Source organism: Nilaparvata lugens, chromosome 4 (genome assembly GCF_014356525.2).
Source record: "Nilaparvata lugens isolate BPH chromosome 4, ASM1435652v1, whole genome shotgun sequence".
NCBI classification, from domain to species: domain Eukaryota; kingdom Metazoa; phylum Arthropoda; class Insecta; order Hemiptera; family Delphacidae; genus Nilaparvata; species Nilaparvata lugens.
The window spans coordinates 41,386,187-41,458,275 of record NC_052507.1 but is presented as its reverse complement, the minus strand read 5'-3'; the positions used below and the strand labels follow the sequence as shown (position 1 = coordinate 41,458,275).

The 72,089-nt window shown below is 33.9% G+C and overlaps 1 protein-coding gene across 2 annotated transcripts; it reads left to right on the top strand.

The window, feature by feature from the left end:
- The first annotated feature begins 15,673 nt into the window (after positions 1-15,673).
- On the top strand, positions 15,674-60,140 carry LOC111058743. Of its 2 annotated transcripts, none has more exons than XM_022346308.2 (13): positions 15,674-16,065; positions 40,080-40,349; positions 41,406-41,654; positions 42,247-42,449; positions 43,364-43,661; positions 46,288-46,431; positions 50,334-50,420; positions 51,080-51,252; positions 54,336-54,564; positions 55,961-56,248; positions 57,280-57,445; positions 57,651-57,736; positions 59,901-60,140. In XM_022346308.2, exons 1-13 carry the CDS (start codon positions 15,970-15,972, stop codon positions 60,051-60,053), a joined length of 2,442 nt encoding a protein of 813 aa, XP_022202000.1. In that variant the 5' UTR covers positions 15,674-15,969; the 3' UTR covers positions 60,054-60,140. The 2 variants fall into 2 exon arrangements, with proteins under 2 accessions (XP_022202000.1, XP_039283433.1); XM_039427499.1 differs by lacking the exon at positions 15,674-16,065 and adding an exon at positions 36,364-37,153.
- Positions 60,141-72,089: the final 11,949 nt, after the last annotated feature.

Sequence of the window (72,089 nt, the reverse complement as noted above, 5' to 3'; positions counted from 1 at the left end):
ATTCTTCAGCTGACCAAATGATAGATCATAACAATTTTTTTCTTATGCACTTTCAATGTTATTTTTATATCCTGAAAAAGGACGAAAGAGTGAGTCAATTTGTTGTCCAACAAACTTGACCTGTAAAAGGTTTCGGAGAATATGAGTTCATAATTTGAGAAGATTGATCAATTCTTTCTAAAGTTATTGTAGAACATACAAACAGACGGACAACGACTTTGTCCTTCAGTAAGTCAAAAGTTAAAACTCATGCTAGTTCAATAATTAGTCTATACAAAACCACTATAAATGAACAAAATATATTTACTAAGCTTAATTTATAATGAATACCAATAGAATATATATGAGCCCAAAGTTAAACAATAATATTCAACATTCCACAATAACATCTATATTCCCAACAAGAATAGAAAATACTTCGAAATTCATCAGTCCTTCAATGTTACGAAAAGCAATACTATGAAAATGAAAATACAGTTGAACCTCTGTATAACGAAGTCGATTATCCCGTGAAAAAATTCGCTGCTGAGAGGTATTCGTTATTGAGAGGTTCTGTCAAGAAAACTGCCACGGTCCTATGGATCTTATATCGTATTACGGCGGTAAATAAATGAATATGGTACATAAAACATATCATCGCAAACGTAGGTAGGGTACCTATTAGGCCAATATTAATATAAAAAATTTAAAATTTATGCTGTTGAAAAAACATGTTTCTTTAATATTTGTAGAATCCAATAAGTAAACTCACCAATTTATTTCCAGAAAGCTTGATTTGTACTATTAGTAGAGCTTAATCAAAGTACATACTCTGTAGCAATATTTTTCAACTTTTTACACTACTATTAGATGGAACACAAAATATGGTTAACAACAACAACACAGGTAACTCAGTGTTAGGCTAGAATTTTTTTCTAATCTGTAAGATTAATTTATTTATAATATAATTGTACAAAAGCTGAGACATGAATTATGAAATCTTCTAAGTAGAAAGAAAGAATAGAAAACACTAAATTGATCAAGATGGCCTCACTTTTATATATTTTTGTTAACTATTGTTGGACTAGCCCACTTTTAGGGATCCTACTGTTCATATTATAGCCAATGGCTTTTAAAAATTTTACTAATAAAAATATTCCTTTGCTCGTGAAGCGAGCCTGACGGTTAGTAAATAATATATCAGTTGAAGAATTTTACAGTCTATGATCACTTAGAATGAGATGAAAAATTGCTTTGGTTAATGAGTTATTTTGTAGGTATTGAATTACTTATATAATTTTTTTAAACTATATTATATCATGGTCAATCTTATTGTAAACACAAGATGTATCTGTCATAGGCTACATAAAATTAAATAGGGTTTGAAGATTTTGTGTGTTTGTGTCATTATTGAAATGTAAGGCTTATTGAAACAGTAAGAATTGTCTAGAAGCTGTAAATCAAAATGTTTTTTTTTCAGGTCTATCTTGATTTGACTATCTTATTCAATGTTTCTGATTTTGAGGAAAGCATTTTCCCATCATTTCAAACGTAAGTAATATTTGAGGAGACATTATGCTTCTTTTACAATTATTATTATCAACAGCTACTATTAACTATTGAGTTAGTTATAGTTATCAATAGTAACAGTTACTATTAACCATTTAACTTATGGCCTATCAAGCAGCATACTAAAACTAATATAATAGAACGGAATGTTCATTAACTTGCTGTATAACTATAAAAATGAGTGCCTAGAGGCAGTGGCGGCTCCAGGGGGGGTCCATAGAGGCCATGGCCCCCCGAGAGCTCAGAAAATTTTATATTTTCAACAGGACTCTATCAAATGAAATTAATGTTACAAAAAAATTATTGATTCATACAATTAGTACATAAACATTTTAAAAGTATTCATAATTTGAATATATTTTTTTTAATAATATAAAATTCAATCCATTAAATAATATTTGCGAACCTATTTATAAAAATGTGATTACTGAGATTTTAGTTACGGTAATTCTGAAAATCCATGCGTGAGCTAAAGAAAATGATTCCTACCATTTTTCAGTAAGCTGCAAGTTGTATTCATTATTTGTTCAGTGTTTCACCTTGTGATCCTTTGAGGATCACATGATCAAGAGATCATAAGTTTTGGTTCGCCTAATTTTTCAGTTTACTGCAATTCCCGTGTCCAACAAAACTGGCGGACAGATAAAATTATTCCTGTCCCATCCATTGAATTTCAAAGAGAGAAAGAAATCTGTTGAATTCATCTCCATAAATTTAAAACTTTCAAGAGTAATAAGTTATCATTTTTTACAAGAGTGTTACATTTTCGGAAACCTGAATTAAGATATTTTTTCAGGTCTACCTTGTATGATGTGACTACCTTCTTATTCAATATTTCTGGTTTCGAGAAAAGCATTTGCCCGTCATATCAAACGTAAGTACTATTTGAGGTGACTTTAAAATGCTTCTCTTACAATTATTATCAACTGTTACTACTAACTGTCAAGTCAATTGTAACAGTATTAACTATTAATTTATGGCCTATCAAGCAGTATACTAAAACTAATTGAATGAATGAATATTATGTGCCAAAAACAAAATACAAAAAAGCTTTACAAAAAATAAATATAAGTATATGCTACTACACTTAATCTAAGATACATACATAAAAATTAATTAACATCTGATGTCAATTTATTTAATTAGAAATAACGAAATTATTCATGATATTATAAATAATATTTATATGAAGATTCAATTTATGCTCACATGCATACGTAGTAAGGAGGTAAGCAAAAGTCCCCACCCCTACCCACTGTGCTAAGGGGGTGTGAGTGGTTCAAATGTACCATTTTTTGGTTTCTCGCATATAAACGAAAACTATGTATCTTACGTACATAATTGTTATTTACAAAATTGAAACTTACATAATTTCCTACAATATTCATCTCACAACTTTTTCTATACGGTATCTTCTCTAGTTTTCGAGATATCCGCTCTTGAAGGTGTAACATGTTTTGAATATTGTAGGAAATTATGTAAGCTTCAATTTTGTAAATAACAATTATGTACGTAAGATACATAGTTTTTGATTTATATGCGAGAAATCAAAAAAATGTATCTTTGAACCACCCATACCACCTTAGCACAGGGGGTAGGAGTGGGGACTTTGATATGTTTACCTCCTTAATACCCTAAACAGAACTGCGGGGTCAAATCGAATCAAATCAAATAGTTCTTTATTTATCATTGCATTTTTACAATATAAATAGTGTCATAAAATAATAAAATAGTTAACAATAATTCACAATAATCAGTTGAGAAAGCTTTGTGTGGAATGAGGACTAATAGAAATTGAATATCTTTTCAATTCATTTTTGAAAATCGCACCATCCTTCTCTCTGATATTAATTGGTAGCTGGTTGAAGAACTTAGCTCCCATGTAGGAAGGACGTTTCTCAAAGAATTGTCTTCTATGTTGTTGAAGTGCATACGCTCTTCTTGAGCGTGTATTATATTGATGATTGACATATCCTTCATTTTTAAATTTTAGAGTCAGAATGCATTCTGATGCTTTCAGGGGGTGAAATTTCCATTGCTGAAACAAGTGTCAACTCAGCGGTTCCACACCTTCAGCAGAGGGGATGATAAAGATGCGCACTTTCGGTATGTTCACTCACTAACTGGTCCAAATTAAGCTGCAAAATCCAAAATTGTTCCACAGACACTTCAAATGACATTTTCAAACGATCAATTTTGCAGCAATGAAAATTTCACCCCCTACATTAAAGCTGCTAAGACAATGAAAGAAAAAGTTGGAATAGTGAAATAATACATTATTTCAAAGAGAATTCAATGCTCTACAAACCTGCAATAAGCATCAGTTTTTACGATGCATTGTTGGAGAGTTATAAGCCCTTGTATAATTCGTGATATACTGCTCTTGGAATACAATTTTGATACAATTGGAATAGTGAAATAATACATCATTTCAAAGAGAATTCAATGCTCTACAAACCTGCGATAATCATCAGTTTTTACGATGCATTGTTGGAGAGCTATAAGCCCTTGTATAAGTCGTGATATACTGCTCTTGGAATACAATTTTGATACAATTAATGGCACAAATGTTGGTGGCTGCCGAGATAGAAGAAAATCATATTAAATTTCTGGTACTGATATCAATTTATTTTTTCAGATCAAGTTACTGAGGACAGTGGATAGAATTGATATGGTGTTTTGTTACCATGCTATGGAGGGTAATGGTGGATGAGTGAGGGATGACACTAGCAGGACAATAGGAATCGCGTTTGAGAGAACTGAAATGCATTTCAAGTGAGTATATTTCATCTTGATCAAGTATTCAAGTGTATGAAACTACTGTCTGTAAGACAGGTATTACGAAGTAAGCAAATACAGTTGTAGCAAATAATATTATATATGTTTGCTAAGTAAAATTAATTTAAATTCATTCATATCTGTGTTATTGATTAATATATTATCCTATTCCATTCTAGCACATCTGTGAATTTAATATTCACAAGTCATATATTTTGATTTGTGTAAAGAATACCTTGACAAAAATGGAAATACATTTAGAAAGCTTGAAAAAATATATTAAAAAATTATACTTTCAAAATGTCGTCTGGGAACGATTTTAAATGTGGCATCCATCAGGAGGTGGGAGGCCTCTGCTGGATGCCGCCTGAGGTGATCCAGGATTCTCTTGCTGACAAAACCATCAGCAACTACCTCCCCATCCGCACCCTTTATCGCCTCATTTATAAAGAACTCCGTCCCCGTCTCTGTGGACCGCAAAGCCTCACGGCCCACTCGACTTAGTTCTTCCCTCATGTCTTCAAGGGTGCGGGGGATGCGCGGCTGAGTAGCCACTCTTATTCTATTCATTGCCCTCCTGGCATTAATTGTTGAAATGGTGTAGGAAGCTTCAGGATCTCTGAAAAAAGTATTCATTTCATTATTTATATACTGTACGGTAAACTAGGATACAGAACATAACTTGTTGTATAAATGTGTGCCTAGAGGCAGTGGCGGCTCCAGGGGGGGGCATAGAGGCATGGACCTCCGTGAGCTCAGAAAGTTTTATATTTTCAACATGACTCTATCAAAAGAAATTAATGTTTCAAAAAAGTTCATTGATTCATACAATAATTAATAGACCTACATTATCATCATATAATGAATCATTCATAATTTGAATATAATTTTTTTAATATTATAAAATTCAATCCATTAAATAATATTTGTGAACCTATCTGAATCGCTAACCGCAGAAAGGCACCATGTCCAGTTTTCATAATTTTACAGAAGAGACAAAACACTTGATAAAACCTAAACCTGCAGTAGGCCTAAATGATTTATTCAAAACGTCGCCTCGCCATTACAATGCTATCAGTTGGACATGTTTCCTTTCTGCGGTTCATTTATAAAAATGTGATTACTGAGATTTTAGTTAATTCTGGAAATCCATGAGTGAGCTAAAGAAAATGATTCCTACCATTTTTCAGTAAGCTGCAAGAACATTAATTTTTCTCCTCGTGTTTTAACTCTATTAACTCATTATGTTTATGAGTAATAAACTAATTTTTTTCTGGAACAAGAGGGTCATGCCCCCCCACCGCACAGATTTGTTGTTTTAATTCTAATACTGGATTCTATCCTTAACAGCCTCAACTGTTTGAAATAATCCAATCTATGATAAAATAACATAATATAAGATCTGAGAAATATTTCCAGATAGTCTAAAACTTGTTTCTCTATACCAATTATAGGTTACATTCATTTGATCAGTGTTTCACCTTGTGATCCATTGAGGATGATCAAGAAATCATAAGTTTTGGTTCGCCTAATTTTTCATTTTCCTGCAATTCCTGTCCAATATAACTGGCGGACAGATAAAAATTATTCCTGTCCCATCCATTGAATTTCAAAGAGAGGAGGAAATCTTCTAAATTCATCCCTCCAAAAATTTAAAACTTTCAAGAGTAATAAGTTATGATTTTTCACAAGAGTGTTGAATTTTCGGAAACCTGAATTAAAATGCATATTAAAATGTTTTTTCAGGTCTACCTTGTATGATGTGACTATCTTCTTATTCAATATTTGTGGTTTTGAGGAAAGCATTTGCCCATCATATCAATTGTAAGTAATATTTGAGGAGACATTATTATGCTTTTCTTACAATTATTATCAACTGTTACTACTAACTGTCAAGTCAATAGTAACAGTATTAACTATTAATTTATGGCCTATCAAGCAGCATACTAAAGCTAATATAATAGTCCAGGCAATGGATGCTCAAAAAAGGGTATAGAGGGAAATGTTTGGAAGACAATTTCTTACCCCGCAGTTCTGTTTAGGGTATTTAAGGAGGTAAACTTATAAAAGTGAAATTTTCATTGCTGCAACAAGTGTTAACTCAGCGGTTCCACACCTTCAACAGAGGGGATAAAGATGCACACTTTTGGCATGCTCACCTACTAACTGGTCCCAATTAAGCTGCAAAGTCAAAAATTGTTTCACAGACACCCCCATTCAAATGTGATTTTCAAACGATCAATTGTTGCAGCAATGAAAATTTCACCCCCTACATTGAAGATGCTATAACAATGAAAAGAAAACTTGGAATAGTGAAATAAAGAATCATTTCAAAGAGAATTCAATGCTCTTTAAGCATCAGTTTTTATGATGCATTGTTCGAGATTTATAAGCCCTGAAAGAGCAAAACATTGGATAAAAACCTGTCATTTTAACAATTACACACCTTCAAGAGCGAATATCTTGGTAACTGTTGGGAATATCACAAAATTCCAGCGAACAAAAAGTGTAGAGAATTTATTAAGCTTCATTTTTGAATAGTTAGTTATGTCAGTTGAACACATTGTTCTCAAGATATGAGCGTGGGAGCAAAACGCTTAAAATGCAATTTTCAAACCACCCTCATCCCTTTAGCACATGAGTTAGGAATTTTAATGTTCTTCTCGTAACTAGTCTTAACAAAGCTGCAAAGTCAAAAATTGTGTCTAAAACATTCCCTCCAAATTCCTTTGTCAATTGGTCTATTGTTGAAAAAATGGAGATTTCACAATCAATACTAATGCTGCTGCAACAGTTATAGGTAAATGCGTATAAGTGTGAAATTATACATCAAATTGAAGACAATTCAATGCGTTATAAGCTCATAATCAGCATGAATTTTTCCCATCGATTTTTAAAAAGTTATAAGAGCAAAAATTGAAATATGTTGGAGGCAAACATGTTTTTTCAAAAATTTTACACCTTCAAGAGAGGATATATCGAAAACTAGAGAAGATACCGTATAGAAAAAGTTGTGAGATGAATATTGTAAGAAATTATCTAAGCTTAAATTTTGTAAATAACAATTATGTACGTAAGATTCATAGTTTTAGATTTATATGCGAGAAACCAAAAAATGGTACCTTTGAACCACCCACACCCCCTTAGCACATGTGGTAGGGGTGGGGACTTTTGATATGTTTACCTCCGTACTACCCTAAACAGAACTGCAGGGTCAAAAATTGTCTTCCAAACATTCCCCTTTATAGCCTTTTCTTGACTGGACTATAAGAGCGGAGTGCTCATTAACTTGATGTATAAATAAATGCCTGAGTAGAGGAGGGTTTATTTCTGACGTATTAAAAGTGGCCTTCAGATGTTTTCATCAACAATTAATTTTTGTCACATTCCAGGATTTGACTGTCTTATTAATGGTTATAATTCCACTTATCTGTATTGAATGGAGAAAAGTTACCTTAGCTTAAAGAAAGACCTCTATGACTTCGCCTGTATTCAGGCATTATAAAGTAGGTCTACCTGAATTTTGTTACTGTAAAATCTAATGGATAAGAAACATTTTTTTGGCATTTGTAGTGTCTTATATCTGACTATAAAATGATGAGAGGAAAACTCTTCAACAAATCTCATAGTAGAATAGTTTAATGAAGGCGGCTGAATCGGACAAGGGTCTGATCAAAAGATTTACACTCATGAAGTTGGAAGTGTTCTTTTAGAACACTTAGCAACTCTTTAGAAACTCGCGCTCGGCAGGGGGCTTCGCCCCCTGCACCCCCAATAGGGGGGGTTAGCAGCCTCCGCGCTTCGCGCTCCGGCTGGGAGGCAGGCTTCGCCCGCCCAATTGTCTTTTGTGACTATAAATGTTGGGTAGCAGGCTCCGCGTTTCGCGCTCCGGCTGGGATGCGTGCTCCGCCCGCACAATTGTCTTCTTCTCCTCCTCCTTCCTCTCTTCCTCCTTCCTCCTTCCTCTTCTTCTTCTACAATAATTAGATCACAGCTGCTGGTCAGTAAACAACTTGGAATGATGCCAGGAAAGGCGCGACACGTTACAAAGATCTCACACACACAGTTTTCGATGAAAACTCAATTTGAATTTGGTTGAAATTTAGCTATGGCTATTAACTTAACTTGGCGAGCTGAACAAAAAAGCTTGAAATAATTTTTTTGTGGGAAACAAATTTAAATGTGTCCCAAATATTTGGGCGAGTACAGGGGTGCCGGGGGGAAAAATTTGGAAGGTCTGGAGATTTTCCGTAGCCTCCAGTGTAGTATGCAACAGATTTGGTATTCAGTTTTCACAGCGGTCTTATAGTTTTGGCTGGGAATTTTTCGTATTTGGGAAAACTTCAAATTTTCGATGAAAACTCAATTTCCCGGGTCCCCATTTGAATTCGGTTGAAATTGAACTATGGCTATAGGCTTATCTCCGGGGGCTGAACAAAATAGCTTTTATCGAATTTTCTGTGCGATGCTGATTTCAAATGTCGAAAAAATTTGGGGGTCTCTAGGGGGCCAGGAGGTGAAATTTTCGTGATTTGGAGGTTTTCCCATAGCCTCCAGTACGTTCCCTAATTGATTTCGAGGTTGTTTGTCCGTGACAATCAGCCGTATTGGCTGTGAATTTCTTGTCTATGTGGCTTTAATATAATAAAGATTGGCAACTTCAGTATAATAAGATTTAGTACTCTTATATACAATGAAGTTATTTCCACCCACAAAGAGCATTTGGACTAAATGTTATTCAATTTAACAAGTATAGCATATCAACAGACATCATCATCAGTGATTATATGATGTTTGTAGATTAAACATAGAGCATTTGTCATGATGTCCCTAGTATTGAAGTTTTATAGTCTACTTTCAAGTTTTGGAGAAGCCATTCTTGGCATTCACCACTGAACCGGCATCCATTATGCATTCAATGATAATAAATGTTAGCATCTTGTATAAGTCGTGATATACTGCTCTTGGAATACAATTTTGATGCAATTAATGTCACAAATGTTGGTGGCTGCCAAGATAAAAGAAAATTATATTAAATTTCTGGTACTGATATTAATTTATTTTTTCAGATCATGTTACTGAGGACAGTGGATAAAATTGATATGGTGTTTTGTTACCATGCTATGGAGGGTAATGGTGGATGAGTGAGGGATGACACTAACAGGACAATAAGAATCGCGTTCAAGAGAACTGAAATGCATTATAAGCTAGTATTTCATCTTAGCCAAGTATTCAAGTTTATGAAACTACTGTCTGTAAGACAGGCATTACGATGTAAGGAAATACAGTTGTAGCAAATAATATTATATCTTTGTTAAATAAAATTAATTTGAATTTATTCGAATTTGTTATTGATTATTATTATCCTATTCCATTCTAGCACCTCCTGTGTGAATTTATAATTTACAAAAGTAATATATTCTGATTTTTGTAAACAATACCTTGACAGAAATGAAAATACATTTGAAAGCTTAAAAAATATATTGGAAATTTGAATTTTCAAAATGTGTTCTGAGTTTTCTAAAAGAAAGTTTAAAAGTTAATTATACTCTGAATCTCTCTTTTTGTATCTCTCATATTTCTATGATGAGACAGAAATTTTTTTGTTGCAATAAGACGTTTCATAAAAATTTAGAAGTCCTGTAATACAGGAACAGCTGATTTTATCGGCTATATTGAACATGTAATTGGAATGGTGACTCTCCTGTATTACAGGACTTGTAAGTCACTGTCCCCTGTTTCATAAAAACTTGGAAGTCCTGTAATACAGGAACGGCTGATTTTATCAGCTGTATAGAGCATGTAATTGGAATGGTGATCCTCCTGTATTTCGTGACTTATAAGTTTTATGAAACAGGGCCCAGGTTTCACTGAGTAGTAAAATAAATAAACAATTGCAATAATTTATTGAACGAGCGTTAGCGAGTTCTCACCTTTGACTTACTGAAGGCCAAAGTCGTTGTCCATCTGTTTGTATGTTCTACAATAACATTAGAGAGAATTGATCAATCAGCTTCAAATGTTGAACACGTATTCTTTGAACCTTATTACAGGTCAAGTTCGTTGGACAGCAGAGTTCAATAAGGCCCGCCGCAAAGTAGACCCACGCTAATCCACAAAAAGCAACCCACGCCGTGGGATGTTTTGTAAACCATTGATAGGCTTCTCTAGACATCTGTGTAATACATGCAATGAATAATCACTTGTCAGCTGATTGATTATGAATAATTTTATAGCAATGGTTTAAAAAACATTCCACAGCGTGGGTTGCTTTTCGTGGATTAACGTGGGTCTACTTTGCGGCGGACCTAACTCCATCGTCCTTTTTCAGAATATACAAATAACATTGAAAGTGCTAAAGAAGAAAAATTTGTTTCGATTTTTTTATCATTTAGCCAGCTGGAATTAATTAGATGCTATTAATGTAATTTTTCAATTCATTTAAAAAAGCTGATGCTATTTGGCAGGCTGGTATCACACTGACTGTCCTTTATTGGCCGACACATGATTTCAGCTGAATAATACTCAACATAATAATTCATTTATAAGTTCTATATTAATGTTAACGTCTGTCTGCCTGTCTATTGACTGTAACATACGCGTAATTGATAATACTAATTGTGATAGCAGTTGCTATGACATTGACAAATTTTCTATGACAATTTTTTTTTGTTCAGTGTTAAAATTGTGAGTAGAGCTACTATTAGTGTTTACTAACACTCGATTATTCAATGTAGGTACCCATATATTTCATTTTTGTATCACTAGTAGTTCTGTGAACAGTAGACCTCGCGCAGTTATAACGACGTCCCAAACCATAACATCCACACTGATACACTAACTATTTATTTGATCAGATCATGCTTACACAAGATTCAATTAACATATAACGCTTTCCAGAATTTAGCGCGAGAAAACCAGAAGACATCTAGGCGCCCAGACGAGCTGTTATAAGTTCTTTGCATCCTATTTAATAGTGCATAACAATTGCATTCAATGAGGCATGCAATTTATAGTCTACACAGGTGCTAATTTTTTACCAAGTTACATAGAGATATTGAATTGCATGCGTCATGGCATGCAATTTATAGTCAACTCGACAGCTGATTTATGATGAATAATTCTATAGTCTGATTTTCACTCTAATATTGACGTATGAAGGAGGCTGCTTTTTCCTTTTATATTATCCTTGAAATGTAAAATTTCCAAAAACCTTGTATATAAGTCGACGCGCAATTTAAAAAGGAACATAAATATACCTGTCAAATTTTATGAAAATCCATTACCGCGTTTCGCCGTAAATGCGCTATATATAAACATTTAAACATTAAGAGAAATGCCAAACCGTCGACTTGAATCTTAGACTTCACTTCGGTCAATTAATTATTAGTATTATCTTTAATGTTGAGATCATTGTAACGTTTTCAGATATATGTGCAGGTTTTGTCATTAATTTTCTTTTTAAATTCTGTATCGAAATCATGTATCATATGACCACGTTCCTATTTGAAAAAAGAAGTTGTATTAAAAATGAAGTTGGATCCAAGATGGCGGAGTATAGTTTTGAAGCGATAGAAAGTAGTTTTTTTTCAATTGGAATAGGATCCCCATGGAACCTAATGTCATCATACTACTTGTAAAAGAGATATTTAACTGTTTCCATAATAATTCTCATTAACTCAGGGTATAATTACAAATTGCGGATTTCAGAGATCAATACAACAGTTCATGAGCGAGTTCTATAACCCAGGGGTCACTAGTTATTCTATTAAAAAACAAATCAACTGTCAGCTGGATTATAAATTACATTCAATATTTTTTATATAAATACGAGTAGCCCTTACAAAGAAAGCAAGTAGGTAATATTGGAGTATGGAGAAAATTCCTCTACTCTCATAATATTATTATCCTGAAGAAAACACAAATTGAGTCAGCTGTATTTCGTCTATTTTTGCAAATTGGTTTTTAATGCCTAAGGGCATTAAGGACCCGTTTCCGAGCTCGAGATTTAGTTAAGTTCTATACTTTAAACAGCTGGAGTTGGAAAATTTGCTTGTCAAAATGGGACATAGTCCACGTTCAAATTAAATTTTCCAAAAACTAGAAAGCCGGTCAAGTTTTAATTGTGATTAATTCCACGAGAACCAATCAGAGAAGCTGTCTCATCAAAAAGGTCTTCTCTGATTGGTTCTCGTGAAATTAATCACGGTTAAAATTTAACCGGATTTTGTGCAACCAGGCTGTAAATACAGTGTTTCGCTGTAAATGCGGAACACACATTAAGAGAAATGCCAAACCGTCGACTTGAATCTTAGACTTCACTTCGGTCAATTAATTATTAGTATTATCTTTAATGTTGAGATCATTGTAACGTTTTCAGATATATGTGCAGGTTTTGTCATTAATTTTCTTTTTAAATTCTGTATCGAAATCATGTATCATATGACCACGTTCCTATTTGAAAAAAGAAGTTGTATTAAAAATGAAGTTGGATCCAAGATGGCGGAGTATAGTTTTGAAGCGATAGAAAGTAGTTTTTTTTCAATTGGAATAGGATCCCCATGGAACCTAATGTCATCATACTACTTGTAAAAGAGATATTTAACTGTTTCCATAATAATTCTCATTAACTCAGGGTATAATTACAAATTGCGGATTTCAGAGATCAATACAACAGTTCATGAGCGAGTTCTATAACCCAGGGGTCACTAGTTATTCTATTAAAAAACAAATCAACTGTCAGCTGGATTATAAATTACATTCAATATTTTTTATATAAATACGAGTAGCCCTTACAAAGAAAGCAAGTAGGTAATATTGGAGTATGGAGAAAATTCCTCTACTCTCATAATATTATTATCCTGAAGAAAACACAAATTGAGTCAGCTGTATTTCGTCTATTTTTGCAAATTGGTTTTTAATGCCTAAGGGCATTAAGGACCCGTTTCCGAGCTCGAGATTTAGTTAAGTTCTATACTTTAAACAGCTGGAGTTGGAAAATTTGCTTGTCAAAATGGGACATAGTCCACGTTCAAATTAAATTTTCCAAAAACTAGAAAGCCGGTCAAGTTTTAATTGTGATTAATTCCACGAGAACCAATCAGAGAAGCTGTCTCATCAAAAAGGTCTTCTCTGATTGGTTCTCGTGAAATTAATCACGGTTAAAATTTAACCGGATTTTGTGCAACCAGGCTGTAAATACAGTGTTTCGCTGTAAATGCGGAACACACATCAAGAGAAAAGCAAAACAGTCAACTTGAATCTTGGACCTCGCTTTGCTCGGTCAATGAATAATATTTTATAGTCTCATTATTTCTTTGATCAGAAGTAGATGATGTATATAGCGATATTGGAGTATGAAGGGTTTCACTAAAATTACTATTGCCCAGGTCAGTAAAATAATTGAAAACGTGAATATTTTGCTTTGATTGTTTCCTATTATAGTAAGCTATTATATAATTATGGCAACAGGAATTTATTTTGGTTGTTCCTCCATAAAAGTTTTTTATTGATACTACTAGTCTATATATCAATAATAATTTTTATTGATTTAAATACTATTTATATATCATTAAATATTATTTATTACCCCGTCACATTATATTATGATGAAGCGGGGTATCATTTTTTTAAGATTGTGCAAAAACAGTACGGTAGGCCTAAAACTTTTTTCTGATTATTACTTTTGTGAGATAATGGAATAAGTAGGTAATCAATAATATTAAATATAAATAAAAATACTAAAATTGAGTTTTTTTAAACGAATAAGTTTTTCAAAAATTAATATTCTTTTGAGAAAAATTCTCTATTCGAAAATACCATGAAGAAAATATCCATGTACATTTACTGAATCAAAGCTCGTACTGTATATGTCCAACTACATTTTCTATTCCACTTCAGTGGCTTCAGTTCCATTGTGCATTATGATCACTTGACCTAAGTTTGCAGGTTAAATAATGAAAAAATGAATTCTTTATTTGACATTGCAATTGGATTATAATAATGTTGTTTATCCAAGTTGATAAACATTTGGGAAATATTTTGGGACTGTGACATGATACACACCACACCCCTGAAAATAAACTATTCATTTTTTGAATTTTCTAAATATTATTATTACTGTATTTTTGTTTTGTTGTTTTTATTCATTTTTATAATGAAACTTCTTCTGAATGTTTCTTTCAAATTTTGATGATTGTAATTTCACAGTACTTTACAAGAATTCATTAGAAGTAAAATGATGACATGCTGAACTTCTGAAAGCAAACTATTTCTTTATTTTAATTCTTTATATCATTATTGTATACAATTTTCGTTTTGTCGTTTATATTATGAGAATCTCACTACATGTTTCTTACAAATTTTGATGATTGTAATTTTACATACTGCATTGACTTATTGATTTAATAAAAAAATATGAACATCTGAAAACAAACTACCGTATTTCCTTCTTTGAATTTTTATATTATTGCATATCATTTTTTTCTGTCGTTTCTATTATGAGACTCTTCATAAATTTGTTTCTTACAAATGTTGATGATTGTAATTTTATGCCTTGGTATTTGAATATTACTCAAGAGAATATACAAAATCTATCTGATTGTTTTTTCATACTACATTTTTACTTATTTTTGGAGGAAAAAATAAATATCTATTATTCTGATTTTAATTTTATATATCATTGACTTATTCCTGAAAATAAAATAAAAATGTATTAAGTTATGCTGAATTTATATTTTCCAGCTCATGATCTTGGTACCTGATCTGATTTCTCAATAGTAAACCGTTCCTAAACTCGTTATGTCCAAATTTCAGTTCCAAAATCCATCAATCCAAACTATTTTTCTATTTTCTCACAAAACTCGTGTCACTTGATTTTCTATAGAAGTGTGGAAATTTATTTCATGAATAAACTCCTATGGATGTCTTGTCCAACGTTCAGAGAAATTATAATTCAGAGGACAAGTATAAACTATATCCATAGATTCATATCATTTCACATCTTTTCCGAAAAATAAAATTATTACGCATCTGAAACAAACAGAAATTATAATTCAGAGGACAAGTATAAACTATATCCATAAATTCATATCATTTCACATCTTTTACGAAAAATAAAATTATTACTCATCTGAAACAAACTTTTAAAATTCGTAATCTTAAAATCTTTAAATTCGTATTTGCGCGCCTTTTTTGGAGAACGAAGCTTGGAACAAGGGATTCATAGATAGACCTACATATTTTGAAAGCAAATTATTCCACCTGGAGCGCTGAGAGCTGCCTACGTCATGGATTAGCTGTATATAGTTTGTTTACAATGTCGACAGAGTGGTAAATGGCTTGTTTACAAAGTCGTCCGAGCGCTCTGTCGTCCGAGTGGCTGTCTCCCCTTCTCTGTGACAGCTAAGTTACTAAGTAACCGTCAAAATTTAAAATAATTGTTCATATCAAAACATGATACATCCATACAGCGGTTTTCATCCTCAAACCTGTAGTTTTGAAATTTGACCTTTTTATTGAATCTATGAATGTGAGATTTCATAAATGTGTGTTTTAAACTTAACCTCCCATATTTGTTAATTTTATTGTTTTTATTGAAGAGCTATACAAAAGTAGTACAGAAGGTGAATATTGAATTGAAAAATGGAGGTTAATGTTAGAACTTTTATTGAGGAAGTTAGAAATTACAAACAAAAACGTTCAGATGATATATCTGTGAAACTTCAGCGATATCTTCAGGTAAGTTTCAGCAAAAATTGACTTATTATTTTGTTGATTCAGATTTTAGTTTGGTATGATATTTACAGGATGATTGGCAATCGTTTGTAAGCCAGTTCAGTTCAAATCCCATACACAGTGGAAAAGTGAAATGCAGCTCATCTTACTATAAATCTTTTAAGCTACGAGTAGCTCAGAAAGAAAAAGAAAACTTTTTTCAACCAACTTGTTGGCCAGATGGAATTTATAGTAACGTTAGCCACAAATTACAGATTTCAAAAGAAGTACCTCTATGCCACAAAACCTTTTCGGTACCATATGCAAAGCCAAGTGCACGAAAAAGTGCTTACTTTTGGTGTAAGTGCACGTCCAGTGTCAACATACCTATTATCAAATTTTTGGTTGGAATCGATTCAGTAGGCTATGTTATTTTAAGCACAAAATCACAAAAATTAAACGGCGCTCACTATTGTTTTTTAAATAAACTAAGTTCAAAGTAGCACAATTTTACATGCATTCAAGCTATGAGTAGCAGCCATTTTGATTATTTAAATCATCAAATTATGATATTCCTAATCTGAGTTTTCCTAACCCAAAGCTTTTCCTAACCTAAGTTTTCCTAACATAAAGCTTTTCCTAACCTTAGCTACTTATGGTTGCTACTTATAGGTTAAATGCATGTAAAGTTCTGCTATTTTGAACTTAGTTTATTTTAAAAACAATAGTGAGCGCCGTTTAATTTTTGTGATTTTGTGCTCAAAATAACATACTAAATCGATCCCAACCAAAAATTTGATGACAGGTATGTTGGCACTGGACGTGCACTTTAGCCGCCCTTTTACTCAATAAAGTAGCCTCTGTAAATCCAATTTTAGAAGTTATCTTACGATCATGTTCTATTATATTAATGTTCAATGCCTTTGGACCAAACTTGACTTGACACTTTTCCTTGGGAAAAGGAAACCAAATGTTTTATGTAGGCTATATGCGAACACTGGCTTGAACAAGAAGAAACGGATTTTTACTTAGCGAATGAAGCCTTTGATCCCCTGGAGGCATCTGATGGACGTATTTTTGCTATGTTCCATAGCCATATTAATTAAGGACTCCAGTTGTGGGGACATGCACCTGGCTTTTAAGAGGTACTACTCCTGTAGAAAAAAGCTCTCACAATATTGGACTCAGCAGGCTACCTGAGTCACTGTCGACCCATCTTTATCAGGCTTAAAATATTCACCGTGTTCAACCAATATATCTTGCTCTCCTTGTTGTGTGCAAGATATTTCCATTACCTGCTGACAAGAAGAGCTGATAAACACTCATAAAACACAAGTGGAAAGTGAAATTAGACGTTCCATTCTGCAGGCGCTGTGGAGCTGTTTCATGTCCACTCCCTGTCAGGTTTGGGGTACCTCAGGGTTCAATTCTGGGGCCAATCCTTTTCATCGTGATGATCAACGACCTGGATGACAATGGTGCAACTCTCTTGTTTGCTGATGATGCATCATTGCTGTCGTCTGGCATTGACCTTCAGCAGGTGTTGGAGAGGTCAGCAGAACATCTGAGGTCTTCAACCTCATGGTTCCTGGTAAACCGTTTCCAGCTAAATGAGAGCAAGACACAAAACATCGTCTGCAGTTTGTCGCGTAATCTGTCTCATGATCAGGAACCTGTGAAGCTGCTGGGCTTTATGCTGGATTCAAAGCTCAGCTTGGCCAGCCACATCCAGCAGGTGACCAAGAGACTGTCCCGAATCTGTTTCCTTTTGCTCAAGCTGAGAGGACATGTGACGGAGGCATATCTGGTCATGGTGTATCTTGCATTTTTTCCACTGCCATATCTCCTAAGGTCTACTCATGTGGGGTCACTCAGCCAAGGTTGTGGACATACTGAAGCTGCAAAAACGGGCCGCCAGAATCATTACTGGAAGCGAACATCTTGCTCATTGCAAGCCCATTTTTGCTAGGCTGAGTATTCTAACTGTAATCAGCCACTTCCTCCTTCTCTGCCTCATGTACGCGAAGAAGAATCAACAAAATTTGTTGACTTGGACTGATGTGCATCACCACAACACCAGGCATCGAGAGCTGTTTGACGTCCCCAGAGTGTGCCTCCAGAGATCTTGGGTATGCTATAGGAGTTCAGCGCCACGCTACTTGAACAGGCTGCCTGCAGGGGTGAAGCAGTTGGACCTCAGCGTGTTCGAGAGAGTTGTGACCGGTTTTCTGAGAACCAGGGCTTATTACGATGTCCAGGAATATGTGAATGATGACCTGTCTCAAATATTATCAGGTGAAAGTGTCATTATGTTAAAGAGCAAGGCCTCATATGATCTATTTTTTTCGATCTGAACTTGATCACTGTCATGTTTAAAGTAGGCTAAAGGCTACAGGCTAAAGTGCCATTATGTTGAAGAGCAAGGCCTCATATGATCTATTTTTTTCGATCTGAACTTGATCACTGTCATGGTTGATCAATTTAGTGTTTTTGTTATATATTTTTTTATTCATGACATGACGCCATCGATCCTACAATTGTGGGTAATGGATGAAGAAGAAGATAATTATATAGGCAGAGCAGGAAGAAGGATTGTTTTCCGGTGTTGGCGCTGAGGATGTACAACGCTCCACCTGATGAGGTGAGAAGTCTTGACGTCAGGAGCTTCAGAGCATCAAGAATTGGTTAATGGAGTCACCATTATACTCTGTGGAGGAATATTTAGAGGCCAACAGAAACACCATCTGAACATGTGGTGCTTTTATGGGCAAGACCATCTTGATAAAAGTTGTAACATTTTATTTTAGCAATGTTTTAAATATGTTTGACTAAATGAAAAACGTAAACAAGTGTTTTATTTCTGACATAACGTATATGTCAATACTATGACAAGGACCACTTCAGGACTAAGTCAGGTCCACTTCCAGACACAACACAGTCAATCCAGATTTCTGGTCATGACTAACGGCTTATCATACTAACGGCTCCAACGACTTTGATGAAATTTATACCAGAAATAGTCATTGATAAGCTCTATCAACTGCCACAAGTCCCATATCTGTAAAAATTGCAGGAGCTCCGCCCCATCTATGCAAAGTTTGATTTTAGATTCCCAATTATCAGGCTTCAGATACAATTTAAACAAAAAATTTTAAGTGGAAAAGATTTAGCATGAAAATCTATCTCTACATTGATGTTCAGTATCATTTTCACCTAAAATTGAAAATAAGCTCGAAATTTGAGAAAATGTGATTATTTAATTGCAAACTGTTGGCAACTGTTGATTCTATTTAATCATTCACTATAAAGAGATAGCAGACCTCGTGTGTCTCCAGCTTAGACCAGTTATAGAATTATCACCATTAAAAAGTATAATTAAGAATCCCTCTGTAGTCCAGTCAAGGAAAGGTTATAGAGGGAGAAGTTTGGAAAACAATTTTTGACCCCCGCAGTCCTGTTCAGGGTAGTAGGAGGGAGGTAAATCAAAAGAATTATGTTTTGTATTTTTGGCTTCATAATTTTCTGAAATAACTCAATTCATTCATGAAATAATTTATTCAAAGTGCGGTGATATTTGAGTGCAATATTTGACTATAATTTGGCGCTAATTCATCAAAATTTGGGAACAGAATAGTTTTGGGCTATGCCTGTTGTTCTTTCCCGGTCATATTCATATTATTTGTAATTGTATGAACAAATAAATAATAAAAATCTTTGCCGATTATGAGCTCATAGAGCATTGAATTCTTTTCAATTTCATGTATAATTTCACACTTTTACGCATTTCCTTACGTCTTTTGCAGCAGCGTTAGTGTTAAGTGTGAAATTTACCTCCTGTGCTGTATAGGTGGGGGTGGGGACTTTTGATATGTTTACGTTTACCTCCTAACCTCCTAACATTGGACAGATCTGTGGGGTCAAATAATTTGCTGATCGGAAGAAACTCCATCCATTTAATCCGAAACAAAGTACTCCTGTACAGACAAATATTAAGCCAGTAGACTTGCATAGAGGCACCAACACAACAACGAGGCGATCCATCTGCTATACAATGGAGGGTTGTTGCACAGGCTCAAAAGGAGGAAACAGTTTGAACTAGTGTAGTGCTTGGTTCAAGTAGTGTCCAACGAAAGAGCAGAGCGGTGATCGAGTGGAATTAAGCTTTTAGTGCAGTCAATAAGTGTACATATTAACAATAGCAGTAAGAGTTTTGCTGTTTCATTTTCCAAGTAGTATGTTAGGATAGAAAAAATCTGGTGTGGAGCACTCACACAACTTTCCTTGCCGTTATGAAAATTGATCACCTGACGCTAGTGTTCCCGCGCATCTGAAGTCTACTTATAAACAAAGATCTGAGCCAGCTGGTGACAGGACAATAACGCTGGAGACATACGAGGTCTGCTATCTCTTCATAGTGAATCATTTAATAGAATCAACAGTTGCCAACAGTTTGCAATTGAAATAATAACATTTTCTCGAATTTCGTGCTTATTTTCAATTGCCAACTGCCAATTGCCAATTGCCAACAGCTTGCAATTGAAATAATAACACTTTCTCGAATTTCGAGCTTATTTTCAATTTTAGGTGAAAATGTTACTGAGCATTAATTGTAGAGATTTCTATGCTTAATCTTTTCCACTCAAATTTTTTTGTTGAAATTTTATCTGAAGCCTGATAATTGGGAATCTAAAATCAAACTTTGCATAGGTGGGGCGGAGCTCCTGAAATTTTTACAGATATGAGACTTGTGGCAGTTGATAGAGCTTATCAATGACTTTTCTAGGTATGAATTTGATCAAAATCGTTGGAGCCGTTTTCGAGAAAATCGCGAAAACCCGTGTTTTTGACAACATTTTTGCCATCTTAGCCGCCATCTTGAATTGCATTTGATCGAAATTGTTCGTGTCGGATCCTTATAGCGTAAGGACCTTAAGTTCCAAACTTCAAGTCATTCCGTTAATTCGGAGATGAGATATCGTGTACACAGACGCACATACACTCATACACACACACACATACACACACACACACACACACACACACACACACACACACACACACACACACACACACACATACATACATACATACAGACCAATACCCAAAAACCACTTTTTTGGACTCAGGGGACCTTGAAACGTATAGAAATTGGGGTACCTTAAGGAAAGTAAAAATAAGCTCTTTAGACTAAGTTAGATAGATAGTGTTGACAAAAAAAAATCAGCTGTGGACATCGTTGATCAACTCTAATTAATTTGGCAACATTACACTCATCTGTTCCAATTTTTAAACAGGACACAATTCTCTAAAATGATCGTGTTTATATTTTACAGCTGGCTATCCGTCAGCTTATGAATTTCAGGGATGCGATATTTTGATTTTCCACAGAATCACTCGCTCACTTTTAACTATCCATAGACTACGAAAGTCTCAACTGTCTCAGCCAAGGATGAATTATCCTTTTAATGTCGTTCAGCGAGTTTTCCCAAGGATGAGACCTAGTGCGATCGAATTTTTATATCTTAAACCTACTATGTTCTAAATTTCGTGAAAATCGTTAGAGCCGTTTTCGAGATCCGTTGAAGATAAATAACCAGATAATCAGAAATAAAAATATAAACAGATATACAGAAATTGATCGCTTAATATAATAGGATTAAATACCATGAGAACCAATCAGAGAAGCCTTCTTTTCAGAATAAACTTCTGATTGGTTCTCGTGGAATTTAATCATGATTAAAATTTAACAGGCATTTGTGCAACCGGGCCTTGATCTTTAAAACAAATGTTGTGTAGCCCTAAATCAATATCTTCTTTTGAACTTTTCTACAGATGAATAATAAATAATAATGAAAACACTGGGATTTTGTCAAAAAATATCAATTATTTATTGTAAAATAACAAACATGTTTCGACATGATGATATTTTTTGACAAATTCCCAGTGCTTTCATTATTGATAGATATCACATCTCACCTGGAGCAGTATCTGAAATAATAAAATAATACCTGAGATATTCGGTAAAAATATGTTGTCCGGAATAGTTATCAATGTTGTATTGATATCCATACTATCAGTTGACCATATCAACATAATTTATTGATATTGATAGACTGGAAGCACCGATTCGACTCCTTGTAGCGATAACTTTGAGTCTGTAAAAGAAATGTAATTTTTTATGATTGTAAATATGCAGGATTATTCTAAATTATGGACCCATTTTCAAAGTCATATCTATTCAAGTACTTATATATTCAAAACGAACAATCTTTAAACAATGGAAAGATAAATTTCGAAAGTTTTCTCACAATAATTGAATGAGAGTTAGCGTGTTTTCACATTTGACTTACTGAAGGCCAAAGTCGGTGTCCGTCTGTTTGTATGTTCTACAATAATTTTAGAAAGAATTGATCAATCAGCTTCAAATATTGAACACGTATTCTTCGAATCTATTACAGGTCAAGCTCGTTGGATTACAAAATTGACACTTCTTCATCCTTTTTCAGGATATAAAAATAACATTGAAAGTGCATAAGTAAAAAATTGTTGTGATTTAGTCAGCTGAAGAATTCATTGCATACAATTACTAGTTTTTTCATAACATCAGCTGAGGCTATTGGGAAATATCATACAGACAGTCCTTTATGCGCTACACATGATTTCAGCTTGTTAATACACAACATAATTTACAATTTTTACATCAACAAACTGATCGGGTTGAGATATCAATGTGCGGTTTTCACCATCTATTTTCTCTTTGTACGCTGTATCGAAATCTTGTATCACATAACCACCTTCTCATTTCAAAAAATTAATTTGGATTCATATGAGGGTCAAATATGTTGAAGTGACAGAGTAATTTTTGAAAAGTAATCTTATCATTTCAAATAGGATCCCCAATGAAACCTACAGTCAAGTTATTCTTGTTACAGAAGTATTTGGCTGTTTCCATGATTTTCATCAACTCTGTATAATTAAAAGTTACTGGTTCCAAAGATTACAATACAACAGTCTGTTTATTCTTGAGCGAGTTCTCCAACCCATGGGGTCACTAGTTACTTTGGGTCCCTATTAGACAAAGAAGTCAGGACTTGCAGCCTGGTGAGGCAATCAGCCTAGCTTACTCGGTCACAGTGCACTGTTGTTGAACTATGGCAGTCATTCGGGCTGCCCCGCTGACAGGGTGACAGAGTGAGCGACTGCCCATACAGCTGCCTGGTCTAATAGGGACTCAAAGTAGTAGTGATTATTAGGAAAGAACGTTAGAAATTTCTCTTTACACATTGATAAAAGAATTGTTCATTTCGGATAAGTACTTCAGTAAATATGAAGTTTTAAAAATGAGTTTTTAGAATGACAGAGTGATTATTATTATTATTGATATTCCTTAGCCAAATAAATATTATTCAAGGATTTGCATAAATGACTAGAAACACAATAAATATAAAATGAATCTCCTATTTCAGAGAAATCTGTTGTTATCGCTACTTAAATTTATTTTTAACTGATTTCCCATCAGTTTCTAATTCTGCTACAAATTATAATAGCTCATTATGGTTTTGCATGTAGCAGTATTTTTTATGATTTGTTTAAAATTTTATAAGAAATTTGATATTTTTTTATTTATAACAAAATAAAACTCACCTGTCATCATTAGTTGAGGCGAATCTTAGTTTTTGCTCTCCAAGATATGCCAACATACCCATGACGGAATAGACTGGCTTTTCAAACAACTGACTATGTTTAACCAAGGTATTGTTCATTTGAAATCTGAAAACACATTTTTGTTAAGTTGACAAAACTTTAGTAATCGTAATAATACAAAACAAAACATACAATAATACAAGTTTGAATTGATGCCATCTGTTGCATTGCATGTTTCGCATTGCCTTTCTACTATATATCTATTTTGTTTATCCTCTCTCAAGTAAGTAGCCATCATGCTCTGGTCAAGAGAGCAGCGAGCCTTCTTTTCTAGTGATAGATCACTTGTTGTTGCTACGCAACGTGCCTCTCGTGCTCGATTTGAAATTCCTCCTCACAGACTCATTCCTGGCCGTAGTTCGATTCTGTCGTGGGTAACACATGTCGGGAGTGTGGGAGTGTCGCTAAACCCAGAAATGGACTTAACCCTACAGTGCATGGTGTAGCCGAACAGCTACATGAGTTTCAGGTTGAACTGTAGCAATCTACAGGGATTACTCGCCTACAACATCCATTCAGATCGGCTCTAGAAATATTCCCAAAGGGAAATTCCCTTTCTTATTGCCTGGTAACACTGTCAACTAATTCTAATGTCATATGTATTTCATAGATGCATATCCCACAGCTGATCTGGTAAAGTGAACTTTTTCTCAGTGATATATTTCCTATTTTTACTGATTTTTGAGCTTCTAAAAAATATATTTGATATAATAATAATAATCTAAAAAACCCTGAATGATGTAATTCATAAATAATAAGTCGATAATTATTTCATTTCAACCGATTTTTCACTTGTAGCCAAACAGCTACACCATGCATTGAGTCATGCCTACTAGTTGTGGGGAACATAACCTAAAATCCCATTACGTGTTAGGCGATTGTTTTGAAACTGAGTGTTTGTTTACGTTTTTAGTGATAATAAGTTCTTTTTTAGCTCAATTAATGTTTTATTATTAGTTGTTATTATTATTGAAGTGTCATCATAGATAAGGGTGAGTGCTCAAATGTAATTTTTTCCGATTCATCTGGAAAACAATTTAGTCAACTGACTGAAGATCTGATATTGAACTTTGATGTTATTGAAGACGAACTTGGAAGTGATGACAGTGACTCAGGATTACAAGCAAATGTTCTTTCTGAATCAAGAAATAATTTTGATAAAGTGTTTGACAGAATTTCAAACTCTGCTGAAGATCCCATTAGGCCTATACCAACATCAGAATGTGAAGATACATCCGATCCTCCAGCGATAAGCCCAAGTAGTAATGATATTGTTACTCAAAATCTTCCAAGTAACAAGGACCAATGACGACAGACACAAGCTCAGCTCTACAGAAATATGATATAGAAACAACAGATATTGAATTTATCTGCTGAAGAAACCATGTTCACTGGAGACTCCAATCTTCCTCCTGGTATTTTGGATTTGGATTCGCCATTCCAATTTTTTTCCTAAAAACTTGATTGATTTGATAATCACAGAGACCCTCAAATATAGTGTTAGCATTGATCCAAACAGGCCTTTTCAGATGACAAAGACAGACTTGCATCGATATATAGTAATTCTACTGAGATGCAAAATGCCCAAATGTACAGGGTTCTCTAGCTTTGAATGCATGAAATGCAAAATTGCTCTCTGCCTCAACAAGAGTAACAACTGTTTCCATAAATTCTATAATAAATAGTAGAGGAAGCATTCTCCAAATAATAGTGTACATAGAAGCAATTAGTGTGTGAGTCTTTATGTGATTTATTCTTGACTTCATCAACATACAGTAAATAATAGTGTGAAAGTAAACAATTTGACTTTTTTCAATGTGATTCATTATTAGTTTTATCAGAAACTAACTACTAGACTTATAAAAGACTCCCTCAGTGATAAATCAGGACAATTCACCTCTCCAATCCACAAATAACTGAAGAACTACAACAATAATGGGTGAGTCAAATGAATTGATCCAGATAGTACTCAATGCATGATGTAGCCGAATGGCTACAAATTGATTTTCCAGCTTTTCCATTGGAAAAACATAAGATATTTTTTTAAAAATATTTTTCCATGTTTTGTGGGCCTATAATAGACTTATATTAATTGTTTCAAAAACATATGAAAATTCATGCACTGTAGGGTATCGAAAGAGTGAGGCAGTCAGTTGTGCGTTCTCCCCGGCGTTCGCATCGCAAACATGCAGCTGCTATGGCAATTTCTGACTCCACTGTTCGACGAATTTCCCATGAAGACCTTCAATTTCATCCCTATGAATTGTCTGATCAAGAATATTGACTGAACACGAATTTGTTGCACATCAAAATGCTTGTGATATGCTGATTGACAAACTGCCTGAAGACGCATTCATATTTTTCACTGACGAGGCTCATTTCCACATGCTGTGCCTAACCTTTATGAAGGTAATAAAATAAAAATAATTTTGTAAAAAAAAAATTCGAAGAGTTGAATTGATGATGTCGGGAAGTCATCTTGCAATGCAGAACCTCCGTCTCCCGAAACGGCCTTATGTCAATTCTGGTCAGGTATCATCCTCGGGACCTCTTACGACATGCCTTGCTCGTGGAGTCCATGATGGTATGCAGCTGTGTCTTAAGCTGGATTTTGAAGGGGTGAAACATGAAGTTGGTTTAGGGTCACACATGAACCGCTGTAAATAAACGTATTACAGCATTAACTTCTAACTCTTCATACAATTCATCAAAAGCTAAAACAGGAGTTATCTATTGATTACCGATTATTTGAATTCTCATTTTATATAGATTTTTATCTTTAAACTACTGAATTTCTAAACAAATCCTTTCAGAGATTAGAACTAGAAAATCAGGGCGTCTATAGTATTCCCTGCCTGAATTGTGACAAGATGTATGTAGGTCAAACAAATAGAAGAATATCAGCCAGGATAGAGGAACACAAATTGAACATAAAAAACAAACAGTTCACTTCAGCTCTTCACAACCATGAAAAAAACACAAGTCACAAAATAAATTTGAAGAATTCAAAACAAATAGCCAACATTCAAGATTTTCGGGTTAGGATTGTATGAGATGTGCTAGAAATAGAGAAACAAGGGAGCCTTAACAAAAGGGATGACAGTACAAATATCTCTTCCCTTTGGAAAATCATTCTCAACACAGCACAAAAGCCAGACACTTCTCCAGGAATTCCATTCACCCAGCAGCGCCAGGCCCAACACGTGGAAGAAGGAGAGGGGAGGAGGTACTCCCTTTGACCACGTGGAAGAACTTATATAGCATAACAGAAGACACTTTAACGTTTGTAATAACACTGTATAAATTAAAACAGGAGACCCAAGACATCAATAGATTGAAAACACTTAAAAACTTACATTAGAAACGGAAATTTTCAGGAACTGAGTTCCCTTCCTCAACTGAGGCTCGGTTTAGTTTTACAGAGTATGCGGTGCAGACGGATGGAGAGAAAAAGGGTACAGATTCAGGGGAAAAAGTCAAGGACTTTGACTTTGAAGCATTGGTCAAAGTTCTTGTTGTGCTCAGAGCCATGGGTAGGGATGGGTAGGGAAGTATTATTTTTAAAGGAAGCCCTGTGATTGTTGATCTGGAGGTTTAGGGCAGTGGTGGTTTCACCTATGTAGAAGGCAGGACAGAAGTTGCAAGAGGTAGATGCAATTTTTGGAGATGAAATTACTGGATTGATGGATTTGATGGGTGTAGTTGGAGATAGGACTGGTAAAGGAGATGGAAGAATCAGTGATAGGACAGGTTTTACAGTGGGGGCATTTGCAAGGGTGGGTACCAGGTGGAGTTGGGTTTTCATCAGAGGTGAGTGATTTGTTTTACTGAGAATTTTCTTGAAGTTGGGAGGTTGCTTATAAATGAGGGTGGGTGGTTGCTGGAAAAGGTGTTTGGTAGAGGGATTGGAGAGACAACATGGAACAGATCTTTAAGGACAGGTTTGAGGTTTTCTGTTCCAGGAGTTTGTGGGATTTGGGAATTTTTGTGGTTGGATTAGTGCCAGTTTTGGAGGAGATTTGTTTCTGTAAGAACCTTACAGGTATGAAGTGGTAAATTGTAAATCCTTTATAGATGATACGTTGTTCTTGATATTTATAAGAGTGGTTGCTAAAGTCCATATTTTGCGAATAAATTCACAAAAAGTTGAGGCCGTCCAGCTCACAAAATTGCTGGGTTCAAACCGCAGCTCTAGCTCAGTGGTAGATACATGAATTTTCCAAATATAATTAATCACCACAAGGTTCAATGACTGGTGATTAATAATTCTTACTGCTGCTTCTATGAAGTTCTTGAAGAATACCAATAAGGAATTCAAAAAGATAGTTGATGACTGATTACCAGTAACCATGTATCCAATTGAGAATAATGAAGACCAACTATGGTTTTTTCTAGTTGATTTTTAAAACGCTCACCATGAATACAGGTATCCATCAATTTATCCTTTTGAAATTCCTTAGAACTTACACCGCCAGTTCTTGAAGCTCTCTGGATCCTTATATGATATAACTGGAATCTTATTAATATAATTATCAATATATTTTTTCTGGCAGACTAGTATGGCTATCATCAAAGGATGATAAGTACTGAATGCTCTTAATAAGATCAATATCAGTTGATTCACCAATTTTATATGCTGCAGAATATTTTTTCTTGGTACCGAGAAAGCCCAAACTGTATATCACGAGATGAATTAGGATAAAAATAAAAACTTCTATGATTTTGTATGCTGACATAAAACACAAACTATATTCCCATAAAATAATATATATAAAACATTCTTATATTTATAATTCCAATATATATAAATTCTTCAATAGTTAAACAATTATCACAAGGTTTAATAGCATTTACAGTATGTTGTGAGCTTTAAAAATTATAAATTTGTATTTAATACTGATATATGGACTTCAAGTCAATTCAGAATTCTACAATTTAAAACCTGTTCAGTCAATAGATTTAATAGGACAAGCTTTGATCAATTAGCAAATAATAATTATTAAAACTAATATTTAAAAATCTCAGGGTTTTTAATGAGTCTGTGCCGTGCATGTAAGTAAGCTTCCTACATAAATCAAATAAATTCATAAAACGTTCTTATAGACTATAAGATAACACTCAACACGTTGCGAATTTTTCTTTGACTGAATTTATTTATATAGCACTTTGATTAATTCCCCAACTCTAATTAAAAGGCCTTTATAAACGAGCTCATTTGAACTAACACTCACATTAATGATGTTCTTGGAGGTCTTGTAGAGTAAATTAATTATTTCCAATAATTAATTATGCAGGTCCTTTTCGTCTCGGCTGGGCTCGCGCATGGTCCAGATTTCTTATAGATTTCTTTCTGTATTAAAGATATATTTATGGGAACTGATTACAATTAAGAACTCTTTAACAACATTGAGTTCACAGATGAATAAACATTAATTATGTATAGTTCACATTCAAAAAAGGGATTGTCTTGATAATTTTAAAATTTAACAGGAAGAAAGAGCCCTAATTTCCATGTGCATCCTCACAGATTGGGGTCACAAGCCAAAAAAATTGATTTCCAGAAAAATTTCATCTCTTCCTTGAACGATTTGTAAGCCTCCTTCTGATTGGCTTTCTAATTTAACAAAACTCAATACAATTGGTTACTCCAGATTCAGGGTTTCTTCAACTTTATTATAGAAAAATAAATAAAAAGTTTTTATATAAATATATGGAGTGATTGTCTTAGACTATTCTAATAAATAAATTGTGATATGCGATACTATCATGCAATATACATTTAATTTTTTATATGAGTTTTGTATACTCTTGATTTTCATACTTTTTTAGATTGTAATAAATATTCATGCTGCAATAATAGTTGTCCCTATTTATTTACATAAACCTTCCTTAGTATATATAATACATCTTTTGTGAGTAAACTTTATAATTCATCTTGTACTGGTTGATCGAACAATCAGCTGATTCATTAGGTGTTGATTCAAATAACTATCGATTCATCCTAGATCGATTGATTCATTTAAAAATATGAACTGCCGTGCTTCCAATTTTTCCTTAAACGGTTGGAATAGCATTTAACACCTATCAACCTAAGGATAGTTGTCGGCTCCAATGAAATAGATTCTTGATAAACTGTGAATGGATCTATCACCTATGAATGAGAAATCCAGTTTTCAGAGCAAATGAACTTATAATCTTCAGATGAATTTATACAAATACACAAAGAACTATATCTTAAGCCTAATTATTTAGAGTTACTATGAACTAAAATACTTATCTAGTTTACAGTTGAAAAACAGTGGCTATTGGCTTGAATACACTAATAGCTATATCTTAACAAAATAGAACACAAAAATTTGTATAAAACTCAATTTAAAACATTAATAAACGAAAATGATTCAGAGCAAAATTTTACAACAACACTCGTAGCCAGCCATTTTTCTAGAGAGGGCAGAACAGGAAAAAACCTAAGTTGCAAGTCACAAAGCCAACGCCTTGTTCAGTATAGATTTTACAGACACGTCACCAAAAAATTATAACTTACAAGTTTAGAATTCACATTCTACATCTGTTCTCAATAAAACTTTATTTTGAAACTATTATTTTAAATTTTTAATATATATCTCGATTTAAATAAACCATTTATCTAGTAATTTTGTTAACCCTGCCTCGGTGACACCATGGAACAATGCAACAAACATTTACGATAATAAATTCTCCATCAAAAAGTTTGTCCGTCTATTGATGACTCTGATATTTACTATAAAGTTCCATAGATCTCGAATTGAAGATTCGATTCAAATGTGAGAAAAAATGTAATATTACAAATACCCCCCTCTTGACATAAAAAATTTTTTTAATGAAAATTGTTGAAATTTAAATTCGAGAACAGTAACAATTTTTTCTAGAAAAACATTACATGTCATCCAATAATATTGAAAATTATTATAAAAATTCATCAATAGCGTTTGTTATATGTTTCCAAACAATATCTCAAAATATAGAATATCAATATTACTTTTGATTTAGCTTTATAATTTAAAGAAAAATATCTCAACAGAAAGTTTAATATGTAAAGAATAGTTTTTTGAAATTGCACATAAATTTAATAGATAGAAAAATTCAATTTTTATTGCATAAAAAAAATTTAGTATGTTGAATGAAAATTGTATTATTATTTTTTATATATATATATATATATATTATATATATATATATTTTTCAAATGAATTGATGAATTGTTACATTTAATTTTCACATAAAATTTCAATAAATCAAAAAATGTTCATTTCTTTCACTATTGACGCAGTTGATTTTATTGATGCACATTTTGGAAAACAGTCCAGTTAAGGCACTCAGTATGATTTTCAGTTAAGTGTGACTCCAGTGTGATGACGTTAGTGTTGGGCTGATCTGGATGCACGTAGTGTTGGGCTGATACTTGTAGTCGACTGATGCATATCAAACTCGATACAGGTGACATCTCAGTTAGCATTGCTTCATGTTTGTAGTAGATGGCTGCATTCCAAATTCAATACAGAGTCACATAAATTTTGTATCATATAATTATACAATGTACATTTCAGGCTTGAAATGACAATGTAATTCGTTTTTTGGAAAAGAGATAGACGCTGCATACAGGATTAATTTAGGTGAGGATTAATTTAGGTAAGGTTTGGTTTTTTGATATTTTCAGCTTTCAAGGTTTAGAGTTCTGCATACAGGAATAATTTAGGAGAGGATTTTTTGAATCAATTCTTTCATGATACTGTGACTGTTCTTCTGAATTCAAAGTTGCGAATGTGAACATGGATGACAATTACCTCCAGGTAATGCAGTAGTGTTGAAGTTTGAGATACAAAGTCAGCAATAAGCGTTGGCATTGTTATTGGCGTATGCTTTGGTGTCGGCATTGATATCAGCGTTGATATTGGCATTGGCGCAGGCATTGGCATTGGCGCAGGCACCGGCATTGGCGCAGGCATTGGCGTAGATATTGGCATTGGCGCAGGCATTGGCATTGGCGCAGGCATCGGCGTAGATATTGGCTTAGTTATTGGTGTAGATATTGGCGTAGTTATTAGTGTAGTTATTGGTGTTGACATTGGCATAGTTATTGGCGTTGGCATCAGCATTGGTGCAGATTTTGGCATCAGCATTGGCGTAGATATTGGCGTTGGCATCAGCACAGATATTGGCGTTGGCATCAGCACAGGCATCGGCATAGATTTTGGCGTAGTTATTGGTGTTGATATTGGTGTTGACATTGGCGTAGTTATTGGTGTTGGCTGCAGCGTAGATGAGTCACACAAGTTCGAAAATCACCCAAATGTTCTTAACACTCTTCATGGCGTTCACTTGTTGCTGATTTCGAGATTCACATGATAACTATTTCAATGTTAATGTCTGTGCTGTACCTGTTATCTTAAAATGCTTATAAACTAAAAAGAAAAACTTGATTAGGCTATCAATACAATCTAATACACATGAAAATTATTTTTAAATATATATGAAATTGAAATTTGTTAACATCCTATTATACAGTCAGCAATACATAAATTGTGAAATATGGACATATCAATGAAAAATTAAAAAAAAAATCATTTTCATCTATTCACTGTTCAAATATCAAAATTTAATCCATTCTTCAAAATAGAAATAGAATTTCATAACACCCTGTATCATTATCAAAATTGTAAAAAACATCAGATCATCACAACAAAAATTAATTTCAATATATATTTCAATAGTTTCAGACAATTGGTCTTCTATTCATAATCATTTCATAATATATCTGCATTTCATTATCATTTAGTATAACATTTCATTTATAGCAAGTTCATTTCACATTTATGATTTATCATTCAGGGTTTCGAAATTATTTAGTTTTAATTTTGTTCAAAAATTTGTATAAAAAACAAATTATTTAATATTGTTAATCATCGTTTGTTGGATACTATAGTTTATTTCGACTTTTCAATGTTCTAAACACAAACTACATTTCATGACAAAACTTTACTATCAAACATTAAACAAGAAACCATTTAAAACATCAATAATATTTTGCTTCAAAGGCAAACAATATTCATAAGTAATCTGCATCTATGGCAATCAACATTATTAATCATTATTTTTGCATCTATGGCAATCAACATAAGTAATCAACACAAAAATATTATCTCATTACTGCCTCTCTAAGTCATAACCTCTGTTATTCCTTCTTTAGGCAATAATGGGTTTCCATCTCAAAAAACAATCACATACCAGCAAAATTCTAATCAACAAACCCCACTAAAAATTCTACATACACTCCAGCATCCATTTCAAACGATAATCAATCATATCAAAATTTATAGAACAAACAGTTTTAAAATTTAAAAAAAAAAATCAATCACAAAAACTTATTTCAATTAATAATATAACAAAACGTTTTAAATTGAACCATTTATTTTTTAAAATAATTTAAAATTTAAAGACTGTATAATAAGTACAAACATTTCAAGATTATAATACAAAGACGATCAAGATGAATAATGGGTAAATAAGTTCCCTAAAAAATACAAAAAAGAGAAAAAGAAAACTGGGTAAATAAATTCCCTAAAACAATACACACAAAATTGATACACTTCACATAAGTGATACATGATGAAAAAATATGTCACAAGCAAACAATTCTTTACACAACAATGGATAGATTTTAGAAAAGTTAAGTTTTATCAACAATTTAAAGATTAGGAAAATAAGCTACTATTTTAACTTCCAAAATTATTTCAGAAAAAATACAAATTTAAATGACTATGGACAAGATTGGTTAAGATATGCATCATAGAAGAAATTTACTGAATATTACACAAAGACAGGAAAGAATCGAAAATTGAAAAGATTAAGGGCCAAGAAAAATAGGCTACAGGAAAGAAAAAAGACACAATTATAGACTCTTACCATACACTGTGTAGCGATTATGCTATTCTGAATCCCGGCATAACACAGGATTCCTAATCATTGTGTGTTGGGGAATACCCTTTCATCATGTGATTCACAGTCATCATCTTGTAAATAAGCAATTTGAAACAACCTTTGAATACTAGCACATCAATGGAGACTTTGCGTTTTGTTTTCTTCAAGAACATGATATTATTCATGAGTTCATTTGTTTCAACAAAGCCGTTTTGCCTACAAAAGTTAGTCATGTTCACTTGAGAATGCATTGCATACACCTTTTCAATTTTCAGTTGAAAGTTGAACTCATCAACTTGACTCAAAGCAAGATTTATTTTGTTTACATTTTTCCTAACCTCTACAGAAACCTGTCTCATGTAATCATTCACTTTGTTTATAGTTTTCCTAACCTTCAATGTAGCAATATTACTTTCATGATAGTTGACTTTCAGTGAAGACAACTCCCTACCTACTTCTTTATTCAATTCTACTATCTCACTAGGGTTGACTTTTTCAACAACAGTAACTAGGCCTACATTGTCAGAAACTTGAATGAGTTGATCTTGTATCTTAACACTACTATTATCATGCTTCAATTTGCTTTCATCTTTATGATTTTCACTCAATGTTTCATGTGCATTTTTCAATAGAAGGTTTATACTAACCTGCTCTAGTCTAATGCTAGCAAATTCTTGCTTCATCTCATCAAACCTAGCACTTTGATCTTGTTTCAAATCATCAAACTTTTGTGTTAAGAATGCTATAAGATTCAGATCATTTTTAATGTTTGCCATTTTGTAATATGCACTGATATCTATTCATTAAAACCTGATCTCTCTTGAACCGATTTCCCACTCAGCAACAAACCATTCATAACCTATCAAGATATCTATCCTACCAATAATTTTTTATAACCAGGGATTTCATGGTGTACCATTTGGGACACTCGTAGCCAGCCATTTTTCTAGAGAGGGCAGAACAGGAAAAAACCTAAGTTGCAAGTCACAAAGCCAACGCCTTGTTCAGTATAGATTTTACAGACACGTCACCAAAAAATTATAACTTACAAGTTTAGAATTCACATTCTACATCTGTTCTCAATAAAACTTTATTTTGAAACTATTATTTTAAATTTTTAATATATATCTCGATTTAAATAAACCATTTATCTAGTAATTTTGTTAACCCTGCCTCGGTGACACCATGGAACAATGCAACAAACATTTACGATAATAAATTCTCCGTCAAAAAGTTTGTCCGTCTATTGATGACTCTGATATTTACTATAAAGTTCCATAGATCTCGAATTGAAGATTCGATTCAAATGTGAGAAAAAATGTAATATTACAGAACAAACAATTCTAACCTCAAATGTACATGCAAACTTTTATTTTTCATGATCTGCCCATAATAAATAAGCCACTTTATAATTTTTAATTCTGCCAATGGATCCTCATTATTGTTGAATTACAATTATGCATGTTTTTCTTATAACTTTAGATAATAACCATATGATTACTCTTTATCACTAACAACATTCGATTTTACTTGAGTGGTTCTTGACTAGGTTATCTTTCCTTTCTATTTTATAATTCTATTAAAGTTCAATAGTTCATTTCAAAAATATTTTGTGGTGCTAAAATACCACGTGACACAGGATAGTTACATTTCAGGAGTGATTGGTGGAGTTTTTTGAGGTACTGGTCAAAATGGTGGGGATCACTGCAAATTTTTTGGCCTTGGATTGAGAGGGAATGTGGGAGGGATCTTTTGATTTTGTAGGGATGGCAACTCTCAAAGTGTAGGAACTGTTGAGTGTTGGTGGATTTGGTGAAAGTATTGGTGGATAAAGTATTGGAGTTGGAAAGGATTACATTGACATCTAGGAAGTTGATGGAGGATTCAGAGATATTCCAGGTGAAGGAGACAGAGTAGTTGGAGTTGAGTTGATTGAGGAAGTGGGAGAGGGTATCATGTCCATGAGCCATATGAGGAATATGTTGTCAATGAAACGGGGCCATATCAGGGGGGATAGGGTTTGTTTAGAAAGGAAATCCTGTTCAAGGAGGCCCATGAACAGGTTTGCATAGGATGGTGCCATCCTGGTGCCCATGGCTGTACCCTGAGTCTGAAGATAATATTCATCTTCAAATCTGAAGGCATTGCTTGTGAGCACCAGTTTTGCAAGGTTTACTAGGAAGGTGGTTAAAGGGGTGGAGGGTGTGGGACGTGAGGAGAGGAAATGATCAAGGGATTTTAAGCCTTCAGAATGGGGGATGGTTGTGTAGAGGGAGGCCACATCAATGGTAACATGGAGGAGTTGTTGATCAGTTGGAAGGGTTCTGTTTCTTAGAATATCTATGAAGTGGAAGGAGTCTTTGAAATGAGAGGGTAGGGAGGCAACAATGGGTTGGAGGTGGTATTTGAAGAAGTTTGCAGGTGGAGAGGAATTCAACATGACTAATGTATTTGGAGAGTATTTTGGAATGGAAATGAATTTGTTGGAACCAGTAATTGCAAGTGTTGAATTTCACATCCAATTCAATGATTGAAATCATTAGTTCCTTCTTCACCGCCTGGAGCGCTCATTTCTTCTGCTCACATTTTGTCTTCTCTCCAGCAGCTGCTGCGCTCTGGTGACTGCTTTTCAAAACTGGACACAGCCTAAGCAGTTATGACTTGCATTTTTTGATGGCTGTCTTCTTCTCATCATGTCGAAGTCGTGTTTCGTTCAATCTCTTCAAGTTTTTCCAGTGAAAACTTTGTTCAGTGTAATGGGATAATTCTATTCCTATTTCTTCATTTTTTGTGAGTTGGTGGCGCGTGCGTGTAACAAATTGATTCAATATCAATTTCATTTTCCTTTGGGTGAACCCGTAACCATCTACCTTTGACTGTAACTTGGCGTGCCTTGTTAATATTTTGTGAATCTACTTCAACATTATCATCTACTTTCAACTTGGATTGACGTGCCTTGTTGCTGTTAATGAATCTGTTTCAATATCATATTGAATCTTCTTTTAAACTTGATTTCGAACTGTAACTTCCTAATGTTTGGTAATGCCCTGCCTTTACTTGACTGTTGTGTTTAAACTGGTAGCCACACACTTGCTTAGGCCTACCTCAGTTTCCATATGAACTGGACAATTCAACTAAAGTTAGCTCTTCAACTATTGAACAGTGATTAATATTTTCTTGGAAGATCTTTCAATGTTTCCATATGAACTGGACAATTCAACTAAAGTTAGCTCTTCAACTATTGAACAGTGATTAATATTTTCTTGGAAGATCTTTCAATGTTTCCAAACGAACTGGGAGTTATCAATGTGCTGTAACCAATCGTCCTATCCATACAAGTGTTGGAAATCTGCATCAATTCATCACGGACAGTATACCCATACTTCAAGCAAGCCTACCTTGACTATTTCCTGGAGCCAACTTGAACACCACTATCATGTTGAAACCCTAGGTAACTGCATATTTTTACCATCTTTGTATTTGCTAATTACCTTTATCTTCCTATCCCTTAAATAAGGTTAGGGTTGAGTTCATTTATTATTTGGATCTATTTACCTAGGCTATTTTTGATTTTTGTTGCTTCATCATAGGTCAGATTTTTGTATGAAACAAGAATAACTTGACAACCTATTGTAATTTTTTCAATCTTTCAGTTCAGTATTTGAATTTTCAATCATGAATGTTGTCAGAACATAATCTTTTCTTGTTCATGATGCAACTTACTATTGCAGAATCACTTGACATATTAAAATATTGATTACTTGGTAAAATATTGTACATCACTTGCTTAGGCTAGTTTTTTTTTGATCATCACAATTTATTATTGACTTAGGATTTTTAAAACAAACAAGCAATTTTTATTGCATCAAATATATTTGGTTCAATTACAATATTTTGTAATCTACAAATTCTATAAATATTAAATTCATCACATTTTAAATTCAATTTTAGTATTTTTCAAGCTCATTATTGTATTGTAATCTTATGATTAGTATTCAAGTTCTTTGTAAGTGTGAATTACCATAGATTCAGTGTATCTTAACTGAATTGTCTCTACTAAACTTCGATGTTTATCAATTATAAATTTTCCATATTAAACCTCAATGGTTATTGATTTTTAACTGCCTCTAATGATTCTTGATGTTTATCAGTTATCTTGATTGTCTGTTTCTCCATTTAAATTTTTATGTTTACTGAACTTGACAATTTGTTATCAACCTTAATGCTGTATGATTTTTGAGCTACTTGTATCCACTATCAAAAATTATTGTTCTGCCATTTCTATTTCAATACATTTATATATTGCTCACTTGGTATTTTTTCTCCAAGAACCTATTCATGTTAGTAATAATTTTTCCGTCTTTTATGAAACAAAGACGGTGGTCCTCATTATTAAAATTATATTGTATCTGGGTCAATGACCAATAAGCAAAATATTTACATCACATTGACCAGCCGCTCTATACTGATCCACTAGCTACCAGAATTCGGACTCAGAAACAATAGCAAGCAAAGTTAGGATGGAATTGTAGCATGGTGTTTAACGTGGAGGGGAATGAGATAAGGGATAATGAGTACTATGTGAAAGTGGAATCAATGAAGTAAGTAGGTTGGGATAGAATCAGTTCAGGATATATCAACAATCACAAAGCAAGATAGGAATTGGTAGAGAGAGCTAATTTACTATAAGGATAGAAGTTGGAAAATATCAGGATAAAGATTATTATGATTTATAAATTATTATTATTTCATAAAACAAAGAAGTAATGAGGGTCAGGTTATGAGAATTGAATGAACAAAATAGGATAACAGTAAGTGAATAATATTGAGTTATAGGCAAATGCAAATATATTATTGAGTTAATCAAAACACAGGGGAGTAGCCAATGTGAAGTTAGGAATTAGAAATTAACATAAAGTTATAATATATTCTAGTTATCCAGTGAAATATGAGGTTATATTATGAGATATATGGTAAGTTGGATTATAGGTTAGTTCAAGTTATATAATATTAGATTATGACAAATTAATTGATTCTATGTGAATTGGGATAGTTGAAATGAGTTAATAGATTATTAAGAGGAAAGTACAAAACAGAAGAGAAAGGGTTTGGAAATGTGGACAGTGGTAATATAGGAAGTGTAGACATGAATGAAGAGGAAAATCACTATATTATTTGTAGCACTTAACAGAAAACACTTTAAAGTTTTGTAATAAAAATATAAACAGGATACACACAACACGGATAGATTGAAAATACTTAAAAACTCCTGCAACTTCTGTCCTGCCTTCTACATAGGTGAAACCACCACTGCCCTAAACCTCCGGATCAACAATCACAGGGCTTCCTTCAAAAATAATACTTCCCTACCCATCCCCACCCATGGCTCTGAGCACAACAAGAACTTTGACCAATGCTTCAAAGTCAAAGTCCTTGCCACCCTCCCTCCCACAGCCCCCTCCATAGATGTCAAGACGAAAGGATTGGCTTTTATTTGGGTGCTTGGAGCTGCTTCCAGTCCTGGTCTTAACAGACCGCAATAGTACCATAACTATCAACTCTACATCAACTGTCCAATTAAATTGAAATAAATTCCATCATATATAAGAAATTTCACAGCTATCAAATAGCTTAATATAATAAATTTTTAATAAAAATAAAAATAAATTTAATTCCAATTCAATTCTATAATCTCATTTTCTAATTTTATTACACTTCATTTTGGATTTCTAATTTCAAATCTCCTCTTTTCTATCAATTCATAATCTACACCTTTCCTTATCCATAACCCACTCAAATTTGAAATCTTCCTGCTTGAAATAACCCATCATGGCCCACCAACTAATCCCATAATGCTCCTTCAATCAGTGCGCCTCCGTTCGTCTGTGCTCTATGGTCTACACAACATCTCTACTGCGTCTCTGTGGTCACGACCATTACAATGTTCAAATCTGCACTTCACTTCCTGGTTGATTGACAAAGGGGGCCCAGCCCCCGAAAATTCTCGTTTAAATGTGAGTTTTTAATCTATCCGTGTCGTGTGTATCCTGTTTATATTTTTATTATTAATATATATATATATATATATATATATATATAATATATATATATATATGTATGTATATAGAGTCTCCTTCCTCAACCGAGCAGACAAAAAAAAACTGCAGTCTGCTCGGTTTAGGAAGGAGACTCAAGTCTCCGAAAATTTCCCCCATTTCTAATGTAAGTTTTTAAGTGTTTTCAATCTATTTATGTCTTGTGTCTCCTGTTTTAATTTATATTACAAACTTTAAAGTGTCTTCTGTTATATATATTATATTTTTGCTCAAAAGCAGTATATGGCTTTAATTGATTGTAGTTGTATGTTTTTGTTCCAGACATTGTCAGCGTCGTCTGATCCGAATATATTTGATACAAGTACAAATAATGGCGCAGAATTCTTCATCAGCCTTTATGAACTGACGTCGGTGATTGAGCCGAATTCGGGGTTGATGTGGTCCGCTGTTGAAACTCTGCAAGAAGCCATCAAAAATCCTGCAGCGCAGCATGCTTTGATTCATACATTCAAGTTCGTACCTGTACTCACCGAGTTGTTGAAAAATTGCACAAATGATGATAGACGAGTTCAAGTTCTGAGATTAATGCAGGTGGGTTTTGTTCTTAGTAGTTAGTTTATCGTACAATTTTTCAATTTTACAGATCTTTTGCAGATACCTTGAATACATATCTTTTCACATTCAGTCTGAATATCATAAAGTGATTCAATTTTACAAACCTGATTACATTCCGAATTATTTCAATTTATCTTATTCTGACAGAAAGCCTTGACATTTTGATTTAGTAAATTATTCAATTTTGAACATCACGCATAATGTATTTAACTGAAGTCATATTGAAACGATTGATATATCTTAATAAGATTTAACTTAGCCTGATATTTATTTAATAATCACAGGTTATCGACTCCGTAATAACTTGAAAATCCTAATCACGGATTATTAAAAAAAATGTTTGTATATCAATCGCACTCAGATGCTGGTTCAAAATATCTGTGGATACAATTTATATATTTTTGGTGAATAAATTTGATTTTATCCAAAACCACTCTTCAGAGTCACTGAAAATTCTCTAAAACTTGAATGTTTAGACTTGAAAGTGTTTTCTGTATGACTGTATTTATCGTTGGCTATGTTTATTTGTTTTTATGGACAGACTAGATAAAAAATTGGGTTGACATGATCCTCATTTTTTAATTCACTTCGTAATGTGCTATAAAAGTATTTTATTTTGAATAAATCTAAATCTAAAATCTTTTCCAAGTGATGATTTAGTGAAATATTTTTATTTAATTTAGTTTTAAACTTATCTCAATTCTGAAGTCCTAGTTCATATATATTTTTGACTCAAAATTGAGCCAAAAGTATGAAGTGATAAACTATTTTTGGACAATTTCTATCCAAATCTGAGAAAGGAACAGTTTTGGACTTGAAGTATGTTGTTCCTTTCTCAATTATTCATGTTGAGAATGATATTGTATCTATCAATGTATAAATAAAATGAATAAACAAGTATTACAAGTATTCCTAGTACACTATTTTTTCAAGTTATTGTATCAATTAGCAAGGAACCAGGTTAAATTATTGAACTGCAATTTTCAAGTTGATTTGTAATCACCGTAACTTTTCACTGATTTATTGTTTCAGGATTGTACTTTTGGTGTAAAAATTCAATGGCAAGAAGCCTATTTGAGAACACTGATCTCATTACTGGTAGAATGGATCACGTGTTTAGGAAGGAACAACGATTTGGTCTCTTTATCGTTGGGAGTGCTTGTTAACTTATGCTGCAATAATCCCCCGGCAATCTACACGCTCAAATGTTCAATTGAATTGAAAGATCTCGTACAAGCAGTACTGGCTCTTCCAAGAAATAACTTTGATATTAGAGTACAGGTGAGGTCAAGTTATAAAATAATTTATCCAATTTCAGAAAAGCCAAACCTATTTGTAATACATTTTTTATTGAAGTCTAGACTATGATTAACGTGCTCTGCAAGGTCAGCTAAAAAGATGAATAGATATCATGATAGGTGATTTTAAGTTACCAAGCAAATTTTCTAGGATCAGTATGCCAAAAGTTGTTAAGAACAGTAGTCAGTAGTCAGAAGTTATATTTCAATTTCTAAAATATAGAAATAATCTTGTTCTGTCTAAATGACATGAATACTTTGACCAGACCCTCCCATTCCGTCTCATCCACTAACCCACATTTTAGTACCGTACGTTTATAGTATTTTATGTGTATCGTTTATGATCCAGAATAGGCTGAATTCATTAAAAATTTTGAAATTGGGAATTAATAAATGAAAATATCAGTTATCCTCAATAAATAAGCTCCGTGAACCTAGATTTTTTTGGTTTTGCTCTAGTTTTAGAGATGCAATTAAAAGGTTTAAAAAGCTTTAGATGGGAGCAGGAAATGAAATTTTATAATTTGATATTGTCAGAAACATTCAAACTTGTATAAGCTCATTAAATTTTTCAGGCGTACAGACTGCTCTCCATTCTGGATAAAATCGAAGGAGAGCTTCCTGATGATGAAATTCTATCATCTATCAAATGGACTTTCAAAAGATTACAAGAGACATTCCAGTCAAGGAGCAGTTACACAATGAAGCAAATTGTCGACTACTTCACAGATATCCAGAGTAATACAAACTTCAGAAAAGTTCTCCAGACATACCAGAGGTGAGGCATGTATTCGCGCATATCAAATTCAGTGAAAATATAATTTCCACGAGTTCCATGTACAAAAATTATGTACCCCACAATATGTTACTGCTATGTTCTATTCAACCGTATTTCTGATTGTTCGTTAACTTATATATCAATCATAAATTTTGTTTCAATAACTTAGTCGGATTTTTTTTTTCCGATAATTGGAAATGAATATGAAGATTTTCTTTTGATAATAGTTCTCGTTACAATTATGCTACTTGAAGAGTGTAACGCCCACATAAACTATAGGCTTGTGCATATCTATCATCAATATTAATTGAAAAATTTCATCAACATTAAGAAATTTATTATTTCCATATTGAATTATATTTCATAAATTCATTGATGAAACATTTTCATCTGTCCATTCATCTATTTTATAAATACGGTAGTTATTGTAAAAATTGTAACGTGCTATGAATTTTCGGCTCTAAATTTATTGTCTAAATTTAATATTTTATAAATTTGGCTTAGTGGTTTTGTGTGTTGTTTCGGTTCTGTATATGTTTGGACCATTTAACATCAAAATGAACTTTATTCCAAAGTGAAAAGTGTAAATTTAAAGTATTGTGCTCACCATAACCTTAGTGTCCGGTTTCCCATTAGGGAACTTTGGACTATATACGGCGAGGTGGAACTACCCTTGGGTCTCCCCACCATTTAAAGCCATACGCTAATAATAATAAACGGTAGTTATTTAACATAACATTTTGGTCTTTACTCTAAAGACTGTTGACAAATCATTCTCAAGAATCAGTGAATTATCTTTGTGTTTCAAATTGTCACAATGATAATTATACAATGTGTTTCCCCTGATACCCATTAATCCCTCAATACTTACAGAAAAGTGAACAATGTTTGAAGGTTCATTCTGTGCGTTTCAGTTTCAAGCAAGATATTGATACGCTCATCAAATTATTAGAAAACAACTCTCCAGGCTATGCAACGGAGTGTACAGCTGTTCTGTTGGAGTTTCTTCAAGCTTTGATTGAATTGGATTCTCCAGAGAAGGAACTAGGATACGATCGTCTATTGAAAATCGCTCTAGCCTTGGCTGGTGAAGATTGCCGCCTCAGTAGATGCACATTCCACTTGGTCAGAGCCATTCTCGTCAATTCTAATCTTGAGAGCCAAGTAGAAAGTGAAAATTACCTACTTGGCGATCTAGAGGATTATTTAAAGGTACTTTGAGTTGGATAATTCAATTTTACTGTTACTTTTTCATTCTTGACAGTTCTTATAGTTTTGTGTCAAAATTAATGTTTTCAAGTTTTGATGAATCTAATTTTTGGATTGTCTTCTGTCTAGATTTGCACTAATACAGTTTCAATAGTCTAACATGCTTGTTCTTCATATAAAATATTCGTTTCATTTTTATATTCAATAAATGAGACGATCATAATTTTTTTTAGATTTTCGAGAAATGTGGAAAAATTACAAAACTTTTTTTCAACTACAGTATTTTATTTTGAAAACTGGTTCAATTGATTCGCAAGTCACATTTTCAATAGAAGTTATTATGCTTGAAATCTGTGGGTTTCAATTTTATTTTGTAGAAGCAGGTAACTCGTGCTCCGCAAGGTTCTGGTTAAAAACTTAACAAACTGACAACTTGACCTACTTAAATCTTGACGAACTGAGAATAGGCCTATAACCATCCTTGGTATATCAAGAATCTATGTGAAATACCAAGTTAATCAAGTGACTAGTTCAGACTACAGTAACTATATTACTGTATTGGTAATATAGTTACTGTAGTTCAGACGTGTTGATGCGTCATTCGTGAATTTTCTATCCCGTACGTTTATAAGCCAATTCTCTCCTCTATTATATTATAGACTAGCAGGTAACCCATGCTTTGCACCGGGGAAAATTTGGTGTTGTAAAATAATGCAATCTCCTTATGTCCAGGAAACATAAAAAAAGTTGAATAAATGAATTATTATTTTATTCAAAATTACGTGGATAATCTTTATAAGTGTTGAAAATTTCAACAAAAAATAGTCTTGAACCCGCAGCCTCTTATTCAATCTTAGTTTTCGTTGTTTTTGAGTGAAAATGGACTAAATTTTAGTAAAGTGAAATCATAACTTTATTTTGGACTTTTATAATGTTATCTAAATTTAGGAAAGAAATAGTACAAGGAGTATCCTTAGTTTTTCTCTCCCAATCAGTGCTTCTTTGTAAAAAATATAAATAGATAAATAAAATAAATCAAGAACCACGCACGCGGTCAATCAAATAAGCTATGGAGTTATTAGGAGAAGGTCCTGTTTGGTTGGGCTTTATAATTGCGTAAACTTTAAATCACTTATTATATAAATTTGTTTTATTTATCAAATTAGAAAAAAATTTATTAATAACAATGAAAATAGGCCTATGACCATCCTTGATAAATTCAGAATTTTATGTAAAATTGTAAGTTAATCAGTTCAGACATAATGATGCATCATTCGTGAATTTTCTATCCCACACATGTTTAAGCCAATTCTTTTCCTTTATTATATTATTATAGAATATAGATGAAATTAAAGCCAGATTAATGTGTTTCATAGAAAAACACAACGTAATAGAAGAAAATCAATATGGGTTTCAAAACAACAAAAATACTGAAGACGCTTTAGCCACTTTTGCAAATGAAGTATCCAGCAACATGTCCAATAATTACAAATGTCCAGCTATATTTATTAGATCTCGCAAAAGCTTTCAATACAAATTACCACAATTGGATTACCACAGGGTACCGTTATTTCTTATTTTATCTTTACATAAATAACATATTTAAATTGAAAATAAGTGACTCAAAATTAATTTCTTTTGCAGATGACACAGCCTTAATAGTTGAAGATCGGTCATGAATTGAGACTTTTTCAAATGCAGAAAAAGTTATAACAGTAATTAAAAATGACTAGACTTCAATAAATTGAGCATTAATACTACAAAAACAAAATATTTAGCCTTTTCTCCCAATATAATTGGACAACCACCAAATACTGTGCAATTGAGGATACATACTAATTGTGACAATTGGAATGAGTGTACCTGCCCCCAACTAAAAAAGGAGAATTCCATCAAATACTTGAGGATCATGGTCGACTGTAACCTTATATGGGAGCATCATTTATATAATTTTATTTATAGAAAGCTTAAGTTTGTATCAATTGCATTCTATAAAACCCGTAAAATACTAAATATTAATGAATTAAAGATTCTATACTTTTCATACGTTCAGTCGGTTCTGCAGTATGGGTTAATGATATGGAGTGGAGCATATGATGTTTACATGGAAAATATATTTATCAGGCAAAAAAATATAATTAAAACAATCCTTAATAAACCGAGAATATATCCCAGTAGAGTCACTTTCGACCAATTCAAGGTGATGACTATTCGCCAACTATATATACAGAAAGTGTTACAGTACATAAGGGTGAATAAAAACGAGTTTACATTGAGAGATAATACTGCTTTGTATAAATTCAGATTGAGTTCACACAACACATTCAACATAAATTACACTAATCTGACAATAGTACGCAGACAATTGAGCTATCTTAGCACTAAACTAATAAATTTCATCCCCGGTAACAGAATTGCTATTTTTCCCTGTGGGCAGGCGAAGGGTAGGGTATGATCATCTCTTTCATGGCCGAAAATTCCTAATTCTAATTCCGATAAAACCAGTTCGACTATTCTATAGAAGATGTTTCAATGACATATTTTATCCTTCCCATGTCCTATAATCTAGCGACCTAATGATTTAAACATACTACTTCTAGGTAACACTGTTCACATTCTTCTTTTGTAGGTAGTATTATCTCTTATGGAGGAGAGAGCCAAGTCTGTCCTAGATTACAAAAGTTGGATGGTTGATATCCTCACACTTCTTCTTGAATGTAGTAGTAATACACCTTACCTACAAGAGAAAATCAGTTCATCTCTGAATTTATCGGTGAGTGTTGTTTCTTATTTGAATCTAAGAATTTTATTTATTTTTTATTATATTTTTTTGCTGAGGGTGATGCCCGCATGAGCTCTAGGCTTGTGCGTGGGTAATGAAGCGGATTATAATTGAATTGAATTGAATTACTGCCTTTATTTTCGTAGAGAGCGAAGTTATGGCGCAGTCGGCCCTCTCTTACACTTAACTCTCCATTACAAGATAACAATACAAAAAAATACAAATAATATGATAAAGAAAAAAAATTCCAAACAATATGGAAAAACAAACAATATCTTCTTATTTAAAATAATAACAAATTCTAAATAATTGAAAAGAGAAGAAAATAAATTAACTTGGAAAAAATGTATATAACAATACTGATTAACAGTAGTGATACTTCATCACTGTAGTGATCAAAAAAAGAGATCCTAATGTATACAAAATACAAAAACGACAACTATAGTGTTTGCTATACATTCCTACATATTATTATAAATCTTGAAGTGAATAAGTAAATCACATTTATATTTAATTGATTATAAGAAAAGACCATCAAGGAGCCAATTTCCAGATTCTACATTCACATACACACACACACACACACGTACAAAGAAGATATATTAATCAATACACAGTCGCTATAAGTCGTCCCAGCCAGCCCCCCTCACAAAGTTCATGACAGCCGCACTGAACTGGGATTGCCGCTGAATTTCCCTCACCTCCATTGGTAGCGAGTTCCACAGTCGGCAGGCAGTCACATGAAAAGACCTGTTATAGACCACCGTACGATGCCTAGGCACACTCAACACAGACAAACTATTTCTAGTTCCGCCTCTCTTAACCTCTCCGAGAAATCTAAATTTAATACTCAAATAATCAGGGCTCTTATTGGCGATTAGTTTAAATAGAAACATAAGTATGCGGTAGGATCGAAACCTTTTGAGCCTGAGCACGTCAAGCTGAACGAAGTAGGGAGTGATATGTTCACCTCGATCTAGATTATTAACAAATCCTAAGCAATAATTTTGAGCTCTCTGAAGCCTATCAGACAGTGCTACAGTCATGTCATGGGTAACAGCGTCACAGTAGAGAAAGGTCGGAAAGATTTTCTGGTCCGGAAGGTCTTTACCATCATCAATCTTACCTGAAAAGGTCGAAAAGGGCTGATCTTCTTCAGAGAATGTATGCCAGCAAAGACCCTATTACAAATGCTAGTAATGTGTTCGGTCCAGTCGAGATGTCTGTTCATTAAGACACCCAAGTTTTTTACTGTATTACAGTACTCCAACTGTTGGTCATTTATTGTCACAAAAGGTCCATTGGCATAGTCAAGGTTAGGTAAGCGTCTATTATGTCCTATTACTATTCCTTTTGATTTGTTTTCATTAATGTTTAAACCATGTTGTGATGTCCATTCCGTGATGCTGAGTAAGTCAAAGTTCATTTTGTTAACAGCGTTGTCAAAGTCGTCAATGTAAAAATGCAAGTAAATTTGCAGGTCGTCAGCATACATGTGATATTTAGTATTGGTCAGTCTGTCAGGTAAGTCATTAATGTATAAGCTGAATAACAGAGGGCCCAGCACCGATCCCTGTGGCACACCCCCATTGACCACCCGCCACCCAGATTGACCTCCATTTGCCAGTACACACTGCTGTCTATCTGCTGGATATGATCTAATCCAGGCAATGCTGTTGGCTGAAAATCCCAGATTAATCAATTTTTTAAGAAGAAGAGGATGATATATTGAATTAAAGGCCTTACTCATATCAATCAGTACCATCAGAGTAAGCTGTCCATTATCCATAGCCAAGCGTATCATCTGTTACACATAAAAGGGCACTCATAGTACTGTATCCCTTCCTGAAGCCTGATTGGAGTTTATTGAGAAGGTTGAAAGTTGAAACATGACCATTAATTTGTTCATGTGCATATTTTTCTAGCCCCTTGGACAGCATTGACAGCACTGCAACTGGACGATAATCAGATGGAGAGGAAGGATTGGAAGTTTTATTGAGAGGGATGATTTTGGAGGTTTTGAATTCAGTGGGGAAAACAGAAGAAATGAGTGAAGTGTTATAGAGATGTGTGATGAATGGAAGGGCAATAGGCAAAATAATTTTGATAATGAGAGATGAATGGACCTACAGTTCTTAGGTGGGTTCCGAACCACCGGGAAGCGATTTTACAACTCATGAATCTTATTCAGAAGTCTCTTTAAAGGTCCTTTTCAATATATTCTGTGATTGGTGCAATTGATATACTTATAACTCTGATTGAGATTTGATCGATGTCTATAGTATGAGTACGATATAGTGGAGCGGGTTTGTTAATTCATCATATACTGTATTTTTATTGAGATCAGCTTTTTATAAAGAGGCTTATGTACAAAGTATAGGGTATAGGGGGTTTGGCATTGGGCATGGCTCAATGTTTAAGCAGAGGAGATTTGAAATCTCTTACCGGCAGAATAAGTACGGCATCTCCAACTAGCATTTATTTTTCAAGTACAGTACTAGGTAATTGAACTGAATGGAAAATTACCTAAATCTCTTAACTTTATGAAAACTTGAGAATGGAAAGGTGAATTTTTCAGGCTCTTCGGAAAATAATAATGACTTACTCTTCCTATCATTTAAAGTCCCATCTTACTCTTTGGAACCGAATACTGAAGTACTAATTTTTCCCTCGGGAGTAAAGTAGAGGGATAAAGGAACCAACCCCTTGTAAATAAAGTGGGTCGTTTTCACACTTACCGATCGTCGTATGACACTTCGAATGTCCTTCGATTGGCTAAGGCTAGACTCACACTAGCGGAACTCAAATCGTACGACTCCAGTTGCGGATACCAGTCATTCCGACTTTTAACAAATTTTTTTAATTGTGTAAAATGGAGAATTTCACTACACATTTAACAAATTCAACGCGTTCTCATTACCATTCTATTGGTTTCACTTCATATCTCAACCTTTACTGAACATATATAGGATACTCAAGTCGAAATGAAAATAAAAATTCAAGTACCCTTTTTTAAAATAGTTTACTCACAATTTTACAAAAGGGTACTTAGATTTTTATTTCTATTTAAGAATAGCCCTAACGAAAAAAGACGATACTCAAAGTCTCTTGGTGTCTTGCATGTCGAATCGCCTTGAAACTTAGTTTCGAGTACGGTATCCAATTGATTGATCTGGAGTGCACAACGAATAAAAATCGAAACAAGGATCCTCCAATCATTCGAGATTAGTGTTAAGAAGTTAGTTAAAGCTTCAAGTTAGCTTGAAGGAAGGTTTTGGGTTATTTTTTAGTTTTAAAATGACAATAAGCTAGTGTTATTCAGCATTTTTCAATCATTTTTGATTTTTGAATTTGTAATTTTGGCATCGTAGTTGAAAAACACTCACTTGATGTATGAAGTCAACACGTGATGTATACATGACGCTGATGTATGAAGTCGCTTCGCGATTCAAATTTCGCTAGTGTGAGTAGTGCCTAATTATCAACTACTAATTCTTAGCCAATCTGAGAACATTGTGGGAGTCATGACGAGATGTCGTCCGTATGCTTCTACTAAGCGCCTGCGACTGGAGATGGGTGAAAACTGGCAAGTTGAAGGTTGTGCTGGAGCAACAATCACAATTGAAGCAAATAAGGATCACAATGAAAGAAAGTTTATAATAATATATTCTTATATTATATTATATATTCTTATATTATATTATATATTATTATATGATATTATATATTATTATATCGTAAGCAGAGGAATGTGTGCATCAAAGGACTGAAGTTACTTTTCAACCGTTTGTGGCATTGTCGCCATCAGTTCACGAACGTTTGAAGTAGAAAAACTTTGAGACTGCCTTCACTTAATTTCATAAATTGTTTGGCCTATGTGCTTCTTGTTGCAGGTAATTAAGGATATATTCAATGCAGATTTTACATGTTCGAATTCCGAAAATCTTTTCGATTCCACTTTGAATGCGTTGTATATAAAGGTATTTATTTATTACAAGATTATTCAATCAATCAGGAAAATTACCCAGGAAGCGATCAAAAGATCGTTCTTGGAATATGCTGTATTAATAACTGATGTGTATTGTTATAATAATTTCCACAAATCTAGAATTTCCACTTTTACTACAGCAATTTACTTGATTTTTCATATTACGTGTTGGTTTTTAGGCTCTAGGCTCATCTTCAGTACTCAAGTATCAAGGGAGTGTACTTCAATACTAACGTCAGTGTCTTATCAGATAAAACACTGATATTACTTGGTACTTGGGAAGAAATTTGTTTTAGTCTTTAAAATAAATTTAAATAATGTTATGCTTTTATTAGTAATGCTTTGCAGCAGAAGAGAAAACCCGAATGAATTTGATTCTTATTGTTATTGAATTTCTGAGTATGAGGAAACCTTGATTCTCTTACATAAATATTTGATTATGAACAGCAATATAATCAGTCATTTTTAATAAATTGAGAGCTACATATTATTGATAAACAAAATATTTATTTTTAAATTTATATTATAAATATAGATTATTATTTAATTTATATTTATTTATTTAAATTTCTCACATCAGAACGTAAAATTATGCCAATAGATTAATATTCCTTGTATAGTTCTTTAAGCAATTTGTATGTTCTATTTCAGAGTTTCGCACTAGTTTCATCATTGTCAAAAACGTCCCAAGCCTGGAATAGCTTGTTGAATGATTTGAAGGGGAGCAAAAGACTTCAAACTCGCTTGGCAACAGCTTTGTACACTGGAGATAAACAAATCAAATCCTTGGTTTTGCTACTGCTGCAGCAAATAAACGACAGCAGGTTATACTGTCATCTTTTATAAATATTTTTCTGGTTTATTTCCGGGAAATTTTCTGGTTTTTTTGCGGGAAATGGTTTGTGATAGTAAATAACTATTTTTGAGTTTTCAGCTCTTCAGGCTCATTGAGCGTAGAGATCGTATAGGGGTGAAAACTATAAAATTTTTAAAAATTGAAATATTCGAAAATTTATTTTTTCTTTCAAATAGAGCATCGACAGCAGAATCGATTGCTGTATTGAATAAGTTTTTTGAATCCTCCCCTTGGAAGCCATCTACTTAGAAAAAGGGTTGATTTTCATAAATCATGAATTAAAATATTTTGGGTGAAAAGTTTCAGTTTTCTTATTATAAGGGTGAAGTTAATGCCTAGGAGACGGGATTCTGAGAAAATAAAATCCATCGAAAAGAAATGGAGCTTCCAGGATAGGGGGATTGGGAAAAGATCTATTGAGATATTGTTGCTAACAGGACAGATTTGAAAACCTGTTGCCACCATGAGAACGAGTTTCAAAAAATTTATAGGACACCATTCGACAGATTTTCAAAAAATCACAAGAAATTACATGAAAATTTTTAATTATGGTTTTTTAATGAAAATTGAATAAATGAGAAAAATCATACAACTTTCTAGTTTGATAAGAATTTCAATTTTTTATGATTGGATGTATATTGTGAAGCCGATTATGATAATTAGAGAAAATCCTAGAGAATATCCTTAGAGTATTATCTTACAGGGTTTGGAGAAAAAATAAGAAAAAATTCTTATTCTTCCATTTCTCATGTCTTTTCTTGTAATGGATCGAAAAAGTGTTGTATAGTGAGCAAAAGCCGTATTTGAAGTTTCTATCTGAAATCATCCCCCATTGAGTTATTAACAACTCTTTGGCTGTATGAAACAACCCAAAAATCAGCTTCCTGGTTAATGAAAAATTTACGGATTTGATTGCTGGATGTGGAAGTTAACTTGTGGGTTTTAACAAATATGTGCGAGAATTTTATTAGAAAATCGAAAAAGATAATGTTTACGGTGGGTTAACATGTTAATTTTCCATTTTTCTGCGAAATGAAGATAACAATCTTGTAGAGCTTTCAAAACTGCACATCATTTTGTGGAATAACAGTTTCTCGAAAAATCATCCCCGAAGAAGCATTACAGAAAAAATTGAAAATGGGGATTTCATGAAGAAATCTCGAATATTGATTTTTTTGAAAGAAATTATTGCATGAGCTGATAGAACTAAGGATTTTGAGTGAATAATGTCATTGTAACGGAATTTTAAAACTCACTCCTGAGAAACTAGCATTGAAAAATAAGTTGAAAGCCACTTGAAATCGGAAAAATAAAATGATCAATAGTTTGTAAAGCGTTGGTTAATCAAAAAATGGGTGAGCGGAGCTAGCTTGTGAGTCACTTGTGATCTACTTGCCAATATCCGGGGGCGTATCCCCTTTGTAAGCGAGCGAAGAGAGCGCTATGATGGAAAAGGGGTAGAATGGAATGAATGAATGAAAAGACTTAAAAAGCTGGGATATTGCTTGTTCTGAACAAGATTATTAAAAATCTGGATACAGTTAGTTCAACAACTGTGAAACTATGGGATCTATGATCGGATTCATATTCGCTATGAGTGCCAATGACCGTTTTCTCACTTACCGATTCCCGGACGACACGACACGACTGGACAGGAAGCTCTTCGATTGGCCAATTAGTTTGACGTATAGAGAATCAACCAATCGGAGAGCTTCTTGTCCGTTTGTGTAGTGTCATGTCGAGGAATCGGTAAGTGTGAAAACAGCCGATCTGCTCTCTGTTGAAAAATAATAAGCAGCAAATGAGGAGATTAGGCCATAATTTAACACATTGGCGAAGTAGAAGAGTCTGTTTGAAATATCATTATGCAATTTATGTTGGCTAAATTCTAGTGTTCAGTGGTTGTGGAATCAACTTCAGTAGGTATTGTACAAAAATAAAGTAGAAAGTGCATTTTAATAATCAATTTTGAAACTTCAAATTGGAGTTATTTAATCGATTTGACAGTTTGACTTTCATCTAAAAGTCTGACTATTTACATATGAGATAAAATTGAAATTCAATCAATTATGAGAACTCCAATGCAGGTGTGATAAATAACGTATGGTCATTTGCTTCTATGTAAATTAGACACTCTCCAATATATCGGCATTAGTTGAATGGGAAGAATAATAGATGTTTTCATAAGGAATGCTGACAGTTTGAGTGAATCTTCATAACGGTTATGCATGATCTATCATTTTCATTGAAAGCTACAATCAATTTTCTTCAATTACATTATATTTGGGAATACAGAATTGATAGCAGAAGTGCCTTAATACTAATAGTGTTACTTTCACAGTTGATGAGACAACTGAAATATATTTTTTTCATTCTGGACAGAAATGTTCCGCCATGAGCGCTTTTGACGTTTCAAAATACCCTCCATTTACATGTTCATGGCGAATAGATGTTGCATACTTATTTTGTCATTCTAATCAATATGTCTGATTGTTTCGACATGTTTTATGTTCCATGATCATGCTTTAGTCCCTTTGTTTTTATTCTGGCCTCATGAGTCATCATAATATCATCTAAGTGGGCGAGCGAAGTAACATACCCCACCTCAAAAGGGGCTCCCGCCAGTGGAACCACGTGGGTGGTGGGCTTCACAGGGGGGCAGAGCCCCCTGCTGAGACGTGAAGCGCGAATTTATATTTGAAATTCCAATGTTTGAAGTGATGTTTTCAATTATGTAAACTATAATATTGAATGACACATTATCTTGCAAACGTTTTCTCTAAATAATCTATTGAAGTTAGTAATAATGTTCCAGAACATTTGTTTTGTTTCAAGTTTCATCAACTACCTTACTCACACGCTAAAATATCTTCTCCACACACATTGGGGCTAATGGCTTGTTTATCAATGTTTCCTAGGCTAATTGAATCAAACCAATGAACGAATAATTTTATTGTAGAACCATTTCTTTATTTGTGTATTAAATATTTGAAAAGTATCGTATTTATATGAGCGAACAAGTAATCTGATTGTAAAATATTTATGACACAGTACACTGGATGAAATATCGCAATCTATGGCAGAACTGAGTGCGTTTCTGGTACCTGATGCCGCACTGCATCGTAATGGCCATTTCAACGGATCATTTCCACCAAATAACTGTCTGCCGAACAACAGTCGAACAGAAATCACCATCAGTGCTCCTCTCTTTACCGATATTCAGAAGAAGCAACTTGATAACTGTATCAATAATGTCACAAACGCTATCGCTAACAATCAGGTATGTAATGGAAAACATTGTCATCTTAATGTTTTTGTAAATTCACCAATGATGATTGACATATTCTCATTTCAATTTTTTTGTCTGTAGTTTTGAGTTGTTATACAACACTATAATGTTCAACTAAGAATTAATACTCTTTTATAACTTTTTCAGTATGTTATGAATTAATAAGAGGAATGATGGCGAGTAATAAGTGGACCTGTAAATGAACCTAAGGTGGGCTCTTAATCACCGAGAAGTAATTTTGCAGCTGATATGCCTAAATGCCTGCTAACAGTATTGGCCTCCAGCAGACCCTGTTCAAACAGGAGATTCGATAACACGGTGCTTATCTTAATTTGCACAATAAATGGTCTTGCCTGCGATGAAAGTCACTCACTAACTCTGAATATTTTATTAGCTATACAAATTTGTACTTTGAGCTTTAATATTCGTAATTGAAACATTTACCATGCAGTTGCGTTTACCATTATTCGACATTGAAACATTCACCATGCAGTTGTATCTACCATTACTGTATTCAATTCTTCGTTACACGTGTCGCTTTTCTAGCATACATAGCACTTGTTGATCTGACAGATGACTTTTCTCAAAATCATCATTTTTAAGTGCAGATAATAATATTAATAATATTAAAGTTCTTGGATTAATAAATTCCAATCAAGGAATAGTTAAGGAATCATTTTTTTTAATCTGATGTTTAATTTGCAGTACATACTGATTTTGCCACAAAAATACCCTTTCCTGATAACACAGATCAGCTGTTTGTAATGAGAGAACAATATACTTGGCCTCTGCGCACAGGTTTTGCAGTGATCTTCCCTCTCTATTCTTTAGATTCAGAAATAATTATTTATTTATTTATTCTTATGGATTGATTTATACTTATGTTTCTGATTCAGAGGATAATGACCCAATCACACAGTCATAATGTATGATCATATATTATATAGTCGCATAAATATTTGACCAATTTTTATGAAAGATTTCATTCTCTGTTAGAATCGTGTTATGACAATCACTTATTCGATGACTATAAACTTTTAAATATTTATGCATCTATATTTTCACACACATACATATGCACAAAAGCGTCTTTAGTCAATAATTACAACTACCCTACAATAATGTTTAATGAATATCAATAATTACAACTACCCTACAAGAATGTTTAATGAATATGGAAATAATTACATTGTGCTGTATCCTTTTTTCAAATTCTTATATAATAAACACTTTAAACTCAACTAGTTTCTGCTTTCAAGCCATTTTCAAGTTTTTCCCAAAAATTAAGTTGAAACTAGTTGTGTTTTTGATGTGTTTTTATAAAAAAGTTTTGAAAAAGGGTACTATGTAATCATTTCTATATTAAATAGTTTGTTCATTTGTACAGATGGAGGGAATCGGCGCGGAAACTGTGCTGGAAATGTACCAGTACAAGATGGCGTCAATGGCGCACTCTGAGCAGGTGCTGGCGAGCAACCTGGCGAGTGTGGACTGGCACTGCACGCAGCTGCGACACCGGCTGGCCTGCCTGAGCGGCGAGTCGACGCGGCTGCTCGCTCTGCTGCACGCCAAGGAGCAGGCCATCCTAGACTCAAAGCAGCTCATCGCCAAGCACAAGCACGAGCTCTGTGACATGGAGCGTGGAGTGCATGCTGCACGCAACCGGTGTGCCAATGTGCGTACTTCAATAGATTACTGTCATCCCAATCGTCTGTTTTATCCAATATATTAATATTGTTGAATGAGCGATGCGAATCCAAATATTCTGTTCTTTTGATCTCAAAAAAGCTAATTTAACGCAGTAAAACACTGGAAACCCTTCGATTTTGGGATTATCTTTAGCGTTATTTCAAAGTCTACTTCTATCACAACATTTACTAGCTGAGCTTCTGTACTAAATTTGAGCATTTTTCAATTAATTAGCTCTCGATAAAGCTTAGAAAACGCAAAAGAAGCTGGAAAACGCAGAATTTGGGCGTATCTATGGATTTTTTCAAATCCGTTCCTGGTTCGCCTCAAGGGTCAACTTAACATATTTACCAATTTGAACGTTTTTGGTTCAGTAGATTTTTCGTTCTGTTTATGAGCTAGTGAGTGAGTGCTATTTCGCTTTTATATAATTTATAGATTCAACATACAGAGTGTTTAAGAACTCCCTACCATACTCTAGGGCATTGTTCCTGGGTAAGAAACATATCTAGATTTCATATTTAAATTGTCCGGAAGTCTTCGGTTACTCACACAGCGGCCATTTTGTTTTTCACTTATTATTTTTTTATAAATAATGGTTAAACATACGAATTTGAAACTTTGCAAAATCATTTATAACAACATAAAGCTACAAAAAATTATGATAATTTTTCAAATTCATAAAACAAAATGGCGGTCATTTAAAATGTTGTTTCTCAAATAGCCTAACTCAGAAACCATGAATTCTGCCCAGTCGGACAGCTGAAGAATACCATTAGTTTAAAATGTTATTTCTTAATGTAGGTTACTCCTGAATTATCCATCTTTCAACCTCCCTAGTACACTCGTAACTGTAGTTCCAATCCATACCACCATTTTCTGCTCAACAATTTTAATTTTCAAAACAGATTTGATATTTTATATATATTCTATCTTTTTCAATATTTTATATTGTCAAGTTTCAATTCACATGTGTGTAAAATTAAGAAAGCATGTAAAATCTTCTTTTTTTAACAGATTATTGAAGAGTTGAAAGCAAAGCAGAACATGAACGAAGAATTGAGAAATAAAATAAAATTTCTCAACGAGGAATTGGAAGAAATGAAAACTTTGAATAGTTCTTTGGTGTCCAATAATGAAACACTTGTATCACAGATAAAACACCATACTGACAAACAAAAAGGTGAGATCATCCCATTACATTTGACATAAGAGCAAATGCTTGTGACTTATTGCATTAAAGTTGGATTGAAATTTTGGAAATTGCATAGTATTTTAAATAGATGTTTGAACCTCATTCAATAATTCTGTTTAAAATATGCTTTTCTAATAATACATCATTTATGCTTTGTCAATATTGTTTCTAATGTTTATTTTTTTGACATTAGGTCTTGAAGAAAGAATATCTGTCCTCCAAAAAGATTTGGAAACTGCCAGAGTCGAAGCCAACGATGCTTTGAAAATGAAGGATAAAGTGAGTACCTACCTGATACAGCTTTGAATTTTGCCTCTAATAGCATAAATTAATGCAATTTTCATTCTTGATTTATTATACTATTCTTTTTTATAAACTAGTAGCAGTAGGTAGGCCTACCCTTTTTCTCTTTTTCCAATAAAAGTTCCGGCTAATTACGCCATTTTCGAGTGTCGAAATAAATAATCTAGAAGTCATGTCTTAGGAAAAAGCAGAAAGGAGGGTACTAGCTCATTCAATCAAAAAATTAATAAGTATACCTATGAAATAGTATATTTCGCACCTAGAGCAGAAAATGAGACTTTTCCGGCTCGAAATCGGTTTTCAAGTCCGAGGCCGTAGGCCGAGGACTAGAAAAGATTGAGAGCCGGAAAAACATTTTTGCCCGTGGTGCGAACGCTATTTTTCGCCACACAGAAAAATAAACAATATATATATATGAGAATAGTTGTTTACTAATCACTTCCGAAAGCAGAAGTGGAAGGTGATAGCTCTAGCAAATCAGAGGTAATCTGAATATCAGGAAATTGTCCAAGTATTTTTATTTTTTATTCTGATTTGTCTAAATAACCTAAAAGATGATGTTCAATTATGTGGGAGGTTGAGTTTATACTTGTTATTCTTCCAAATGACAATAAGATGATATTATTATAAATGTTTTAATTATTGAATAATGAAAAGTTTTTTGATCACCTTTCTTAGTTCCATGTTAGCGGCTGGAAAGTGTACTCTTTCCGGCCTAGGCCGGAAAGAAACCTGTTCTGACGTCAGACGAGAGTCGTCTGCAATCGATGCCTTTCAGATCTATGTAGGGACTGGAAAACAGCTGCTTTCTGTGCAGTGTGGCGAAAATATATTATACAGGGTGTTTACGAGCTCCCTACCAATACTCTAGGACATTGTTCCCGGGTAAGAAACTTATCTAAATATCATATTTAAATTGTTCGGAAGTCTTCAGTTACTCACACAGCGGCCATTTTGCTTTTTTCACTTATCATTTTTCTCTAAATAATGGTTGTACATACGAAATTGAAACTTTGCACAATCATTTATAACAACTAGATAAAGCTACTGCCCTGGAACGGTTTTCCATTGACTAGAAAATGTTCGCATTTTCCTCGGCCCCAGCCTCCACAATTCTACCCACCAACGCAATTTCATTTTCCACTGGAGTAGAGTAAACAAGTTCTTTCATACGTCCCCAAAAATGAAAGTCCAGTCGCGTCAAGTCTGGAGATCTAGGTGGCCACAGTGTATTGAAGTTTCTGTATTAATGTAAATAAAAAGCCTATTGTTAACAGATTTCTACGTAATTTTTTTCTACTCAAGCGAAATAAATTACAGTTATTCTTAACTTATGCCAAGACCAAGAGGTTTATGTAACATAAGTTTGAAATAATCTAAAATAGCTTACAAATGACATGCAAAGCAAATGGAGACTGTTGCATTGTAGTGGCAGACTTAAGCCGCATGCCCTTTCATGCATTGCAACTAACCCCCAGCGGTGTCCTATAGCTGCCATATCTCAGTTATATTGATCCAATTTTAAAAAATCGGGTACCAATCGATAGATAATTCAATTTACTAGAAAAAAGATATTCATGTATATTTTTTGTAAAACCAACGGTTTCCGAGTTATTCAAGAAACAAAATTTTAAATGGTCATTTTGTTTTATGAATTTGAAAAATTATAATTTTTTGTAGCTTTGTCCAGTTGTTTTAAATGATTGTGCAGAGTTTCAATTTCATATGTATTGTTCAACCATTATTCATAAAAAAATAATGAGTGAAAAAAGCAAAATGGTCGCTGTGTGAGTAACTAAAGACTTCCGGACAATTTGAATATGATATTTAGATATGTTTGTTAGCTTGGAACAATGCCCTAGCCTAGAGTATTGGTAGGCAGTTCGTAAACATTCTGTATATTATCCATTTTAAAGTATTCGGATTCAAATAAAATTGTGAATTATCCTTGGATTCATAAGATTTGAAAATATTATAATCATTTTTTCTCCAATAACTGTATTAAAAACCACGGTAAAGAAATAGCTTGACATGGTAATAGCTGTGTACAAAGTAGTTGCTTCCCAAAACTTTCACCATAATAGCTTAGACCCTAGAGGTAAAAAATTGAAATGCATAAGGTTTCATCTCATTTTTCCAGGAAATATCTGACCATAAAAGGCACATTTCAAAATTGGAGGAATCTATCAACTCGAAAGACAAGGACATTGCTCAGTACAGATCTGAGATAAATGAATTGGAAGAAATGAGAGATGGCATTATGAAAGCATTCATGAAAAAGGCCAAGAAATAGGTAGTTTTTAAGATCACATTACTTGTCAAGTGAAAAAGTATTATGTTAATGATTTTGTATTAAACTAGTTTTGATAGAAAAATGTAATAGGCTACTTTTATTTAATCGACAAAAATGGTGTACATGTGTTTATTTTTTTTGAGTAGAATCCATACGCCTTTCACAACTTTGCTTTTATTATAGTTCTATCATTCCAATGTTATGGATATATATAATATAAGCTTATGCTTTATGGGCCAGCATGTGGAAGCGTCAGAAGTGACTTGTTATAATTTAAAAAACACAAAACAAAAATTACATTAAATATGTACATTGAAGGACAGTATGCTATATGCAGTATTACTGCATATTTTGGAAAGTCCTCTATGGGTTTGCCTCAAATGTCAATTCTATGCAATACTCCTTCGATCCATTTAAGCCCCATATCACTTGCCGCATGCACCTCCTGCAATCCTCCCTCACATGGGAACAGAGGGCAGTTTGAAACCAAGTGCTCCATTCTCTGTATCTCGTCACATTCACAGTATGAGTCAGATGTAAAGCCCCATAAGGCAAGAGACTGGACGCATCTTCCAGTAGATGTCCGGAACCTGTTCAAACAGCACCACTGCCGACGCCAAGCAGTGTCCCTGGCACCTCTCCATTTGGATCCTCAATTAGGTGTTTATTCTTTACTGATGAAGAGGACCACCTTGCCTTCCAAATTGTCCCAATATCCTGACCATTCTGATCATCTAATCTCAGATACCTCCTAGATTGTAGCCGTCTTGCTGGTGCATTATTTAGCTCCTTAGCTATTGGCAACTCATTCCTTGAGACAACCCTGTTAACAAGTTGTCTTGTCTTATTCAATCTGCGGAGGTCTGGTGGCAGGACATTACAAAGCACAGGTAGCCAGTTGGTCTTTGTTAGTCTTATTGTGCCACTGATTTTTCTCATGGATTCATTTAGCTGCACATCAATCTTTCCCACATGTGCACTATGTGCCCACACTGGTGCGCAGTATTCAGCCACACTGTACACCAAGGCAAGACTGGAAGTTCGCAGCGTTTCCACATTGCAACCCCAGGTTGTTCCAGCCAATGTTATGGATAAGGAGTGTAGGAAGAGTTGGGTCACAAAGGTGTGTGCATCCCATTAAGGCTGTGCAAAGGCTAAAATTAAACTTTCTATTGGTGATACTTTTACTTTTTGAGAAATGATCGCCTAAAGTTTGAATTTTTTGCTAGAACATTTCAAGTTCGGTGACAGATAAAACCATGAGATTGAAAGGATAGATTCTTCATAGTATTGTTGATCTAATAAAACAAACATTTTCTGAAAATATCAATTTTTGAGAAAGTTATTGAATTTACCAAAAATGACCGAAAATAACTCAACTAAAAGTTATCTTTGATCATTTTTAGTAAATTGAATAACTTTCTGAGAAAATAATATTCTCAGAAAATTTTTGTTTTATTAGATCAACAATACCATGAAGAATCTATGCTTAAAGTCTCATGGTTTTATCATTCACCGAACTTGAAATGTTCTGGCACAAAAATTAAAACTTTAAGCGCTCATATCTCAAAAAGTAATGATCGAAAAAAAAAATTTTTCACGAGAAAACTTTTTAATTTTGATAGCTTGATAGTATACAAATCGAAAAACTTTGAAAAATATCACCAGTAGAAAGTTTATTTTTAGCCTTTGCACAGCCTTAATGAGAATAGAATGCCTTTATTTTTACCTAGGAGGGCGGAGTTAGGGCGCAACCAGCCCTCTCTTACCCTCAACCCTCGAGAGAGAGAGTGAGAGCTCCGTTTGATTTCATTTTATTCGAAATTTTATAAAATAGAAAAAAGCGAGAGTGAATTTATCTGTCAGATGACTGGATTTAGCAGAAATAGCTGAACACTGGAAAATAAACGTAAATTAAATTTCTTATCAATGAAAATAAATTTAACTGAAAAAGAGTTGAATGAAAACATTTTTTTCGATTGTGAAAATTCAAAATTGGTCAACTGTTGTGTGATTACATTGGATGCGCAAATGTGCAAATGGATGCTTGGTTATTCATCATACATGACCAAGCGTGCAGATGAGAAACAAAATCTGAAAGGAGCAATAGGAAGTTAGAAACACTCACACTGAACGCGTGCACTTGCTGGTTGCCTTCAATAAAAGGACAGAGGAGCTACATGCAAGTCACAAGTCACTTTTTTGTTTTTTGGCCTTTGCATGATCTGATGTGCTTTTACACATATACACATTCAATGTGATCACACCGTTCATGAAGGTAGGAACCCCTTCTTACCTTCATGATAACCTTGATATTTTGTGCGAGTATCACAACAAAAGAATGATACCAACTACCAAGTAAGTATTGCAACAAAAGTATCTATTGCCGTGCTACCAATTTCTCCTAAATAGGTTGGATAGCATTTCACACCTATTAACCTAAAGGAAGTTATCGGCTCCAAAATGGTAGATTCTTGATAAACTATGAATGGATCTATTGCTTATGAATGAGAAATCCAGTTTTCAGAGCAAACCAACTTATAATCTTCAGAAGAATTTTGGCAATATACAACACAAATCCACAAAACAATACCTTACACACTTAAGCATCTAGCTCATTACAAGCTAAATACTTATCCATTTATATAGTTGAAAAACAATGGCTAAAGGCTTGTAAACACTCAAATAAAATTATACAAAATTAGAACACCATAAAACTGTTCAAAACTCAATTTAAAACATTAAAAATTTAATTAAACAGAAAAATATTCAGAGAACACAAAATTAGAACACATAGCCAGCCACCATTTTTTTAAGAGAGAGACCTAACAAGTACAGAGCAAAGCCCCACCTCAAAACCAGTGTCGACGTCATGAACACGTCACCGATATTAAATTCCAAAAAATTATAAATTACAAGTTTAGAATTTACATTTTACATTTGTTCTCAATAAAACTTTATTTCGAAACTGTTATTTTAAATTTATATATCCTCTATATTTATAATGATCTATTTATCTGTTAATTCTGTTAACTCAGTTTCGGTGATACCATGGAATGTGCAACACAATGATTTACGATAAATTCTCAGTTAAAAAGTTGTCCGCATATCGATTACTCTGATATTTACTATCAAGTTTTATAGATCTCGAATTGAAGATTCAATTTTAAATGAGAAAAAATGTAATATTACACTATATATAAAAGCGAAATAGCAATGATTCATTCACTCACTCACTCATTCATAATCAACAGAACTAAGAATCTACTGGACCAAATATGTTCAAATTTGGCAGGTTTTTTCAGTTAGCCATCCAGAGGCGCACTAAGAACGGATTTGAAAGAGTTTCCAAAGATACGCCCAAAAATTGCGTTTTTATGCTTTTCAAGAACTAATTAGGAAAAAATGATCAAACTTAGTACACAGGCTCAGCAGAGGTATAAAAATGTATTAGAAATTAAGAAGCCTAAGTTTCACCCAAGATCTGCGGTTTTGAGCGTTTTTCCTGCGTTTTCTATGACTTCTCAATTGACAGAACATGATAAAATTTGGTACAGAAATCCAGCAAGGCGGTCTAGAAATTTTATCTTGAGAGGGCATCAGAATTAGCGGCCCGTTGGCTGCCGTCCCATCACTCCTGGCACAGCGGCCCGTTGGCTGCCGTCCATCCTCTCTGGGCACAGTGGCCCGTTGGCTGCCGTCCCTTCTGTCCGTTCCCTCCGGGTACAGCGGCCCTTAGGCTGCCATCCCTTCTATCCGTTACCTCCTGGTACAGTGGCACGTTGGCTGCCATCCGTCCTTCCTCTTCCTACTATAGCGGAACCGAAGCCATGAGGCCAATACAAAATTACCTCAAAGTGATGTCATCAGAGTAGAGAGTGACCTTCACGCCGCCAGAAGCACCAGGAGGTGCTGTCCACGCCAGCTAAGGTACAAAGAGCAAAGAAGAGGAACTTCGACTTGCCTCCTCTCCCCGCCCACATTGCGGCTGAGCTAAGTCGTCCAGGAGCAACACCTGAGTATCAAACACCTACCTCTGAATGTACTCAGGGTTTACGTGATATTACTGTAGTTGTTTATCTAGAATCGAAACAAAAGTAAGGTATCGATACAAGTGAAGTATCTGAACAACCCTAAAGAAACACAATACATACAGAAGGGAAACTTTAACAGAATAGTGTTCCAAAATCTGCCATCTTGAAGGGAGTTAGATTTAGCCAGTGCCACAAAGTAAAAGTTGTCTGTCAATTTTAGCTTGTATGTTGTATCAGAATTGAATAAGGCTGTGCAAAGGCTGAAAATTAACTCTCTACTGGTGATATTTTTCAAAGTTTTTCTATTTGTAAACTATCGAGCTATCAAAATGAAATAGTTTTCTCAGGAAAACATTTTTCCTTTGATCATTACTTTTTCAGATATGAGAGTCTAAAGTTTAAATTTTTTGGGCAGAACATTTCAAATTCGGTAAGAGATACATCCATGAAATTCAGAGGATAAATTATTCACGATATTGTAGACTGAATAAAACAAAAATTTACTGAAAATATCAATTTTTGAGGAAGTTTTTCAATTTACCAAAAATAACTATTAGTTGAATTTCAATTTTGGCCATTTTTTGTAAATTGAACAACTTTTCAAAAATTGATATTTTTGAATTTTTTGTTCTATTCAAGCAACAATACCATGAAGAATTCATCCTTTAAATTTCATGGATTTATCTCTCACCGAATTTGAAATGTTGTCCCAAAAATCTGAACTTTAGGCACTCATATCTCAAAAAGTGATGATAGAAAAAAATGTTTTCCCATGAAAACTATTTAATATTGATATCTCGATAGTTTACAAATCGAAAATTATCACCAGTAGAGAGTTTTTTTTAGCCTTTGCACAGCTTTAAAGCTATATCAATCACTGAATACTGAAGTACAGTATAATAATGAATATCCTATTATATTAAGTGAGCAATTTCTGTATATACCGTACGTATTTATTTGGGTATATGGATATATTGCTGTGCTACCAATTTTTCCTAAATAGGTTGGATAGCATTTCTCACCTATTAACCTAAAGAAAGTTATCGGCTCCAAAATGGTAGACTCTTGATAAATTATGAATGGATCTATTTCTTATGAATGAGAAATCCAGTTTTCAGAGCAAATCAACTTATAATCTTCATAAGAATTTTGGCAATATACAACACAAATCCACAAAACAATACCTTACACACTTAAACATCTAGCATCATTACAAGCTAAATACTTATCCATTTATATAGTTAAAAAACAATGGCTATAGGCTTGTAGACACACAAAACAAATTATACAAAATTAGAACACCATAAAACTGTTCAAAACTCAATTTAAAACATTATAAATTTCAATTAAACAGAAAAATATTCAGAGAGCACAAAACACTTTTCCATAGCCAGCCACCATTTTTTTTAGAGAAGCTAACAAGTACAGAGCAAAGCCCCACCTCAAACCAGTGTCGACATTATGAACACGTCACCGATTAAATTCCAAAAAATTATAAATTACAAGTTTAGAATTTACATTTTACATTTGTTCTCAATAAAACTTTATTTCGAAACTGTTATTTTAAACTTATATATCCTCTATATTTATAATGATCTGTTAATTCTGTTAACTCTGTTTCAGTGATACCATGGAATGTGCAACACAATTATTTATGATAAATTCTCAGTTAAAAGTTGTCCGCATATCGATTACTCTGATATTTACTATCAAGTTTTATAGATCTCGAATTGAAGATTCGATTTTAATCGAGAAAAAATGTAATATTACAATATTTATATCCAACACATCACAAAAACAGCTCTAGCGATTTTGATGAAATTTGCAATATAGGAGGTTCTTGATATAATAAAATTTGATTGCACATGGTCTCATTCCTGGGAAAACTCGCTGAAGGACATGAAAAGGATAATAATTATTCATTCTTGGAAAAACATGATAATTTTGTCAAGTCTGTCAATAATGGAAGATGCGAGTGCCTGTGTGGGAGTGAGACAGAATTATGTTCTGCTGTTGAACTATTGCAATCAATCAGCGGATCTCACGAGAAGTATTATCTGACAATAATATTGTAGATAAACCGACATTATCAAAGACCTTAAAGATGCATAGACTCACATGCAGCACTAGTGTCGTACTTGGAATTGAAATCCGCCATTGAGGGGGCAACCCATAAGATTATTACATACCAATGCCACCAATGCCTGTGTGATCTATAGTATTACAAATGAATAATATATAATATCTCATACTAAAATACCCCAATGGCGGCCTTCAATTTCAAGTAAGAGCTATCATTGGGAAGGCATAGGCATCGTGGGTCTATCTCTTTAAGGTCTTTGGACGTTATCAACATTATCTGATTTGTTGACATGACCAACGATATGATTTTTTCAAGATCCATTATTTTTTATTTTAATTAAAGTACCTATATGAACATTTTCAAAGCTAATCATTATTTTACAGTTCTAAGTGATTAGTGAGTGTTATTTTGTTATTAGATTTGGTTTGTAGAAAATCTAAATTCGAACTTTTCTCTTTTCAAATGTTTGGACTTAAATTCAAAAGTTTATCAAGTCTAGTTTGTTATAATGTGTTTTATTTCGAGTTCAAGCCACCAGCTGATTAAATCGAGTTTAAGCTTCGACTGTGCAAACGGCCGTAATAGTGTTAGCCTATATTATTAACAATAGTTTAACACATTCAGAAATCAGACCACAGTAGCACTACAGAACTGAGACACTGGTGCCACTCGGCTGTCACATGAATACATGTGTTCTACCACAATCACCATGTCACAGGCTTAGCTCGGCCGTACGTCAGCGTGGGCTCGGTGCGGTTACACAGGACTTTCTATATACGGTACCGGACCTGCGCCTACGAAAAAAATGGCCGCCGTAAGTGGTGGTTGGCAATGGTATTTTAAACAGGAACTAGACGAACTGAGATTTGCTAGTTTATAGGAGGTCCTGGGTTACAGTACATCTACCATGTAATTTAAATCTACCATGTCTTTGTGTCGTCTGCAAATCAGATAGCTTTTTGAATGCAGAGGCATACTTGGAGCGCGTCCACATGGGCGTACAATGAATGCCGAGGCATGTGTCCATACAATAAATTGTTCGTGCGAATCTGTACATACATATATATACAAGCCTTTAAGGCTTAATGCCTTAAACTATATTACCCAATAGGGTAATATAGCTACTGTAGGTGCGGTTATATGTGTCCTGGTCTTAATACTAAAGTCTGTGAGATATTACTTTCAACATGAAGAGGAGAAATCCATTTCTCCTTCCACAGTCTGTAGCATAGACATAGACGGTCATCCTGCGCACATTTGGATGTGCCCTGTCACTTCGCTTTACGTTCTTGTGATGAACATATCTCCGTAATCACACAAACCAAAAAAATTTTGGAACACTGCCAGACAATAGCTGGAGGGGAGTGTTGGCGCGACGTGTTAGAATGCTGTTATAGTTTGTGTAAAATAAGTTGAGACTTGGCCCTCCATCCGAAGAATTACATGGTTGCCAATTTGTGTAAAATAGCTAATTTCCAATTCAACGTTAGAATTGGATGTAGAATATCATCCCTGATATCCTAGTAGTGCTAGAAAAGTTTCAGGGTTGAAGGATCAAAAGGAAATCTAACTTTTATGATAAAATTGGAAACATTGCGAAAATTTGTTTTTCTTTTGAATATCACTTCTCTCAGAATCATGGGGCATCGTAATGCATAATAATTTTATATCAAATTAGCAGGGAGAATGTCTCCTCTCTATTGGTGTCTGGATTATTTTTATCCGATCAATAGTTATTTTTTAATTGATGTTTATGTTCATCAATGTCGAGACATTTCAAGCAGAAAACATGAAATTTTCGACATGCTGGAAACTTTTTTGTTTCAAAAGATAGGTGGGTGGTGGAAGCGAGAAAGTTTCTCAGAAATAATTGAAATTATTTTTCCAATTGTCAAAAGTAGTCAGAAGATCGTATTTTGGTCTCCAAGGAATTTTAAAGTTCAGAGAGCGGCTGCATGGTATGCTTTGTGTACCAAATTGTATGCTAGAAGCTGGAAATTTACGAGATATTTAACTGAATTATTTCAATTGCAAGCAGCTGATTGCCTCTAGAAAGGCTGTAATGAAACACTGCTTGAATTATTTGAGATGAGGTTGTCATTTTCATACTATATTGTCTATTTTATAAACATGTGGCTTGCAGTAGTTGCTGAATTATTACTTTCCTTGCCCTATTACCATAGGTAAGGAAAGTATTGCTTTCCAAAAAAAATTAAGGTACCCCAATTTGTAGATTTCTATACGTTTCAAGTTCCCCTGAGTCTAAAATTTTAGCGCCAATATCGATAAAGTTATTGCAGAGAGAACTCTAACTTTAGAATCTGCTCTAGGAGAAGTGAAAACTTTAACAGACAGCTTTTCATCCCAGTTGAACAGTATAAACAACGATAAAGTTGATAAAGCTTATTTAGATGAGAAATTAAAAGCCATATCGGATAAAATTGAGAATTTGGAGGTGCTGGACAGAAACTATTTCAATACTAAATTAAAACAGCTTAGTACAGAAATTTTTACTAAAGTAAATGAAACACACCCATCACCAATTGATAAGCAATATTTAGAATCTACTTTGCAGAAATTGACTAGTTCTTCATTAACAAAGGAAGAGTTTGAAAAATGATTATCTGAAATGGCGAGTGCAATAAAAGCTAATATTATGGACGGTATTGAACAATTCATTACAAAAGATGCTATTGCTATTCTGATTAATCAAATTACAGAAAAGTATGCAACTAAAAATGATATAGGAGATTTTATTAAGAAAAACGAGATGGAAGTCGCTGTGAAAAGCGTTCGTGATGGAAATTTTTACTAAAAAAAAATTCGTGATGAAATAGCTGAGGCAATTAAAAATTCGGAAGAGGGCTCTGTTATGAGACTGCAATGTTCGGCTCCATTCATAGATTATCTTAATTTATTCATCCACAGAGTGGCCTTCGATATTGTGAGCGGATACGCACGCATGAGTTTTAATATGAACTGGATAGAGGCCAAACAACATAACCTTACAGAAAATCAGGTAGCCGAAATTATTACAGAAAAAATGGGTTTAGCACAGTACAAAGGGGTCGCATTGACCCCGAAAACATAAAATCTTGTAAAAGGATAACACTTGACATATTATGAGAGAGAGAGTGAAATTTGAAGCATAGTGAATTTAAACGGTTAAACACATGCTGCTTCAAGATGAAGGCGGTGAGTATAAAGGGTTTAGTCTCTGAAATTATGTGAAAGTATAACACTTGACATATTATGGGAGAGTGAAATTTGAAGTATAATGAACTTTAACGGTTAAACACATGTCGCTTCAACACGATAAATCAGTCTAGACATTTTTTCATGTGTCTATGATTGAATGTAACGGTTTTTCGATGCAGGAGTTATCAGACTTATCTGTAGAGGGGGACCTCACAGGGAGCAGAGCACACGTGTCATTTGTCTAGACAAGGGAGTGTAGCATGCACACGAGCAGGCGCAAGCATTACTTTAGTCTAAATGCTTGAACTGTCAACATGTTGTCTAACTATTTCGATTGGAGAAGTTTCAATGAGTTCTCTGTAGAAGCAAATCCACTACTCGATTCGGGTTTTGAATTTTATCCTTATGATTGGTTTGTGCTAACATTTGCCGATAATGGCAAAATTCACCTTAAAATTATCGATGTTGATAGTGAAGGCGACTTTAAACACACTATTAAGTTGCCGAAAGAATAATCAGTGGTTTTGAATAAGGATAACATCAGAAGTTTTAATTCTCGTTCATGGGAATTAAATGTGAGCGGAAATCGTATCTTCTTAAGACAGTTTCATGGTAGGCTAACTATAGACGTTGAGTATTATTTTGGCCCGAGTGAAATAGGTCTGAGAATATGTAAGTATTTTTAGATATGCTAGCTCATTCCAATTATACTTACATATTGTCGGAGAAAACACTTAAACAATAACGACTGGGATGTTTGTACAGCAAAAGAGCTCAATTTTTTACACATTCATAAACAGTTTGATTGAACTCTTGACTGTCAGTTGGAAACCAAGCATAATATGACCCATTATAGAACTTAGATTATTGTAGAGATTTACTAGTACAGTATAGCATTAGAGAAAAGGATTCACTTTAATCTGTCAGTATTCACTTTAATCTGTCAGTATAGATGTGAGAGAGGGATTCACTTTAATCTGTCAGTATAGATGTAGAGTGAAGGATTCACTTCAATCTGTCAGTATAGATGTAGAGTGAAGGATTCACTTCAATCTGTCAGTATAGCATTAGAGAAAAGGATTCACTTCAATCTGTCAGCAAGGGAATTTTTTCCCCCTCAAAGGGAAATTATTTTTTCCCTCACTTTCTTCATCCCCCTCATCTATACTGGGCAGGGGGGAGGGGTTAGAGAAAGATATATCTCTCTCTTTTCATCCCCCTCATCTCCACTGGGCAGGGGGAAGGGGAAATCCATTTTTAGAAAGAGAGAGAGAGAGAAAGATATATCTCTCTCTTTTCATCCCCCTCATCTCCACTGGGCAGGGGGAAGGGGAAATCTATTTTTAGAAATAGAGAGAGAGAGAAAGATATATCTCTCTCTTTTCATCCCCCTCATCACCACTGGGCAGGGGGAAGGGGATAGAGAGAGATATATCTCTCTCTTTTCATCCCCCTCATCACCACTGGGCAGGGGGAAGGGGAAATCTATTTTTAGAACACCCCCCACCCTGCGGGTGGGGGGAAGGGGTGGCGGGATGGACGAGGGGGGAGGGGGTTTTGGAGCAAAAAAACCGGTCTGAACTCTTAAATCTCATCTACTGTAGAGGATGAATTGTCTACAATTTGGAATCAATCATGAGTTTCTGTGATGTATCAGACTCTTGATTAACAGAAAAATCGCGAAAAAAATGAATAACTGGAATCGCCCAACGTGATTGGCCACAAATGTGTCAGAGAAACATGTCGCATTCAATGTGGGACTGATGATGAGAACAGAGCTCATTAAATAATTATTGAGAGTAAATCAAGACTATATATTGCTGTTAATGAGATTTGTCGTGGATGGATAATAGATATAAGAGTAAATTGGGGAATGCAGGCAAGTTAAAAAACTATGTTTTGGGAAACAATAGCTTTAAACAAGAAGAAATTATTTTATAAAAATTTTTTTTATTATTATTGTGGAAACTATATTTTAGAGAGAGCTATATCATTTTATGGGCCTAAACTGCTGAAATTTGTCTAGTCATAAATATTTTATATATAAACCACAGTTTGTGAGCTGATCAGGAATCGACATTCCAATACTTGAGCGCTAGGGTATTATAGAAAACTTAAGTAATAAATACCTTGATCAGTGTTATCCAAGCACTTTGCACACAACTGTTTCACTGTAAATCCTCATTTGTATCCTTACAAAATACCCTTTGCATATTATTCATCACTTTTAATTGGCATTTGACACACATTAGCATAATGAACCACACTCCCGCAAACTCTGAAGTTTCATACATGTATGGCGGTTGTGAAGACCCCACTTTGTCGAACCCCAGCACATCAACCCCGACCATGGTAGATGTCAATACGCCATGAGAAAGGGAACCAGGAACTGTCGGGTTGATAGTTTTTGATCCACAAAGTCTACAACCTCTGTCATCCACTCGGATTGACGCCGCTGACACACCACTGAACCAGAGGATAACAGAGATCAACGTAGAGGGGGGCGAGGAGCAGCCCGCAGATCCAGTATCCCCGGAGGCCGAGTCACATCTGACAAAACAAAGTATATTTTCAGATACAGAGTTAGATCCATTTAAAAAGGTAATAATGGAGCAAACTAGTAGTATGTTCACTATTATGCTACAGAATACAATGGATAATATGATGCAGGAAATTAAAAAAGAAAATACAGCAATTAAAGAGGCGAATAAACAAAGAGTA

Excerpts from the sequence above, each read along its gene's own strand:
- LOC111058743 (XM_022346308.2), top strand. The coding sequence starts at position 15,970 with ATGGAGGTTAATGTTAGAACTTTTATTGAGGAAGTTAGAAATTACAAA. Across the intron at positions 40,350-41,405 it reads AAGTTCTGAGATTAATGCAG|GATTGTACTTTTGGTGTAAA; the intron begins GTGGGTTTTGTT and ends TTATTGTTTCAG. Across the intron at positions 56,249-57,279 it reads CACGCAACCGGTGTGCCAAT|ATTATTGAAGAGTTGAAAGC; the intron begins GTGCGTACTTCA and ends TTTTTTTAACAG.